The sequence below is a fragment of the Rutidosis leptorrhynchoides genome, chromosome 6 (assembly GCF_046630445.1).
Source record: "Rutidosis leptorrhynchoides isolate AG116_Rl617_1_P2 chromosome 6, CSIRO_AGI_Rlap_v1, whole genome shotgun sequence".
Taxonomy (NCBI): domain Eukaryota; kingdom Viridiplantae; phylum Streptophyta; class Magnoliopsida; order Asterales; family Asteraceae; genus Rutidosis; species Rutidosis leptorrhynchoides.
Genome location: NC_092338.1, coordinates 299,311,263 through 299,383,351, shown reverse-complemented (window position 1 = coordinate 299,383,351; position 72,089 = coordinate 299,311,263). Strand labels below are relative to the sequence as shown.

Sequence of the window (72,089 nt, the reverse complement as noted above, 5' to 3'; positions counted from 1 at the left end):
TCTGCTTCAAGAACTTCGAGCCATCCAAGGATCCATTGAAGCTAGATCCATTTTTCTCTTTTCCAGTAGGTTTATCCAAGGAACTTAAGGTAGTAATGATGTTCATAACATCATTCGATTCATACATATAAAGCTATCTTATTCGAAGGTTTAAACTTGTAATCACTAGAACATAGTTTAGTTAATTCTAAACTTGTTCGCAAACAAAAGTTAATCCTTCTAACTTGACTTTTAAAATCAACTAAACACATGTTCTATATCTATATGATATGCTAACTTAATGATTTAAAACCTGGAAACACGAAAAACACCGTAAAACCGGATTTACGCCGCCGTAGTAACACCGCGGGCTGTTTTGGGTTAGTTAATTAAAAACTATGATAAACTTTGATTTAAAAGTTGTTATTCTGAGAAAATGATTTTTATTATGAACATGAAACTATATCCAAAAATTATGGTTAAACTCAAAGTGGAAGTATGTTTTCTAAAATGGTCATCTAGACGTCGTTCTTTCGACTGAAATGACTACCTTTACAAAAATGACTTGTAACTTATTTTTCCGACTATAAACCTATACTTTTTCTGTTTAGATTCATAAAATAGAGTTAAATATGAAACCATAGCAATTTGATTCACTCAAAACGGATTTAAAATGAAGAAGTTATGGGTAAAACAAGATTGGATAATTTTTCTCATTTTAGCTACGTGAAAATTTGTAACAAATCTATTCCAACCATAACTTAATCAACTTGTTTTGTATATTATGTAATCTTGAGATACCATAGACACGTATACAATGTTTCGACCTATCATGTAGACACATCTATATATATTTCGGAACAACCATAGACACTCTATATGTGAATGTTGGAGTTAGCTATACAGGGTTGAGGTTGATTCCAAAATATATATAGTTTGAGTTGTGATCAATACTGAGATACGTATACACTGGGTCGTGGATTGATTCAAGATAATATTTATCGATTTATTTCTGTACATCTAACTGTGGACAACTAGTTGTAGGTTACTAACGAGGACAGCTGACTTAATAAACTTAAAACATCAAAATATATTAAAAGTGTTGTAAATATATTTTGAACATACTTTGATATATATGTATATATTGTTATAGGTTCGTGAATCAACCAGTGGCCAAGTCTTACTTCCCGACGAAGTAAAAATCTGTGAAAGTGAGTTATAGTCCCACTTTTAAAATCTAATATTTTTGGGATGAGAATACATGCAGGTTTTATAAATGATTTACAAAATAGACACAAGTACGTGAAACTACATTCTATGGTTGAATTATCGAAATCGAATATGCCCCTTTTTATTAAGTCTGGTAATCTAAGAATTAGGGAACAGACACCCTAATTGACGCGAATCCTAAAGATAGATCTATCGGGCCCAACAAGCCCCATCCAAAGTACCGGATGTTTTAGTACTTCGAAATTTATATCATATCCGAAGGGTGTCCCGGAATGATGGGGATATTCTTATATATGCATCTTGTTAATGTCGGTTACCAGGTGTTCACCATATGAATGATTTTTATCTCTATGTATGGGATGTATATTGAAATATGAAATCTTGTGGTCTATTGTTACGATTTGATATATATAGGTTAAACCTATAACTCACCAACATTTTTGTTGACGTTTAAAGCATGTTTATTCTCAGGTGAATATTAAGAGCTTCCGCTGTTGCATATTAAAATAAGGACAAGATTTGGAGTCCATGTTTGTTTGATATTGTGTAAACATTGCATTCAAGAAACTGATTTCGATGTAACATATTTGTATTGTAAACCATTATGTAATGGTCGTGTGTAAACAGGATATTTTAGATTATCATTATTTGATAATCTACGTAAAGCTTTTTAAACCTTTATTGATGAAATAAAGGTTATGGTTTGTTTTAAAATGAATGCAGTCTTTGAAAAACGTCTCATATAGAGGTCAAAACCTCGCAACGAAATCAATTAATATGGAACGTTTTTAATCAATAAGAACGGGACATTTCAGTTGGTATCCGAGCGTTGGTCTTAGAGAACCAGAATTTTGCATTAGTGTATCTTATCGAGTTTGCTAGGATGCATTAGTGAGTCTGGACTTCGACCGTGTTTACTTGAAAAATGATTGCTTAACAAATTTTGTTGGAAACTATATATTTTTAACATGTGAATATTATGTGATATATTAATCTCTTAACGCGTTTGATATTATGTGATAGATGTCTACCTCTAGAACAAGTCCCATTGACTCACCTAATAATAATGAAGAGTCAAATGTAAATTGGAATGATTCGTGGACTGATTCACAAGTTCCCGAAGAGGAACCGGAAGAAGAGTCGGAACCGGAAGAAGAATCGGAACCGAAAGAAGAATCGGAACCGGATGAAGAAATAGAACCGGTGGGGGAAATAATAAAACGGTTAAGTAAAAGAAAATCCTCAACCAACCGACCAAGGTTAATTATGGTCAATGGTGTTTCCGCCAAGGAAGCAAAATATTGGGAGGATTACCAATTCTCCGATGAATCGGATTCCGACGAGAATTCCGATGATGTTATAGAAATTACCCCAACTGAATTTAAAAAGGCAAAAGAAAATAATAAAGGAAAGGGCATAAAAATAGAGAAATCTAATTCCAACCCCGATGAACTTTATATGTATCGTCAACTCCCGAAGTCCTTAAGTTGTAACAATGACCCGGGAACCTCTAAACCACCAGGTTTTTCTAAACCAATGTGGAAAATTACGGCTCGTATTAGGGGAACATCATATATCCCTAGAAACTTGGCAAAACGAACCAAAACCGAAGAAGAAGAAACAAGCGAGTCGGAATAAGATAGTTGTATTCGTGTGGTGTAATATATGTAATATAGTGTGTTTATGCTTTATGATATATGTAAAAATTGCTTGTATTAAATAAGTATTTTTTTTTTTTATGAAGCTAACTCTTGTCTATTTTACAGTATAAAAACACAAAATGGATAGACAACCCAATATTTTAAGAGACCTACCCGGAGACATGATTGATGAAATCTTGTCTAGAGTTGGTCAGAATTCTTCGGCACAACTATTTAAGGCGAGATCAGTTTGTAAGACATTCGAAGAACGTTCCAAGAATGCCTTGGTTTATAAAAGGCTTTCGTTCGAAAGATGGGGGATATCACATTGGGAAATCCATAAGTTACGATGTGTTTACTTTGACGCATATATTGCGGGGAACCCAAATGCTATTTTATGCAATGGGTTAAGAAATTATTTTGACTCAATATATCCGAATATTGGACTTCGTGATTTAGAAAAAGTGGCTAACATGCAACATAAAGAAGCATGTTATGCTTACGGATTAGTAACGTTCGCTTCTCACCAAAGTGAGAACAAGAACATCGGCCTACAACTATTAAACAAAACGTTCCCACAAGTGACGGAGTCGGTAATTGGGGTAAGAAATGAGGTTTTTAGATTGTTACGGGACTGTTGGACATTACGTAACCCTCGTCCCTTTGACAACGTTACAACACGCTGTCTTATCAACGGCCATAATGGTTATGTTCCACAAGACCAAGGATGGGAAGTAGTCCTAGTAAAACCAGAATGCATGACTTGTTTCTGGACGTATGAATTACGTGTCTTTATTGCCTTTGCTGAACGACTTGTGTACTAGCTAGAATTATCTTCACAACTATCTTGTATCAAAGTTATTGTGTGCTATATTTCATGCTTTATGTAAAATAAGCGGTATTGTAAGTTTGTAAAATATTGTATAAAAGTTTGAACGCGAAATATTATTATAATCAGTTTTTCATATAGAATTGTAGTAGTTGAATTGTATATTAGCTACTAAGTATGAACTTAACGGGTACGTACTACCCGAATTTAAACTTATAAAACGCTAATATGAAGAAAAAGCTTTTATAAATAAGTTCATATTATGCTACGAAATACTATTAACTACTCTTAATATTCTGTATGATTAACTTGTTCCATTTGACAATTTTGAAGGAAATGGCACCGACTACTCGACACACCGTGAATATGAATGAAGAGGAATTCCGTACTTTTCTAGCTTCAAACATAGCTGCAATACAGGCTGCGCTACATACCAACAATAACCTTGGATCTAGCAGTACAGGAAATCGTGTAGGATGCGCCTACAAAGAATTCACTGCCTGCAAACCTTTGGAATTTGATGGAACCGAAGGACCGATCGGATTGAAACGGTGGACCGAGAAGGTCGAATCGGTGTTTGCCATAAGTAAGTGTACTGAAGAGGACAAAGTAAAGTACGCTACGCATACCTTCACAGGTTCTGCGTTAACATGGTGGAATACCTATCTAGAGCAAGTGGGACAAGACGATGCGTACGCACTACCGTGGTCAGCATTCAAACACTTGATGAACGAGAAATACCGTCCCAGAACCGAGGTCAATAAGCTCAAGACAGAACTTAGAGGGTTACGAACCCAAGGATTTGATATTACCACGTACGAAAGACGATTCACAGAATTGTGCCTATTGTGTCCTGGAGCATTCGAAGATGAGGAAGAGAAGATCGACGCGTTTGTGAAAGGATTACCGGAAAGAATCCAAGAAGATATAAGTTCACACGAGCCCGCCTCCATACAACAGGCATGTAGAATGGCTCACAAACTAGTGAACCAGATTGAAGAAAGAATTAAAGAACAGACTGCTGAAGAGGCCAATGTGAAGCAAGTCAAAAGAAAGTGGGAGGAAAACGGTGATAAGAATCACCAATACAACAACAACAACAACAATTACAACAATAATCACAACAATTATCCCAACAATCGCAACATCAATCGCAACTACAACAAACGGCCCAACAACAACAACAACAACAACAACAACAGCAACTACAACAATCATCCTAACAACAATAATAACCGCAACAACAACAACAATCAGAAGCAGCTATGCCAAAGGTGTGAAAAGTATCACTCGGGGTTCTGCACCAAATTTTGCAACAAGTGTAAAAGAAATGGTCATAGCGCGGCGAAGTGTGAGGTCTACGGACCAGGGGTTAATAGAACGAAAGGAACAAATGGTGTCGGAACGAGTAATGGCAGAGCAAGTAGTGTCGGAGCAAGTTATGCCAATGTAGTTTGTTATAAATGTGGAAAACCGGGCCACATTATTAGAAATTGCCCGAACCAGGAGAACACGAATGGACAAGGCCGCGGAAGAGTTTTCAATATTAATGCGGCAGAGGCACAGGAAGACCCGGAGCTTGTTACGGGTACGTTTCTTATTGACAATAAATCTGCTTACGTTTTATTTGATTCGGGTGCGGATAGAAGCTATATGAGTAGAGATTTTTGTGCTAAATTAAGTTGTCCATTGACGCCTTTGGATAGTAAATTTTTACTCGAATTAGCAAATGGTAAATTAATTTCAGCAGATAATATATGTCGGAATCGAGAAATTAAACTGGTTAGCGAAACATTTAAGATTGATTTGATACCAGTAGAGTTAGGGAGTTTTGATGTGATAATCGGTATGGACTGGTTGAAAGAAGTGAAAGCAGAGATCGTTTGTTACAAAAATGCAATTCGCATTATACGAGAAAAAGGAAAACCCTTAATGGTGTACTGAGAAAAGGGCAACACGAAGCTACATCTTATTAGTAATTTGAAGGCACAAAAACTAATAAGAAAAGGTTGCTATGCTGTTCTAGCACACGTCGAGAAAGTACAAACTGAAGAAAAGAGCATCAATGATGTTCCCATTGCAAAAGAATTTCCCGATGTATTTCCGAAAGAATTACCGGGATTACCCCCACATCGATCAGTTGAATTTCAAATAGATCTTGTACCAGGAGCTGCACCAATAGCTCGTGCTCCTTACAGACTCGCACCCAGCGAGATGAAAGAACTGCAAAGCCAATTACAAGAACTTTTAGAGCGTGGTTTCATTCGACCAAGCACATCACCGTGGGGAGCTCCTGTTTTGTTTGTCAAGAAGAAAGATGGTACATTCAGGTTGTGTATCGACTACCGAGAGTTGAACAAACTTACCATCAAGAACCGCTACCCACTACCGAGAATCGACGACTTATTTGATCAACTACAAGGCTCATCTGTTTATTCAAAGATTGACTTACGTTCCGGGTATCATCAAATGCGGGTGAAAGAAGATGATATTCCAAAGACTGCTTTCAGAACACGTTACGGTCATTACGAGTTTATGGTCATGCCATTTGGTTTAACTAATGCACCAGCTGTGTTCATGGACCTTATGAACCGAGTGTGTGGACCATACCTTGACAAGTTTGTCATTGTTTTCATTGATGACATACTTATTTACTCAAAGAATGACCAAGAACACGGTGAACATTTGAGAAAGGTGTTAGAAGTATTGAGGAAGGAAGAATTGTACGCTAAGTTTTCAAAGTGTGCATTTTGGTTGGAAGAAGTTCAATTCCTCGGTCACATAGTGAACAAAGAAGGTATTAAGGTGGATCCGGCAAAGATAGAAACTGTTGAAAAGTGGGAAACCCCGAAAACTCCGAAACACATACGCCAGTTTTTAGGACTAGCTGGTTACTACAGAAGGTTCATCCAAGACTTTTCTAGAATAGCAAAACCCTTGACTGCATTAACGCATAAAGGGAAGAAATTTGAATGGAATGATGAACAAGAGAAAGCGTTTCAGTTATTGAAGAAAAAGCTAACTACGGCACCTATATTGTCATTACCTGAAGGGAATGATGATTTTGTGATTTATTGTGATGCATCAAAGCAAGGTCTCGGTTGTGTATTAATGCAACAAACGAAGGTGATTGCTTATGCGTCTAGACAATTGAAGATTCATGAACAAAATTATACGACGCATGATTTGGAATTAGGCGCGGTTGTTTTTGCATTAAAGACTTGGAGGCACTACTTATATGGGGTCAAAAGTATTATATATACCGACCACAAAAGTCTTCAACACATATTTAATCAGAAACAACTGAATATGAGGCAGCGTAGGTGGATTGAATTGTTGAATGATTACGACTTTGAGATTCGTTACCACCCGGGAAAGGCAAATGTGGTAGCCGACGCCTTGAGCAGAAAGGACAAAGAACCCATTCGAGTAAAATCTATGAATATAATGATTCATAATAACCTTACTACTCAAATAAAGGAGGCGCAACAAGGAGTTTTAAAAGAGGAAAATTTAAAGGATGAAATACCCAAGGGATCGGAGAAGCATCTTAATATTCGGGAAGACGGAACCCGGTATAGGGCTGAAAGGATTTGGGTACCAAAATTTGGAGATATGAGAGAAATGGTACTTAGAGAAGCTCATAAAACCAGATACTCAATACATCCTGGAACGGGGAAGATGTACAAGGATCTCAAGAAACATTTTTGGTGGCCGGGTATGAAAGCCGATGTTGCTAAATACGTAGGAGAATGTTTGACGTGTTCTAAGGTCAAAGCTGAGCATCAGAAACCATCAGGTCTACTTCAACAACCCGAAATCCCAGAATGGAAATGGGAAAACATTACCATGGATTTCATCACTAAATTGCCAAGGACTGCAAGTGGTTTTGATACTATTTGGGTAATAGTTGATCGTCTCACCAAATCAGCACACTTCCTGCCAATAAGAGAAGATGACAAGATGGAGAAGTTAGCACGACTGTATTTGAAGGAAGTCGTCTCCAGACATGGAATACCAATCTCTATTATCTCTGATAGGGATGGCAGATTTATTTCAAGATTCTGGCAGACATTACAGCAAGCATTAGGAACTCGTCTAGACATGAGTACTGCCTATCATCCACAAACTGATGGGCAGAGCGAAAGGACGATACAAACGCTTGAAGACATGCTACGAGCATGTGTTATTGATTTCGGAAACAGTTGGGATCGACATCTACCGTTAGCAGAATTTTCCTACAACAACAGCTACCATTCAAGCATTGAGATGGCGCCGATTGAAGCACTTTATGGTAGAAAGTGCAGGTCTCCGATTTGTTGGAGTGAAGTGGGGGATAGACAGATTACGGGTCCGGAGATTATACAAGAAACTACCGAGAAGATCATCCAAATTCAACAACGGTTGAAAACCGCACAAAGTCGACAAAAGAGCTACGCTGACATTAAAAGAAAAGATATAGAATTTGAAATTGGAGAGATGGTCATGCTTAAAGTTGCACCTTGGAAAGGCGTTGTTCGATTTGGTAAACGAGGGAAATTAAATCCAAGGTATATTGGACCATTCAAGATTATTGATCGTGTCGGACCAGTAGCTTACCGACTTGAGTTACCTCAACAACTCGCGGCTGTACATAATACTTTCCACGTCTCGAATTTGAAGAAATGTTTTGCTAAAGAAGATCTCACTATTCCGTTAGATGAAATCCAAATCAACGAAAAACTTCAATTCATCGAAGAACCCGTCGAAATAATGGATCGTGAGGTTAAAAGACTTAAGCAAAACAAGATACCAATTGTTAAGGTTCGATGGAATGCTTGTAGAGGACCCGAGTTCACCTGGGAGCGTGAAGATCAGATGAAGAAGAAATACCCGCATCTATTTCCAGAAGATTCGTCAACACCTTCAACAGCTTAAAATTTCGGGACGAAATTTATTTAACGGGTAGGTACTGTAGTGACCCGAAGTTTTCCATGTTTATATATATTAATTGAGATTTATATTTACATGATTAAATGTTTCCAACATGTTAAGCAATCAAACTTGTTAAGACTTGATTAATTGAAATAGGTTTCATATAGACAATTGACCACCCAAGTTGACCGGTGATTCACGAACGTTAAAACTTGTAAAAACTATATGATGACATATATATGGTTATATATATAGTTAACATGATATTATGATAAGTAAACATATCATTAAGTATATTAACAATGAACTACATATGTAAAAACAAGACTACTAACTTAATGGTTTTGAAACGAGACATATATGTAACGATTATCGTTGTAACGACATTTAATGTATATATATCATATTAAGAGATATTCGTACATCATAATATCATGATAATATAATAATTTAAAATCTCTTTTGATACTATAAACATTGGGTTAACAACATTTAACAAGATCATTAACCTAAAGGTTTCAAAACAACATTTACATGTAACGACTAACGATGACTTAACGACTCAGTTAAAATGTATATACATGTAGTGTTTTAATATGTATTCATACACTTTTGAAAGACTTCAAGACACTTATCAAAATACTTCTACTTAACAAAAATGCTTACAATTACATCCTCGTTCAGTTTCATCAACAATTCTACTCGTATGCACCCGTATTCGTACTCGTACAATACACAGCTTTTAGATGTATGTATTATTGGTATATACACTCCAATGATCAGCTCTTAGCAGCCCATGTGAGTCACCTAACACATGTGGGAACCATCATTTGGCAACTAGCATGAAATATCTCATAAAATTACAAAAATATGAGTAATCATTCATGACTTATTTACATGAAAACAAAATTACATATCCTTTATATCTAATCCATACACCAAAAACCAAAAACACCTAAAAACACTTTCATTCTTCAATTTTCTTCATCTAATTGATCTCTCTCAAGTTCTATCTTCAAGTTCTAAGTGTTCTTCATAAATTCCAAAAGTTCTAGTTTCATAAAATCAAGAATACTTTCAAGTTTGCTAGCTCACTTCCAATCTTGTAAGGTGATCATCCAACCTCAAGAAATCTTTATTTCTTACAGTAGGTTATCATTCTAATACAAGGTAATAATCATATTCAAACTTTGGTTCAAATTCTATAACTATAACAATCTTATTTCAAGTGATGATCTTACTTGAACTTGTTTTCGTGTCATGATTCTGCTTCAAGAACTTCGAGCCATCCAAGGATCCATTGAAGCTAGATCCATTTTTCCCTTTTCCAGTAGGTTTATCCAAGGAACTTAAGGTAGTAATGATGTTCATAACATCATTCGATTCATACATATAAAGCTATCTTATTCGAAGGTTTAAACTTATAATCACTAGAACATAGTTTAGTTAATTCTAAACTTGTTCGCAAACAAAAGTTAATCCTTCTAACTTGACTTTTAAAATCAACTAAACACATGTTCTATATCTATATGATATGCTAACTTAATGATTTAAAACCTGGAAACACGAAAAACACCGTAAAACCGGATTTACGCCGCCGTAGTAACACCGCGGGCTGTTTTGGGTTAGTTAATTAAAAACTATGATAAACTTTGATTTAAAAGTTGTTATTCTGAGAAAATGATTTTTATTATGAACATGAAACTATATCCAAAAATTATGGTTAAACTCAAAGTGGAAGTATGTTTTCTAAAATGGTCATCTAGACGTCGTTCTTTCGACTGAAATGACTACCTTTACAAAAATGACTTGTAACTTATTTTTCCGACTATAAACCTATACTTTTTCTGTTTAGATTCATAAAATAGAGTTAAATATGAAACCATAGCAATTTGATTCACTCAAAACGGATTTAAAATGAAGAAGTTATGGGTAAAACAAGATTGGATAATTTTTCTCATTTTAGCTACGTGAAAATTTGTAACAAATCTATTCCAACCATAACTTAATCAACTTGTATTGTATATTATGTAATCTTGAGATACCATAGACACGTATACAATGTTTCGACCTATCATGTCGACACATCTATATATATTTCGGAACAACCATAGACACTCTATATGTGAATGTTGGAGTTAGCTATACAGGGTTGAGGTTGATTCCAAAATATATATAGTTTGAGTTGTGATCAATACTGAGATACGTATACACTGGGTCGTGGATTGATTCAAGATAATATTTATCGATTTATTTCTGTACATCTAACTGTGGACAACTAGTTGTAGGTTACTAACGAGGACAGCTGACTTAATAAACTTAAAACATCAAAATATATTAAAAGTGTTGTAAATATATTTTGAACATACTTTGATATATATGTATATATTGTTATAGGTTCGTGAATCAACCAGTGGCCAAGTCTTACTTCCCGACGAAGTAAAAATCTGTGAAAGTGAGTTATAGTCCCACTTTTAAAATCTAATATTTTTGGGATGAGAATACATGCAGGTTTTATAAATGATTTACAAAATAGACACAAGTACGTAAAACTACATTCTATGGTTGAATTATCGAAATCGAATATGCCCCTTTTTATTAAGTCTGGTAATCTAAGAATTAGGGAACAGACACCCTAATTGACGCGAATCCTAAAGATAGATCTATCGGGCCCAACAAGCCCCATCCAAAGTACCGGATGTTTTAGTACTTCGAAATTTATATCATATCCGAAGGGTGTCCCGGAATGATGGGGATATTCTTATATATGCATCTTGTTAATGTCGGTTACCAGGTGTTCACCATATGAATGATTTTTATCTCTATGTATGGGATGTATATTGAAATATGAAATCTTGTGGTCTATTGTTACGATTTGATATATATAGGTTAAACCTATAACTCACCAACATTTTTGTTGACGTTTAAAGAATGTTTATTCTCAGGTGAATATTAAGAGCTTCCGCTGTTGCATATTAAAATAAGGACAAGATTTGGAGTCCATGTTTGTATGATATTGTGTAAACATTGCATTCAAGAAACTGATTTCGATGTAACATATTTGTATTGTAAACCATTATGTAATGGTCGTGTGTAAACAGGATATTTTAGATTATCATTATTTGATAATCTACGTAAAGCTTTTTAAACCTTTATTGATGAAATAAAGGTTATGGTTTGTTTTAAAATGAATGCAGTCTTTGAAAAACGTCTCATATAGAGGTCAAAACCTCGCAACGAAATCAATTAATATGGAACGTTTTTAATCAATAAGAACGGGACATTTCACATATCGGCGTAGCTGTCGGAGTCTGAGGAATTCGAACTGGATGCAGAATCCATCTTGTATAGTCGGGGAAATGAATTTTGGGTATAGAATAGATTATAGGAGTTAGATTTGATATTCCTCAATACATAATTTACATATGTATATATAATACCAAAATCCCAGAAAGTACGGAGAATCTTTGAAATGCGTCAGACAATGTCTACAGTAACAGATACGCTAAGATATGAATTTTGTCTATACACTATCGATGCAGTAAGACGTGTCTAGACTTAAGAGTGATAAGCAGGCAATTTCCTAAGGATGATAAGCAGTTGATTTCTGACTAGAAATGATAAGCAAAACTTTTGACATGTAGACACGGTCAAAGTCCAGACTCATTAATGTATCCTAACAACTACTAGTCAGACACACTAATGCAAGACCTGGTTAGACCACCGCTCTGATACCACCTGTGAGGACCCGTCCTAATCCACCTGGACGAGGTCATCAACATTTGGTCCCATTGCGATGATCGGCTCCAAATAATGTCCTTATATTGAGCAAATGCACAGCGGAAGACTTAATTCATACCTGAGAATAAACATGCTTAAAAGTGTCAACCAAAGGGTTGGTGAGTTCATAGGTTTATCATGATAATCATTTCAATATATTAATAGACCACAAGATTTCATAATCATAAACATAATACACTCGCAAGTGTATGTAAAGCATTCTAAGTGGTTGAGCACTTGGTAACCATACTTAACATTTAATCAACGTCGCATATTCCCTTTATTATGAAATCTCACTACACCGTACCAAGTGTAGTCACCAAAACGAAGTACTGTGCAACCGTTGAATACTGGTCGTCCAGTCCGGTTGGGGTTGTCAGGCCCGATAGATCTATCAACAGGATTCGCGTTTACAATACCCATGTAAATAGTAGTTACCAAGCTACAGGGAAATATGCCAGTGGTACAACTCAACGTAGAATATATTTTTAAGTACTTGTGTCTATTTTGTAAACATTTATTAAAACAGCGCATGTATTCTCAGCCCAAAAATATATATTGCAAAAGCAATTAAAAAGGGAGCAAATGAAACTCACCTAATGTATTTTGTAGTAAAAATACATATATTGACATCAAACGATTGTAGGGTTGGCCTTGGATTCACGAAACTCAATGGAGTAATCGAAAAAAAAAATGCCCAAGTCCAGGTTTGAACCCGCGACGTCCCGCTAACCCAATAAATTCCAAGACCACTCCTCCATATCCTTAATTATTGTAACTTAATATTTATTTAACCCGTATCATTTAGTGTGCATCATCTTCTTCTTCACCTTATCATATCAATTCGCCTACATCTGAACTCATTATTGATATCAACTAAACCAAATCATCTATTCATTTTAACTATCAATTTTAGTCATCATTAACTTAAATGATGTGTGTTTTTGTGCCATCGAGTAACAATTAGAGAACAATGATCTAGCGAATTAATGGCCCAATTTCCCTCACCATCTCACGGCCCAACTAATAAACAGCTTTCGGCCCAGCAACACCATTGGTCCATTTATTATTTAAGGAAGCCCAACAAGCGGTCCATTACTTCATCAACTAATTTATACGCATTACCCTTTTTCTTTAATATGTTTTCTAAAAGCTAGCCAATTAGAACAAAAGGTAGAAAACAAGACCCCAACATCTTCTCTGTATTACAGTAACAATCAATATTTTCAATCTCTCTTCCTTTCACCATCATATCGTCATTCATTTCTTTTTTTTTAACGTCATATTCATCATTTATTAATCACGTTAATCATAATCTTTATCAATTTCACAGACCCGTTTAGCAAACCGTCATCACCATATCTTCCTAACCCGGTCATCTTTTTAATATTATACCTGTAATCAAAGTCGTCCAAGAAATCACATCTCATAATATTATTTGAAAAAAAAAAGAATATATAAATAACCCAAATGCATACACTAATTCACGTGAATTACCACCATATAGTTCATGCATGAGATGTATGATCCATTTTCAAGTTGAGCACGTGTATTGACCCATGTACACGTGTATAGACCCATGTACATCCATGTTCATATCAAGACACATACAAGTAGTGATGGTTTGAGTTGAGGTGGTAATTATGATAGAAAATCAGTGGTTTTGATGGTGGTGTTTTGGATGGTCAAACGAAGATAATGATAGATGGTGGTGATAGGTTAATGATTGATGAAGATGGCGATTTATAGTGGCAACGCGATGGTGCTCCGGTTGCCGGTGGTGAAAGTTGTCTTCACGATTGTGATTATTACAGTTGAAGATGATGATAGAGTGTTAGTGTGTTTTATCAATGAAAGAAGCAGAAAATTTGGGTGTTGGAAGGCCGAGGGTGGTGATGTTTGTGGTGGTTGCTGGCTGTGGAAGGTGGCGGAATTAGATGGTGGCGGTTTGGGAGAAGAAGGAGATGAGTGCCTTTTCTCAATCTCTATGTATATATAAATGGGAATATATAATGATTATAATATAATATTAATAATAATTATAATAACAATTAATAAGTAATAAGTGGGTTGAAATGAGTACAGAACGAAGCCAGCTGTAGTTTTTATTTTTGTTTTTGTGATCACATAACATATAGGTGTTATATATATAGGTGTTATATATATAGATATATATGGATACATATACATTAAATATCTTACACTATGAAAAATAGATTTGAGTAATCAAACAATAACAGTATCAATCATGATTCAATCTTGTACAGTGATTAATAGTAAAAAAGTCATTAATTTAGTTGTTTATACCGACAGTTTATCTGGGATTGGTATATCGTGTCCATTGCTAAACAGTTAACGTGTAATTTAATTCAGAAAAATCCCATATTTTTAGATTAAACATGTTTTATTATTTCACTCATTACCTGTTTGAAACCTGATGAAAAAGGTTCGAAAATTATTTATTTTCTGTTCCGATTTATATGTACGGAGTACAAATATTTAATCTTAAAAAGGAAAAAATATTTTTATCAAACCTAAAATCTTCGAAATCAATTTATTGTTCAACTTTTATTTTAAATCTTCATAAACTTGTACTAGATCTATATTAAAACTAACGAAACGTCAACTGAATGTTACTGAAGTTTCCTAATTAGGCTCGAAATCATTCATTTTTCATTTACTCTCTCTCTCTATATATAATCAGTTTTAAATAACAAGTTTTATCACATAAATATATATTATATATTTTAAAACAAATAGATTTAATATTATTTTATATATTTCCAAGTAGTATTTATATACACACACATATATATATGTATCTATTTACAAATAATTGTTCGTGTATCGTTGAGAACAGTCGAAGGTCAATTGAACATATGAAACAGTTCAAAATTTTTGAGACTCAACCTAACAGACTTTGCTTATCGTGTCAAATATAATGAATCGTATCAAGAATTTGGTTTCAAATTAGTCGAAATTTTCCGGGTCGTGACAATATTTATCTTAATACAGTATATAATATAAATAAAATCAGTTGATTAAATGAAATATATGTTAATATATACATAAATGATATGGGTTCGTGAATTCGAGGCCAACCCTGCATTGTTCAAAGTCGTCATATGTATTTTTACTACAAAATACAGTATTGTGAGTTTCATTTGCTCCCCTTTTAAATGCTTTTGCAATATATATTTTTGGGACTGAGAATACATGTGCTACTTTTATAATTGTTTTACGAAATAGACACAAGTAATCGAAACTACATTTTATGGTTGAATTATCGAAATCGAATATGCCTTTTTTTATCATGTCCGAAGTTGTCCCGGAATGATGGCGAATTTATTATGTCCGAAGTTGTCCCGGAATGATGGCGAATTTATCATGTCCGAAGTTGTCCCGGAATGATGGGGATATTCTATATGCAACTTGTTAAGGTCGATTACCAGGTGTTCAATCCATATGAATGAATTTTATGCATGATGTTTTATGGAAAATGGGAATATTAAATCTTGTGGTCTATTAAAATGATGAATTTTATTGTTACGATAAACCTATGAACTCACCAACCTTTTGATTGACACTTGAATGCATGTTTATTCTCAGGTATGAAAAAAATCTTCCGATGTGCATTTGCTCATTTTAGAGATATTACTTGGAGTCATTCATGGCATATTTCAAAAGACATTGCATTCGAGTCGTTGAGTTCATCAAGATTATTATTAAGTCAATTATAGTTGGATATATTATGAAATGGTATGCATGTCGTCAACTTTCGATGTGAAGAAAGTTTGTCTTTTAAAAACGAATGCAATGTTTGTAAAATGTATCATATAGAGGTCAAATACCTCGCGATGTAATCAACTATTGTGAATCGTTTATAATGTATATGAACGGGTCCTTTCATCGTTTTCTTTAAATTTGAATTCGATAAGATGGTTTTTTAAATGTCGATATTTGATTGATGAAGCAGGATGATTTCTTGCCTCGAACCGCAACACCTTGGGAAGACATTTTCAAATCGCTTTTCTGGTAATAGTATAATTTGATGTTTGAAAACCATGATTTTGTATTTAACTATTTATCTTTATGCAGATTATGTACTTGATCATGATACTTGCTTCAATAGTTTACCATGCTTGTTATGTTTAATATGCATAAAAAGACACTTTCGCATCCGAAGAACGAAAGATCAAAGATCCAAGGAGGCTTGACGCCCCTTGTCATCTCTAACATCACATAGTTGAGCGAAAACTGTTCCGGAAAACCTTCACATTCTAAACTATATATGGTGTCGAGCACACCAATTGCTTTAGTATGGATCGAAAGTATCTGATATGGTTGCCTCTTTCCGTCTTTTGTCACTCTTGTTTGATGTACCAATAAATTGTTGCAAGTTTTAGGAAGTATCACAAGTGGTCTTTTTATATCATTGACAATTACAATTATGTATATTTTTTTGTACTTATATTCATATATATTTTTTTATAGAATATATTTGATTTAATATTATCATGTTTAAGTCCCGCGAATTCGCGGGTTATAAACTAGTGTATCAATAAATCATGTTAGTTAACATCACTAAATCAACCTTGTACATGAGTGGAAAACAATCTCTTAGTGACAGATTATCACCACTAAATCTACCATTGATGAATGTAATTCCACCACCCCAAACAACATTAATCATCATTGATGAAATGAAACTACTGTAAAATTATACTAATTATCCAAAAGGTTCTTTAATTAATTGCATCAAACAATAGATGTTGATTATGATTATGATCCTGTAGGAAAATTGGATGACCAAGTATGTAAGCGTATATAAACATAAAAGGAGTAAATTGTAAATGTAATGATTAAATAAAATTCTCCGTATAGACACAAAACACTGATTCATATTTTCCCTGAAATCAGTCACCAAAAAAAAAAAAAAAAAAACCCTAAAATGACACTCGAAGATGAACATCATCAACAACCTCCTAAAATAATCAAAAAACTTCAATCTATTCCTACACTTCTGGAAGAACTCATAGTCGAAATTCTAACAAGACTTCTGGTTGAATCGCTGTTACGATGTAAGTCTGTTTGCAAATTATGGTGTTCTTTGATTTCCGATCCGCATTTCATCAAATCACATCTTAAGTTATCAAGTAACCGCAATAATCACGCTAATTATAGACTAATTGTCAGCACCGCGCCTAAAATAAACTTTAAGACTTGTAACCTTTATAATGTGTTGTATGATAAATCCATCGATGCAATAGAGCTCGTTTATCCATTAAAACACCCTAGTAAATTGGTTTGGATAGTCGGTTCTTGTAACGGATTGTTATGTATACTCGTTGAAAACGATACATTGTTCATTTGGAACGCTAGTACCAGAAGATCGAATAGGTTGCCAAAATGCGGTTCTAAATTGATGCCCCGTTGGTATGGTTTTGGGTATGATACGTTGACTGATGATTATAAAATTGTTGCGATTTCGTGTCTGCTTAAAACAGAACATGATACTGAAGTGAATATATATTCACTGAAAACAGGAAATTGGAAGAAACTTAGTGACCTTCCTCATGGGAATTTATTCTATGATGATGGGAAGTTTTTAGACGGAGCAATTCATTGGGTTACGAGCCTTTCAAAAAAAAAAAAATTGGGTTACGAAGCGAGATTTCAGTTCACTGTATTCATGGACTATAGTTTCAGTTAGTTTAGGGAACGAGTCTTATGGTGAAGTTCAGCAACCTGTGTATGATGAAGGGTATAAGCATTTGACGTTGGGTGTTGTGGGAGAAAAGTTGTGTGTGGTTTGTGATTATCTTAAGAAATGTGCAGATGTATGGGTAATGAAGGTTTATGGTGAGCAAGATTCTTGGACTAAATTGGTTTCTGTTTCGTATTTTTCTGATCCTGCTGGTTATCAGTATTCTGTTCCTTTGTGTGTTTCAAATGATGGAAAAGTTTTGTTACAATTTGGTTTGAAATTGTTAGTGTATGATTCAAAGAATAGTTTGCTCTTGGAGATTCAAAACTTTGATAAATGTATTGAAACATACACTTATGTTGAGAGTTTGGTTTCACCCGATTCATCATCAGGCCTTGTAGATAACTATGTTGATGTAAGTTAAGGTAAGCTTTGTTTCTCATAAATTTTTTTTTTTTTTCGTTTGTTTAAACATATATAACAAAGTTCTTATTGAGAGAAGTCAAATATTGAAGTGTTGAACATCTTTTAATTAATGTTCCTTAACTAGATGCTTGTAACTTTAACTAGGTAAATACCAAATACTAGTCAATAGCTATTTTTGTGTTTATTAGAATCTAAATATATCAAGTATATTTTACAGATACATGAAATCAAAGTAGCTGGAAGACACAAATCGGTTAGTGGCATTTCTTTTGGTAACAACTTGGTGGGGCGTTTTCGGATGCAGGGATCTACATTCTATGGTTGAATTATCGAAATCGAATATGCCTTTTTTTTAATCATGTCCGAAGTTGTCCCGGAATGTCATGTCCGAAGTTGTCCCGGAATGTCATGTCCGAAGTTGTCCCGGAATGATGGCGAATTTATCATGTCCGAAGTTGTCCCAAAATGATGGGGATATTCTATATGCAACTTGTTAAGGTCGATTACCAGGTGTTTAATCCATATGAATGAATTTTATGCATGATGTTTATGGGAAATGGGAATATTAAATCTTGTGGTCTATTAAAATGATGAATTTTATTGTTTACGATAAACCTATGAACTCACCAACCTTTTGGTTGACACTTGAAAGCATGTTTATTCTCAGGTATGAAAGAAATCTTCCGTTGTGCATTTGCTCATTTTAGAGATATTACTTGGAGTCATTCATGGCATATTTCAAAAGACGTTGCATTCGAGTCGTTGAGTTCACCAAGATTATTATTAAGTCAATTATAGTTGGATATATTATGAAATGGTATGCATGTCATCAACTTTTGATGTGAAGAAAGTTTGTCTTTTAAAAACGAATGCAATGTTTGTAAAATGTATCATATAGAGGTCAAATACCTCGCGATGTAATCAAGTATTGTGAATCGTTTATAATGTATATGAACGGGTTCTTTCAGTTGGTATCAGATAGGTGGTCGTAGCCAACCAGGTCTTGCATTAGTGTGTCTAACAGGTAGTGGTTAGGATGCATTAGTGAGTTTGGACTTCGACCTAGTAGTTGTTAGGTTATATTAATGAGTCTAGACTTGAACCTGGTCTGCATGTCAAAATTTTTGCTTACCGTTCTTTATCGAAAAATATCTACCTATTATTTTCAGTCTCGACACGTCTTATTGCAATTATTGCATAGATGGTGTAGAGACAAATTCATATCCCATCACATTAAACCTTGTCTGACACGTTTCCTTAATTCCCTCCGTAATTCACGGGATCTTCGGTACTATATATCTTCGGTACTATATTTAGGTATTCTGTGTAATTAGAATATCATCCGATATCCGAAAATCATTTCATATCGAAAACCTTTTATCTAACCGTACAAGATGGAACTCGTAACCAGTTCAAGCTCCTCGGATTTCGACTGCTATTCTGATATGGATTTCCACTCGAGCTCCGAAAGCAGTGTAACCGGAATGGACCAACCAATTAGTCATCATCTATTCTGGATGAATTGGAGGATATGGTGCAAAGGTTAGAAGCATCAGCAGCACCAGCAGCATAACCAGTACCACCATCCACAACAACTACATCCGCACTGCAAACCTCGACATCACAATCTGTACCTCGAATATCAACGTCATACGCACCATAGATACCAAGGAGTACCAACAACAATGAACGATGAAGTATTGATCCATAACTTCATTGAAGAAATATTATGTGAAGAATATGTGATTCCTAATAGTTAACAATGAAATATTGATCCATAACTTCATTGAAGAAATATTCTGCGAAGAATATATGATTCCTAATAGTTAACGATGAAGTATTGATCCATAACTTCATTGAAGAAATATTCTGCGAAGAATATGTGGTTCCTAATAGTTTTAGAGATTACTTATTGTAGCTCAAACCGAAAATCATATGAGTTTAATATCATATTAACTCATTAAATCCATGATTACATCTGAAGAAAATATATATGTATATATGTTTTCATAAAGATTGTAATTAAAATTTTTTTTGTACAAACTGTTAATGGTGAAAATATTTTAACGGGTAGGTAATACCCGAGGAATATTTAGATTTCACATTAATAAGTTACACTGTACATTCTTCGAATCTGATTCAACAGTCATTTACTATCCTACTTACATCCACAGATATACGAATCCGTTCACCACAGAATAACCATTTTCATTCAATTTCATATTTGGATTTTGACTTATCAGAATCCAACAAGTGGCATAATGAAGAAAACATTGGACAAAATAAAATTTATTAGAAACAAACAAATTAACGATGAGATAAATTTTGTTAAGAATCCACGCTAACTGTTCCTAGCTAACTGATTATATTTATTTATCGCAATTTTAATTCTCGCAATTTTATTTATTGTCATTTAATTTCTGTTATTTATTTTACGCACTTTAAATATCGGGACACGTATATAAGGTTTTGACATATCATATCGACGCATCTATATATATTATTTGGAATAACCATAGACACTCTATATGCAGTAATGCTCGAGTTAGCTATACAGGGTTGAGGTTGATTCTAAAATAATATATATACTTTGAGTTGTGATCGAGTCTGAGACATGTATACAATGGGTCACGATACGTATTAATTAATTTGAATATTATATATTAAACTATATATGAATTATTGAATTACTAATTGTGGACTGCTAACTGTAGGCTACCAACATTGGACAATTAAAATGAATTAAAATATTGATTATAACATATGAAACTAAACATTTCTTCAAGTTTGCCACTTGATTTCATTGTAAACCTCATTTGTATCATAACAATTCCAATTTGCGTTCAAACCTTTCATGATTCTTGAAAACACCTCAATCGAGAGGATGAACCAACCGCACTTCATCGACGGAAGGAAAGATTTATGCATATAGTTATGCACCTGAAACACTAGGAACTTGAGTAAACGTTGGAACCTGAGTAAACGTTTAACACGTAGCTATGCTAAATCCTTTAGCGTTATTATCACCGAAAATAACTTTGCAAACCTTTTTCAAAGTAGCTAATTTTGTCAAAGCTCCAGCAAATCAACTTCGACTTTTCATTCGGATTAGCCTTATTATAACCTTGATATATAAGTTTGCCATTCGTCATCGTTACTGGAGAACCTTTTATATTCCACCACATTAGCAGTAAATTTACTAACAACTTCGTGGATCGTTGACTTTCTGAAAAGTTATTATATTCATTGAAACCCTATCATCTACTCATCCGCATCTTATAACGAGAGTTGTCATATCAATTACCGAGGATTAGCAATCAGTATTTTGAATCTCGCAGCATTTCTACATCAACAACTATAGGTATACATATAACCTTTATCTCTTAGAATTATGATCTTCCATTCTAAAATTCCGAAAAGCACACGGTCTACGAATCAATACTCTGAATTTTGAAAAAGTTGAATGAAGCAACAAAAACTGTAAACAACCTTAACAGTCGAAAGTGATGATAAAAGAATAGTATGTTGGCAAAGCTCAGAAACGTTGGAACTGGAAAACGGATTGAACAAATCATGAAGGAGGCCGTGGACAAATCACAAAGACTAAACCTGCCTTCAAGGAATCCAAATGATTCAGTGTATGCTGAAGTCATTAGCGAATATCTTGCTCCTGACTCTAAATCCTTACGAACAAATCTTCTTTAACCTCCTTCGATATTATAAATTCTAAGATATCATTGTATCTTTCATTATAAATATCCTCCATATTTCTGAAGATATTTTCGTAACTATCCTTATCTAAAATCATTTATCCCCTCGCGATATCTGTATCACATCATAAAGGAAACTCTTTAGTTTCTAAAATCTGAAACCTTTGAGTTTGAATTATGAATGTTTTGGAAGTAGTGTTGGGAGCTGAAGCATGAGTTTGTATAATATAATGACACTTGATCAACGTGATTATATTACATTAAGTCATGTTGAGTTTCTAAATGGAACGTGATGATTCACAGATCATAACGTCATCATGTGCCATGTCACACGACTCTTGTATTCTACTTAACCTCTAAACATATCAAGAAAATATTTTTCTTGATGATTCATCTTTTCCGGGTTATTCTGGTAATTTGACAAATCAAGATCGTGCCATTACGATTTCCTTCTTAGAACATTAACCATGTTCATTCGAAACTCCATACCCACAAATTCTGGACCATTACTTGATGTGCTTAATGGATAGAAGAGAAAACAGAGCATAAAGCTTCGAAGTGTAAATGGGGGTATAAATCGCAGCAAATTGGAGAGAGCATTAACTGTGGATGACAATGATTATAGGAGACAGAATCAGGGACATCAAAATATAAGGGAAGATATAAAACCCAACAACAACGTAGAAATTACAAACCGTATATATCGATGCATATAGCAATATAAAGACACGGGAGAACTAAGAACACTATAAAACCCAGAGTATAGTAGAAGTAAATAGATTCTTCCGGCGGCAGGTGAAAAAGAAGAATGACAGATATGAAAGTTATAAATATATCGAGAACCAGAACTGGACGAAGCATATTGACGAACGATTCAAAGTATGAATTAAAGGAGAAAGAATAGAAGGTGTGAGTTGTAAGGAAATGAAGGGGGTGAATTTATAGTAAGAGATCCGGCAGAGCAATCAAAGCAGATGATCGCATTTAAAGCGGATCCTAATTTCCTTGATTACCGAAGAATCAAATCTTGTTACGAAGATTTTCTCCAAATCCCTTGAACTCTAGAAATCAATCTTATCTACGTCAAATGATTGACGAATCTACACTTACGCATTTCACTCTTTTGAGATAGCTTCGCTCGTACTCTTCACAAAAATCAAATTATTTTGTCTATAGTATTCAATGATGATAAAAACGCTAATTTTCAGCTCGTATGTGTCATGAAAACATTTTTATTGTTAGCCATGACGACCTCGATCAAATTTCGGGACGAAATTTCTTTAACAGGTAGGTACTGTGACGACCCGGGAATTTCCGACTAAATTTAAACTTAATCTTTATGTGATTTCGATACGATAAGCAAAGTATGTAATGTTGAGTCTAGAAAATTTTGGAACGATGTTCACATATTCAATTGACCTTCGACTGATCTCGACGATTCACGAACAATTAATTGTAAATAGATATGTGTGTATGTATATATAAATAATAATTCAAAATATAATTTGAAGTATTATATGTTGTTGTTATTAAAAATTAATAAAATAAAAATAGGATATTATAATAATTATTATTTAAAATATACCTCTATATATAAATAAAGTATATTAAAAATAAATATTAAATGATTGTAATACTCGTTTGATGTTTCGATTAATATTAAGCAAGTTAAATTCAAACTTATGTAATTTTAAAATAAACGGTGATCCGAAAATGAGTTCTATAAATTTTAGAATTAATAAAAATGTATTTAGGATTTAGTTATTAAATTTTAACACTTTTTATATTTTACCCAAAAATGAGAGGGACAGTTGATGTAATTTTTATTTAACAAAATAATGATTGAATTTTATACCATAATGACCAAAATAAATAAATATAGTTAATTTAAAAATATAGAATTTTTCTAAGAACTTTTATTCGCCACTGATTAACAACGGAGTATAATATTATACCCTTTAAGAGTGTCGGTAATATATAGCCAAATGTAGTTACGAGATTATTTAAATTACTGTGTATTCTGTTTCTTGTCAACTCACGTCTCAATTCATGAGATTACTGTTTGACACTGTTTGTTTTGTTTCACCTGCATCATTTATATTTAGTTATATATAGTTGATAGATAGATATAGAAACTTATGCATCGATATATATGCATAGCATATACACATACATAGATACTTAATCATAGGCATTCTATAACCTTGATCACCAACACACTTTCATCATCACAATACCATCAACCATCGGTCATCTTCCATCCTCCATAGCCACCCACTTCACCATGAACACCACCATCTTCCTTTTTCTCATTCTCTTGATCAACCACCACAACCTTCCAACATGTTTCGTTTTGTTTTTTGTCGTGATCAACCATAACAGCCACCATCACCAAGACAAGTCACTACCACACCCACCATCCGTTGACACCCTCAACTCTCCATCACCTCCACCATATTGCAGCCACACCCTGTCAATTACTACAGCAATTTCTGCTGTCTGGGTTCTGTTACATCATGCAAACACCACCAAATAACCACACATCCGCCATGCTGCTGTTATGATTTTGTCTCCCTTCTGTTTTCCTTCGTAAACCCGTCACCCTACAACCACCTCCGGTAACCACTCAACACCATATCAATCCACTTAACCGTCGAACCCATCACCACTAGACCACTGCCACCATCACCTGCAACCGCCTGCCGCACTTCACCTCCCAACACCACCGGCCAACATCACTTCCTCTCTCCTATCTCTCTCTTCGTTGAAATCATAAACCATCGTTGATTACTACCAAAAACCACCATCTACTACCACTGCAGTCACCACCACACCTGCAACAGCCATGAACCACACAAAACCATCGAACCACCTTTTAAATTGCTGCTACTGTACGTTTCTTATTTCTGTCATGATTATAGAAAGTGCTGAAGAACAGTGATGTCCGAAATATGGTTAATTGGGTCACGAGATGATGGAAATTAGCGATGATGAAAGGAAATGATGAAGGTGATGCATGATGAAGTAGAGGATCATGAAAATTTTTAACGATGATGTCTATTATGAAATCAGGATAGTGATTTGATGATGTTAAGGTAAGGATTCACGATGAATATAGTGATTATGATGATTACGATGATGATAATATGATTAGATAATAAATAGATGATGATTAAGATGATAATGAAAAGATAATGATGATATATGATGTATTATGATGATGCTCACATGATAAAGATGATAATAATGGAAGCGTTTATGATCGAACATATTTAAATGATGATGATAAATTGCCAAGGTTAAATGTGTTTGTTTTAAGAAAAAGAAAATAGGCACATTGAGTTAAAAGGATTTAGTAGATGAATTAAAACAGAAAACTGGTAGCAGTGTAGTGGTTAGGAGTGTTTGTGTTTAGCATGAGGTCAAGGGTTCAATCCCTGCTGTGGTATTTTTTTTTTGGAAAAAGAACTAGAAAAAAATGTTGGACCGAATCCCTTCCTTGTGTTGGGCCGTGAAATTGTTTGGATATTGGGCCGTATACTTGATTGATTGTTGGGCCGAAATTTAATTGCTAAATGGGCCGAAATCTAGTTAAAAGAATTAAGGTATCAAACAAATCAGAAAAGAAATAATGGAGCAGTGGTTAAGAATGTGCTTTCTGAGCGAGAGGTCGCGGGTTCGAGCCCTTTCCTGGGGCATTTCTTTTTAGAAAAAGCTTTGAAAGGGTATATACTTTTATTTCATTTCAATTAACATTATAATTATTATTATTATTATTATTATTGTTAGTATAATTATTATTGTTATGGTTGTTATTATTAGTATTATTATTATTATTATTAGTATTATTATTATTATTATTATTATTATTATTATTATTATTATTATTATTATTATTATTATTATTATTATTACTATTATTATTACTATTACTATTACTATTATTGTTATTATTATTATTATTATTATTATTATTATTATTATTATTATTATTATTATTAGGAATATAAGTATTATTATTATCATTATTAATTAAAATTATAATTTTATTTAAAATTAACATTATTAGTAGGATTATCATTTTATCATTATTATTATTATCATCATAATTAGTATTATTAGTAATCATTATTAGTATTAGGTATTACTATCAATATTATTGTTTTTATTATACAAATAAAATAACTTATTATTATTATTCATATTATCCTTATCAAGATTTTTATATATTATTATCATTATTTTTACTATCAATACTATTATTATTATTATTATTATTATTATTATTATTATTATTATTATTATTATTATTATTATTATTATTATTATTATTGTTATTATTATTATTATTATTATTATTATTATTATTATTATAAATATATTACAACTTTCTATTATCAATATTATTTTACCAACTAAAGAATTAGTTATATAAAAACATATTTATCTTAATACAGTATATAATATAAATAAAATCAGTTGATTAAATGAAATATATGTTAATATATACATAAATGATATGGGTTCGTGAATCCGAGGCCAACCCTGCATTGTTCAAAGTCGTCATATATATTTTTACTACAAAATACAATATTGTGAGTTTCATTTGCTCCCCTTTTAAATGCTTTTGCAATATATATTTTTGGGACTGAGAATACATGCGCTACTTGTATAACTGTTTTACGAAATAGACACAAGTAATCGAAACTACATTCTATGGTTGAATTATCGAAATCGAATATGCCTTTTTTTATCATGTCCGAAGTTGTCCCGGAATGATGGCAAATTTATCATGTTCGAAGTTGTCCCGGAATGATGACGAATTTATCATGTCCGAAGTTGTCCCGGAATGATGGCGAATTTATTATGTCCGAATTTGTCCCGGAATGATGGCGAATTTATCATGTCCGAAGTTGTCCTGGAATGATGGCGAATTTATCATGTCCGAAGTTGTCCCGGAATGATGGGGATCTTCTATATGCAACTTGTTAAGGTCGATTACCAGGTGTTCAATCCATATGAATGAATTTTATGCATGATGTTTATGGAAAATGGGAATATTAAATCTTGTGGTCTATTAAAATGATGAATTTTATTGTTACGATAAACCTATGAACTCACCAACCTTTTGATTGACACTTGAATGCATGTTTATTCTCAGGTATGAAAAAAATCTTCCGATATGCATTTGCTCATTTTAGAGATATTACTTGGAGTCATTCATGGCATATTTCAAAAGACATTGCATTCGAGTCGTTGAGTTCATCAAGATTATTATTAAGTCAATTATAGTTGGATATATTATGAAATGGTATGCATGTCGTCAACTTTCGATGTGAAGAAAGTTTGTCTTTTAAAAACGAATGCAATGTTTGTAAAATGTATCATATAGAGGTCAAATACCTCGCGATGTAATCAACTATTGTGAATCGTTTATAATGTATATGAACGGGTCCTTTCATCGTTTTCTTTAAATTTGAATTCGATAAGATGGTTTTTTAAATGTCGATATTTGATTGATGAAGCAGGATGATTTCTTGCCTCGAACCGCAACACCTTGGGAAGACATTTTCAAATCGCTTTTCTGGTAATAGTATAATTTGATGTTTGAAAACCATGATTTTGTATTTAACTATTTATCTTTATGCAGATTATGTACTTGATCATGATACTTGCTTCAATAGTTTACCATGCTTGTTATGTTTAATATGCATAAAAAGACACTTTCGCATCCGAAGAACGAAAGATCAAAGATCCAAGGAGGCTTGACGCCCCTTGTCGTCTCTAACATCACATAGTTGAGCGAAAACCGTTCCGGAAAACCTTCACATTCTAAACTATATATGGTGTCGAGCACACCAATTGCTTTAGTATGGATCGAAAGTATCTGATATGGTTGCCTCTTTCCGTCTTTTGTCACTCTTGTTTGATGTACCAATAAATTGTTGCAAGTTTTAGGAAGTATCACAAGTGGTCTTTTTATATCATTGACAATTACAATTATGTATATTTTTTTGTACTTATATTCATATATATTTTTTTATAGAATACATTTGATTTAATATTATCATGTTTAAGTCCCGCGAATTCGCGGGTTATAAACTAGTGTATCAATAAATCATGTTAGTTAACATCACTAAATCAACCTTGTACATGAGTGGAAAACAATCTCTTAGTGACAGATTATCACCACTAAATCTACCATTGATGAATGTAATTCCACCACCCCAAACAACATTAATCATCATTGATGAAATGAAACTACTGTAAAATTATAGTACTAATTATCCAAAAGGTTCTTTAATTAATTGCATCAAACAATAGATGTTGATTATGATTATGATCCTGTAGGAAAATTGGATGACCAAGTATGTAAGCGTATATAAACATAAAAGGAGTAAATTGTAAATGTAATGATTAAATAAAATTCTCCGTATAGACACAAAACACTGATTCATATTTTCCCTGAAATCAGTCACCAAAAAAAAAAAAAAAAAAACCCTAAAATGACACTCGAAGATGAACATCATCAACAACCTCCTAAAATAATCAAAAAACTTCAATCTATTCCTACACTTCTGGAAGAACTCATAGTCGAAATTCTAACAAGACTTCCGGTTGAATCGCTGTTACGATGTAAGTCTGTTTGCAAATTATGGTGTTCTTTGATTTCCGATCCGCATTTCATCAAATCACATCTTAAGTTATCAAGTAACCGCAATAATCACGCTAATCATAGACTAATTGTCAGCACCGCGCCTAAAATAAACTTTAAGACTTGTAACCTTTATAATGTGTTGTATGATAAATCCATCGATGCAATAGAGCTCGTTTATCCATTAAAACACCCTAGTAAATCGGTTTGGATAGTCGGTTCTTGTAACGGATTGTTATGTATACTCGTTGAAAACGATACATTGTTCATTTGGAACGCTAGTACCAGAAGATCGAATAGGTTGCCAAAATGCGGTTCTAAATTGATGCCCCGTTGGTATGGTTTTGGGTATGATACGTTGACTGATGATTATAAAATTGTTGCGATTTCGTGTCTGCTTAAAACAGAACATGATACTGAAGTGAATATATATTCACTGAAAACAGGAAATTGGAAGAAACTTAGTGACCTTCCTCATGGGATTTTATTCTATGATGATGGGAAGTTTTTAGACGGAGCAATTCATTGGGTTACGAAGCGAGATTTCAGTTCACTGTATTCATGGACTATAGTTTCAGTTAGTTTAGGGAACGAGTCTTATGGTGAAGTTCAGCAACCTGTGTATGATGAAGGGTATAAGCATTTGACGTTGGGTGTTGTGGGAGAAAAGTTGTGTGTGGTTTGTGATTATCTTAAGAAATGTGCAGATGTATGGGTAATGAAGGTTTACGGTGAGCAAGATTCTTGGACTAAATTGGTTTCTGTTCCGTATTTTTCTGATCCTGCTGGTTATCAGTATTCTGTTCCTTTGTGTGTTTCAAATGATGGAAAAGTTTTGTTACAATTTGGTTTGAAATTGTTAGTGTATGATTCAAAGAATAGTTTGCTCTTGGAGATTCAAAACTTTGATAAATGTATTGAAACATACACTTATGTTGAGAGTTTGGTTTCACCCGATTCATCATCAGGCCTTGTAGATAACTATGTTGATGTAAGTTAAGGTAAGCTTTGTTTCTCATAAATTTTTTTTTTTTTTTTTCGTTTGTTTAAACATATATAACAAAGTTCTTATTGAGAGAAGTCAAATATTGAAGTGTTGAACATCTTTTAATTAATGTTCCTTAACTAGATGCTTGTAACTTTAACTAGGTAAATACCAAATACTAGTCAATAGCTATTTTTGTGTTTATTAGAATCTAAATATATCAAGTATATTTTACAGATACATGAAATCAAAGTAGCTGGAAGACACAAATCGGTTAGTGGCATTTCTTTTGGTAACAACTTGGTGGGGCGTTTCCGGATGCAGGGATCTACAAGAGCTGCATTTTCTTGACCTTTATGTTTTTCGCTAGATGTTTTTTTCTTTCAGTAACAAGCTCGACTTATATGTTTGTGCATTTCTGGATGGTGTTTTTAGCTTTGTTTTAAGAAATATTGTATGCAAATTATGTTAGTGTGTATATATATATATATATATATATATATATATATATATATATATATATATATTGGTTACTTCGTATATATTAATTTATAAGGCACTCCACACCACGGCTACAATCATTTTCAACTTTTTACTAAAATGGATATTCCTAACGATAGTGGTTATCTATGGTCTGTTATGCGTTCTTGCTATGGACTGCTACAATATTGCTTAACCTTTCTTGGAATAACGTATATATTCGGTTCTGTTTCGATGATGAACTTGGGATGTTGATTTTGTTAGTTTATGACTAATTCGCTGGTTATCATGTATGATGATTCTTAAAAGGTGCTTAACATCTATATTAAGGTGAACGATCCGAAACATTGTGATCATTTGTTTTAAACAAGATGGTTAGAAACAGTTGAAGGGGTATAGACGTATAGTAATTAACATTTATCAGTGTATAAAAACATAGAATTAAGAAAACTGTAACATTTATCAAATTTTTAGCACATAAAAAATTTGACATCCTATATTTGCTCAAACTAAAAAAATTTGACATCCTATCATGAGTTTTCAAAGTTTCCAATTATAGTGCAAAGCTAGAGGCGAGGCTGATAATAAGGATTCAGTAAGGCTGTTTGTAACGGGTGTCAAGACACCCCGTTTATAAGAGACGCCACATTTAGTTGTATTGGGCCGTTACTTTAAGGCGTGTCTTTGGCGTCGGGACAAAAGTAACACAGCAAGCAACGGCTGTTTCTTCTTCTTTTTTTTTTTCTTTTTTTTTTATTAATTTAAAAAATAATATTTTTATCCCTTTTAATACTTAACCCAATTATATTTTAACACATCATCACAATATTCAAAAGTAACACCACCACTACTCCACCCAAACAAGTAACACGTCCTAGTCATCCAAAAAGTGCAAAAAGACAAGTGACACCAAAAGAAACGCCCACTCACCGTTACGAATGGTCTAATGGCTGTAAATATTGGACTTGTTGACCCAATAATATCTTTTTTTTTTTTTTTTTCTTTTTTCTTCTCAACATTTTTTTTTCTGATATTGTCAAATTATATTCATCATCCTTACTCCTTTCATAGGATTTTCAGATTATTAGTCTTACTAATAGATGTTTGTTAATAGATAAGATGAACAGATTTAGTAAACATTATATGCATATCGATACACATTTTCATATATAAATGAATGGCTGCGACTCCGTCAGGATCTAATGATCTTTCGCCTAAAGGGACAAAAAAGATCACCGCCCGTCGGACCACTAACGACCATGATGATGAATTGGATCGCCAGATGTCATTAATGTCAACAAACAGTAACTCAATGTTATTAAAAAGCCAGCCTTCAGACTTCGATCACCAACGTTGGTTGTTTGAAAGCAAAAGCAGGTATGGTATTGGAAACGCCTGTTGGCAGGATGACGATAAACTCAAGACAAAATCTGGAAGAACATTTGGCTGATTTTATGGACAAACCTTGGAAACCTCTGACCCGAAAGACTTCTGTTCCGGCTGGTGTTCTTAGCCCTTACAGGTGCTTAAATGCTTATTACAACATTTGGGTAACAAATAAAACCTTATGAATTATAATATGGGTCAAAACGGCCCGTCAGATTTATGATCCAGTATTTGTACACTGAACTTGGTTTTCAAGATTTTTCTTGTAAATTTTTGGGTTGAGTGTCTAAAAGTTTATAAATTTGACCCATATTACGTGTATCAAACTTTCAATTGTTACTGTGTTACGTGTAAAACCGTTGTATGAAAAACAAACATTTACCTCGTGAAGAAGTCATAGAGCATACAATACCAGTAACGAAAATATTGATACATAAAACAGAAATTTTTCAAGTTGGCAAACATAATTTAGAACTCTTGCAATGTTTAAAATTTTTTCAGATACTGAACCCAGTATTTTTGTTTTAGTCGAAAGGGGTCAATTTTGACCCATTTCATATGAAGCTAAGAAATTTCAAGTTACCAAACGATCCAAATTGACGACTTGGGCTCTAATGCATTCCATATGCAACTCGATTTAAAAAGGCTGTTAACATTTGTTCATCAACAGGGTACTAGTGCGCAGTTCTTCTTTCTATCATGGAGATTACAAAACCCGAATTTTGATGCAATGTGGTTATGGACTATATCTGTCGCATGTGAAATGTGGTTTGCTTTCTCGTGGTTGTTAGATCAGTTACCGAAGTTAAACCCTATAAACCGAGCAACCGATTTGGTAGCTCTCAAAGATAAGTTCGAGGGCAAGTCTAAAATGAATCCAACGGGCCGATCTGATCTCCTTGGAGTAGATATATTCATCTCGACCGCTGACCCTGATAAAGAACCGCCTCTAGTTATAGCTAACACCATTTTTGTCCCGGTGTATAATATTGGTCACAATGGAGGCACAAGTTTTTTCATATGTCTGTCATCTAACTCATCTTGTGTAATATAATTTTTATTCAGACACTTTGCACTATTCATTGGAGGGCTAAGTAGGGATGCACTCACTGAAGCCACTGTAGTAGGCAACTGAGATATATCCTTTGCGTTATGAAGACTTGCACATTGTGTTGATATTGGACGCGTTGTTGTATCTTTTTGGGCAACCGATGAACTCCCCCTTTGACATGCCACGTTCATATCTTCTTACAATTTAGCTAAACAATACGCATCACTAAGGGTTTGAGGTTGGAAAATTTTAACTTTATCCTTAATGTCTTCTTGCAACCCTTAAATGAAATTAAAAATGATAATTGATTCTATACAATCCTTCTTTTTGGCCCATAAATCAAATTTGTCACAATACTCCTTAATCGTTCCCTCTTGTGTGGGAGGACCAATATTTATGGTCAACAAACATTAAGTTCGTCTATGGATCATTTTAAAGCATTCATTGTTACTTTTTCGTTATTGAAAGTCGTATCAATATTTGTATAATAACCCTCGTGCTCGTTGTCAACAACTTCCACGCGGTTCTAATCTTTGAAAATGCTTGGGCACACGCCAAAAATTCTCGAACAAAATGTGTAAATCTTATAAGCTAAGCAATTCGATCCACAAAAGTTGTATTGGGCCCACACAAATGTGCCAACCTACTTAACTCCAATCAGTTGCCCAAAGTGATTACTCAAGCCACCAGCCAACTTAAGTATTGAATGGCCCAATTAAGCAAATTATTTCTTTTGTGCACACCTCCTTTCAAGTCCAGGAAGGAAAAACCAAAAAATGAGTCACGAACTAATTCATTCGCTATCATCTTCGCAGTATCATCAACACCAACATTCTACAATTTAGGGTATTAACAGGAAACAAGGGTTCGCAAGTCTATGATCGCACCCCAATTGAGTAATTATTCAATTGATCTTCGACAACAACCAGTAATAATTATTTAATTTCTTGTTCTTCTTCTTCTTCTCAAAATAATATGAACCCTATACTTCTGAAACGCGTGTGTAGCAACGGTGGATAGAATCGCGTGTAGGACAACATGTATAGCCGCACGTGTAGAACAACAGGTATAGCCGCGAGTGTGGAACAAGCTAAACCATTAACACCCGTGTTTGAATGGTGCGTGTGTTTTCACAACCTTAACGCGCGTGAGTAAACTAATCAAAACAGCGCAATCATCAGAAGCATCCGAAGAAATTTTAACGAGACTTCCAGTTGAATCGCTGTTACGATGTAAGTCCGTTTGCAAATTATGGTGTTCTTTAATTTCCGATCCTTATTTCATCAAATTACATCTTAAATTTTGGAACCCTAGTACAAGAAGATTGAATCGCTGTTACGATGTAAGTCCGTTTGCAAATTATGGAACCCTAGCTCGGACTAAATTGGTTTCTGTTCCGTATATGACTGACCCTGGTTTGTATCAGTATTCGGTGCCTTTGTGTGTTTCAAATGATGGAAAAATTTTGTTGAAATTTGGAAAGAAATTGGTTGTGTATGATTCAGAGAATACTTTGCTCTTTGAGATTCAGAACTTTAATAAATGTTTTGATACATACACTTCTGTTGAGAGTTTGGTTTCACCCGATTCATCCATCAGGCCTTGGAGATAAGGTAAGCTTTGTTTCTCTTCTAAACTTGTTTTTTTTTTTTTTTTTTTTTTTTTTTTTTTTTTCTAATGTATTAACGTACATAAAATAGTTGATCTCGTTGACAGGTTTAATTGCAAGAAACTAATCGAGAAAACAACAGCCAATTTTGGTGAATCCTTAACGCTGATTTCCATCCATCATCGTTTTCTTCCGTTTCCGTGTTATCTTCCGTTTCGGTGTTTTCTGGTTGTTGTGCTTGAAATCTTTGGTACTTTATTATGAGGCATACTGATGCGGTGATTGCCAACACGATCCATAAGAAACATAAACCCACCCTCCATTTTAGCCAATACCTTAAGGTCGTTGGATCTAGCTCTTCGAATGCCATAATTTTGTTGATTGTTGTGTAACGCCCTGATAATAAAAGGTATTGATTAATTAAAGTAAGGTATTACTCTTTGTACCAAATTAAGATCCTCACGTTTCCTTTCAAGTATTTTAAGCTATAAGCGAGAAGGTGGAGTTTTCAAGAAAATTAATAGTGTATCATACTCGTTAAATATTTCTAGTCATTTTGTTGTTAATGGCCACTTTATCTGATTAGCATTTCAATACACGTCATAATTTGGAAACTTGTTCAAATAATAAATTTGTTAAATTAATTTTGTAGGGAACAACTTTTCTTCTTTTCTTTTTTTTTTTTTTTTTTTTTTTTTTTATGCGTGTTTTGTTTTATCCAATAGGTGAAATGTGCCCAAGTTCTTCTTGAGACAGGATCTAAGGTTGATGCTTTAGATAATACTAGCAGGTAAACAGCCCTGCGTTATGCTGCTGGCTATGGTAAAAATGAATGTGTTCCGCTTTTGCTCGATAACGGTGCTGCAGTGTAAGCTTTTTAACCATATTCTCATTCATTCTCACTACGTTTCTCGATTCTACAAAAGTTCAAACTAAAGCATTCAACTAGTGGTGACATTATAGGTGGGTATAAAATGTATAACTACTCGTTACAGGTTGGAATGCATATGGTTGGGTTGGTCCAAACCACTTATATCCGAAAATACGAATTTTGTTAAATAGTTGGTTCAGTTCTGATTACTAAACGAAAAAGGACTTATGGCGACTTTTGACATTTTGAACTGCAAGACTCATTTGAAGTGTTTTTTTCTTCAGATAATTTTCTTATTTTTTTGGTTTGAACTGTACCTTACTAGATTTGACTCATTTCCAAGTAGTTGGGTCAAAATTGCCACCTAGGTAAATATTTTCATGTCTGGTCTTGATTATTTTTTCTACAGAACATTACAAAACATAGTCGGGAACACACCTATCGATGTTGCAAAACTTAATAACAAGAGTGATGTATCTTCCAGTATGTTATCTGAAACACATACTATTTTCTTACAGAAACACATAATATCCGGGTTTTACACAATAATCAACGAAATTATGGCATTTAAAGAGCTAGATCCGACGACGTTAAGGTATTGGATAATATGGAGGGAGGGTTTATGTTTCTTATGGATCGTGTTGGCAATCGTTACATTAGTATACCTCATAATAAAGTACCGAAGATTTCAGAGACAACAACCAGAAAACACCGAAACGGAGGATAACACCGAATCGGAAGATAATGATGATGGATGGAAATCAGCTTGGCTATTGTTTTCTCGAGTAGTTTTTCTTGCATTGCGCTGTTAATTTTAGTTTTAATTTTTATTACTTTCCGTTCTAAAATAATTGCAATGTTGCATACTTGGATTTTAGAAGATTCAATTATTGAAGTGTTGAACATATTTTAATGTGTGTTGACTGAATGCTTGTAACTTGAACTGGGTAAATAATAGTCAATAGCTCTGTGTTTGATATGAATCTCAGTATCAAATAACCAAAATCAGTTTGGTTTATTTTTTCAAGGATGTGTTGGTAGCGGCATGTCTTTTGGTAACAAACTTGGTCGGGCGTGGATACAGGGGTTGCTTCTGCGTTTCTGGATGATGTTTTTAGCTTTGTTTTATTTTGAGAAATTTACTTTTACTCTATATATTAAAGCAAAGTAATATAATATATAGGTCAGATTTAAATAGAACACATTAAAAGAAAAAATCCCCACCCTTAATATAGTTTATTTTGGGTTGATCCAAGGGCTAGCATTCATCTTAGGTCAGAATAATCTATCTGATGTCAAAATTAAGTGTGTTTTCAATTATACCCATGTGACACAAGCGCGTACTAACGTCCTATCGGTTTTTAATCTTAATGGACCGAGCTTTTAGCAGAGTAAATTAAATACTAAACCATTCATAACCTCCCATCAGTTTTTACACAATAAAAAAAACCCTAATGTAATGCAATTTCACAACAGTGTGTGCTCTATCCATGAAATCATTCAAAGAGTAAAATCGATGCAGACTTCATACAAATTGAAAATTGAAGTTGATGTAGATAACTGTGATGGTGTTTGCTCTATCCATGAAATCATCCGATTATTGTGATTTCCAAAATTTTATAATAGTGATGGTGGTATGTGATTTTCTGATTTTTTAGAGATTCTTTGAATAAAAATACGTTATCAATTAACCCTATTTCAGTTAGGGATTAAAATTTCAGTTATAATAGGTGTTAATTTAGTTAAGGATACTAAATTTTGTTTCAACTACTTAATAAAGATGGTTACTATGCGTTGAATAATTTGCTATTATTCTTTTTCATCTTATTCGTTGAATGCTTCTATGCTATTTTTGTTGAATTAGTTTCTACCTAATTTGCTTCGATGTATCCTCGATCGGTAAATGTCGTTGACTTATAAGATAAGTTGTATATCATTTTTGGTCTACTAATTATTATTCTTATTAATTATTAATTTATTGTGTAACCAATTTTGTTTGAACATTTGGTGGATTGAAGTGAACACATGAGCATTTTCTAGTTGATGTTCTTCTTCTCGCGTCGCAAAAAATATATAAAAACACTAATTTAGAAATTTTGATAACACTTTTATTTGTTTGATAATATTGTCATCTATATTCAGGTTGCATCTCTTCTTCGAGATGACCGAGACCTGCTCCAGGAGTTTTTATAGTTAAGGTGTATTTTCTATAATTCATTTCAGTGAGGCAATGGTGTATTACATTCATATTATTATTTTTTTATTGTTGTGTTGTTTTGTTTTTATATTTGCAATTGTTTGAAAGCTAATATGCAGATTTTGGTTGCGGTTAATAAAATTGGCTCACTGTCTTAGGAAGTCTGATCATGGTTAGATGCTTCTCATCTTTGAGGTAGTACTCTTCTTTTTATTTGATGTTATTGCCTCTTTGTTTATCTAATTAATTAGGTTTGTTGTTGGAATTTGTCATAAAATTAGTATTCTTTCATTCACATTTGTGATTAGTAGCTAATTTGTAAATTTCATCGTAGTTACCTAATTAGTTTAATTATCTTATATTCCGTTGGGTTTTGTTAAAAGATTATACGAGGTGGTGATTGACATGCTATTTAATTAGTATACTCATTTGGTGTTTATTTTTTTTAATTTTTAATATTGAGGTATGGTACGTTACGTTGTTGTTTCCCCATAATTCATGTTTCATGTTGCTAACTATCTTATTACAAAATATGGAATAAAAAGTGATGAGTTTGGGTCGAAAAAAACATTTTTAGCTCGGTCAAATGGGTCAAGAGTTCGAAATGGCGAAAACTGCTATTTTGTTTTTTGGGAAATGTTGCACATCCCAATACTTGTGAATTACTTAGTTTGTTAAAAAAATTTAATCTTTTGTTCACACATCAGAGTCTAAGGTGTTTGGCTTGTTGGAACACAGGCCATAAACAAATCGAAATTAAAGTACTACCAGAAAGCAAATTCTAATCATTTTAGTATGTAAGGAAGAAAGAAGGGAAGCACAATAAATACAGGAGACTACATCGTTTCTTTACTAAATGGTCGGGAAGGAGTAGAAGATTTGGTTTTTTCACATGAAGACCGTTGGTGATGCAAATGCTTCTTTGGAAAAGCTAAATGCAAGGTGAGGCTATCTTGCTATAGCTAGCCTAATTCACCGTAACAATTGGTTAGTTCAGAACAATACTTGTTCAAAAGTTTCCATAAACAAAACTTACAAAGTTACATATGTTCCAATCGTTCTAACCGTTGGTAATAGCATAAATTTTAATTATTTATTCGTGTCTAATTTATTTTGTTGGACAGGAAATTTGAGGACGTAAAATTAATGTAAATGTCACCGAGAAGCCTTTGGATGGTGCCACCTCTACACTTATCCAATTATAAGAAACCCCATTCCTTGACATCCCTTACAAAGTTTATGTGGGAAATCTTGCAAAAACGGACGCTCAAAATTTGTTTTGCATATAAGGGTAACGTTCTTGGTTCTAAAGTGTCACAATTTCCTGGCAACCCAAAGTCAATCATATTTGGGTTAGTTTCATTCTCTTCAAAATAAGAGTTAGAAGCTGCCATTTCATCTTTTAGTGACAGTAAGTTTGTACATCCTGCACATTTGATTGTACTCTCATAGCCTCATAGTTTCAGTTCGAGGGCTTGAATTTTAAGATGTCATGTTTATTCTTGTAGGTACTTGTTGGTACGATTTTTTGTATAGCGGCTGTAAGGTACCAGTACAACACACTATCCGCCTAGCGTAGAGCGATTATATGTTGATTGTTGTTTGCCCTTGGGAAATAATCCTTGCAGACCCGGAACACAGATAGAAGATCCGTGGGGTGGCCTCAATCAATCCGAGGATCAATCTGAAATGTCCCGTTCATATCGATTATAAACGTTTCATATTAATTGGTTTCTTTGCGAGGTTTTGACCTCTATATGAGACGTTTTTCAAAGACTGCATTCGATTTTAAAACAAACCATAACTTTTATTTTATCGATAAAGGTTTAAAAATCATCACGAAGATTATCGAATAATGATAATCTAAAATATAGTGTTTACACACGATCATCTCATAATGGTTTACAATAATATTACACAACAACTTAAGTCTTCGAATGCAGTTTTTAAAGCAATATTATACAAGCATGCAGACTCCAATTTCCTGTCTTTATTTAGCATGCAACAGCGGAAGCTTTTAATAATCACCTGAGAATAAACATGCTTTAAACGTCAACAAAAATGTTGGTGAGTTATAGGTTTAATCTTTATCATAAATCATAATAATAATAATAGGCCACAAGATTTCAATTATTTAACCGCACACATAACCCGTGTACAAAACATGAAACACATAACCTGTGTATAAAAATCATTCATATGGTGAACACCTGGTAACCGACATTAACAAAAATGCATCTAGAATATTCTCATCATTCCGGGACTCATCGGATATGATAAATCGAAGTACTAAAGCATTCGTAACCCGGATGGGGTTTGTTAGGCCCAATAGATATATCTTTAGGATTTGCGTCAATTAGGGTTTCTGTTCCCTAATTCTTAGATTACCAGACTAAAAAGGGTGATATTCGGTTTAATAATCCAACCATAGAATGTAGTTTTAAGTACTTGTGCCTATTTTGTAAAACATTTATAAAGCTGCATGTATTCTCATCTCGAAAATATTCGATAGTAAAAATGGGACTATAACTCACTTTCACGTATTTTCACTTCGTCGGAAAATAAGACTTGGCCACTGGTCGATTCACGAACATATAACAAATATATACATACATATCAAAGTATGATCGACATATGTTCACAATATTTTTTATTACGTTTTGATGATTTAAATTGTTAAGTTAGCAGTCCAACGTTAGTATTCCACAATTAATTGTCCACAGTTAGTAGTACAGAAATAAATCAATATAATTTCACGAATCAATCCACGACCCAGTGTATACAAGTCTCAGACTCGATCACAACTCAAAGTATATATATTATTTTGAAATCAACCTCAACCCTGTATAGCTAACTCGATCATTGCCGCATATGGAGTGTCTATGGTTGTTCCAAATAATATGTATAGATGACGTCGATATGATATGTCAAAACATTGTATACGTGTCTATGGTCTTTCAAGACATGTATAATACAATATAAGTTAGTTAAGTTATGGTTAGTATGGATTTGTTATAAAATTTACGTAGCTACAACAAGTAAAATTTTCCAATCTTGTTTTACCCATAACTTCTTCGTTTTAAATTCGTTTTTAGTGAATCAAATTGCCGTGGTTTCATATTGAACTGTACTTTATGAAACTAAACAGAAAAAGTATAGGTTTATATTCGGAAATATAAGTTACAAGTCGTTTTTGAAAGAGGTAGTCATTTCAGTCGAAAGAACGATGTCTTGATGACCATTTTGAAAAACATATTTCCACTTTGAGTTTAACCATGATTTTTGGATATAGTTTCATGTTCATAAGAAAAATCATTTTCCCAGAAGAACAACTTCTAAATCAAAGTTTATCATAGTTTTAATTATCTAACCCAAAACAGCCCCCGGTTTCACTACAACGGCGTATGTCCGATTTTACGGTGTTCTTCGTGTTTCCAGGTTTTAAATCATTAAGTTAGCATATCATATAGATATAAAACATGTGTTCAGTTGATTTTAAAAGTTAAGTTAGAAGGATTTACTTTGTTTGCGAACAAGTTTAGAATTAACTAAACTATGTTCTAGTGATTACAAGTTTAAATCTTCGAATAATTTAGTTATATATATATATATATATATATATATATATATATATATATATATATATATATATATATATATATATATATATATATGAATCGAATGATGTTATGAACATCATTAATACCTCAAGTTTAGTAGGTAAACCTACTTGAAGTGAAAAGAAATGATCTAGCTTCAAAGGATCTTGGATGGCTTGAAAGTTCTTGAAGTAGGATCATGATACGAAAACAAGTTCAAGTAAGATTTTCTACTCGAATTAAGATTGTTATTGTTATAGAAATTGAATCAAAGTTTGAATATGAGTATTACCTTGATTTAGAAAGATAACATATTGTAAATAACAAGAATATCTTGAGGTTGGATGAACACTTGAAATGGATTTGCAAGATTGAAAGTAAACTAGCAAACTTGAAAGGATTTTCGAAGTGCTCTTGAAGTGTTCTTCCTATGATGATTATAGCTTGATTCTTGAAGTAATTTTTGATGAAGATGATGATTAGTTTACTGGAAATTTCGTTCTTGAGAGAGTGTGTGTGTGTGTGTGTTTAGAGAGAATTAGAAAGAGAATTGAAAGTGAAATGGAGTGGGTGGTGAGTGGTGAAGGGTGAGTGGGGTTAAAAGGAGTTCTTGTTTTGTTTCCTTGCTCATAAGTCATGCTAGTTGTCTAATTATTGGTTCCACATGTTTGTTGACTCATCAAGGGCTGCTAAGAGCTGAATTATTATGTGTATATACCAATAGTATATACATCTAGAAGCTGTGTATTGTACGAGTACGAATACGGTTGCATACGAGTAGAATTGTTGATGAAAATGAATGGAAATGTATTTGTAACCATTTTTGTTAAGTAGAAGTATTTTGATATGTGTCTTGAAGTCTTTCTGTAACGACCCTGGAATTTCCAACATTTATTTATTAATAATTATTATTATTAATACGTGTGATTAAACGAATGTACGTTATTACATTTACATGTTGCCATGATTGCCCGAACTTGACTTTAATGGCCCGAAACGTCTTTGTGACACCCGGAACTTTCACGAATAATATTTTTAGATATTATTTACATTCATGATTAAATTTATTAATCATTTTAATTAACTAAGGCTATTAGTTAGTTACATGGGCTTTAATTGGTTTAACTTGTGATTTATTTGAACTTGGGCTTTGTTAGTGTAATGGACTCATGTTATTGGACTTCCAAGCCCACCCTACATTATTAATGGACCCTTTAGCCCACTCTTTCAAAGTGTAAGTATTACTTGAACCTTAACTAGTTAGTTTGGAAGACATGAAGAATCTAGTTACCATAATCCCTATGCATAACCATTCTTTATCCAACTTTTGAAGCTTTACTTGCAAGTGACCACAAAACTAATCCCTCCCCCCCATTTTTCTGCTGTAAAACCGTGGGCCTTATGGCCTTGGAGGGAGTTCTTTTGGTTCATTTTTGTATTACTTCATCACTTGTATTTTCTCTCATTCAAACACACATTCATTTGCTTTCATCTTTTCACTTTTTCTCTCTCACTTTTCTCTCTAAACCTTGTAAGTAACAAACTTTTTTTCTCTCTTCTTTCTTGGCCAAAACCGATTTCTAGCACCCTTAAATCATCATCATTCTTTGATTGTTATAATCTTTTGTTACTTGTGTTGATTACTAGTTGTTATTATCTTTATTTACTTGCATGTTTTCAAGAATCAAACTTCTTAGTTTAATTCTTCTTTTATCTTGAATCTTCAAGAACATACAAGACATAAACTCTCTAGTTTATGATCTCCACTAAATATTTGTTCAAAGTTTATAAAGTTCATGGTTGAAAGACATACTTGAAGTTCATGAAGTAAACTTTAAAGTTTACTTTCTAAAGATCAAACCTTGGTTTGAATCTTTAAAGTATGAACAACCATGAACCTTTTCTTGTTTATTTAAGTTTACTTCTTCAATTTATGCACTTTAATTTCATGTAGTTAGTTTATATGGTCAAGTACTACAAGTTAGTCTTGATCTCATATCTCTTGAACAAATTAAGTTAACCTTGGAAGTTCAAGAACACACAAATAAGTTTTCTTTAAATATAACTTTGGATCTAGACTTTTGAGTCTTGGATCTTCAAGATCAAACTAAGAACTATGTTCTACTACTTATGATCTTGATTAGTTAGTTAACTTTCAAGTTGTTAGTTCAATATTTCTTTCAAAGTTCATGTATGTGTTAGATCTAAGACTTTGATGTAACTTTGGTTCATCAAACTTCATACAACTCTTAAGTGAGTTGTGCTTCATGTCTTAGACTTTCACTAGGGTTATGATGGTCAAGACTTGGTTAAGATGATGTAGATACATCAATGAGTTGTACACTTGAGGCTATATGCATCAAGGATGAGAACCATGATGAACATCAAGCACCAAGACCACCGGAACCCTTTTAAACTCACTGCTTCTGTCCAAAACCTACTGACCTGATGCTTCTGGAACAGACCAGTAGACCTGGGCTATTCTAACCTTTATTTTTAGATAGAACTTTTCGAGTAGATAACTTTTCATATAGTACTCGTCTTAATCCGAGTTACGGTTTAGGATTTATGGCCCTCCGATCGTTACTATGTCCTTTAACGTTGTGCAGAAATTTCTGACCTACTCGCACTTAGACCGTCGCCATGGTCAAACCAAGACGAGTTTGCTTCTGTAAATTTTACCACACTTAAGGGACTCATAGACGGAGTCATGGCCACTGGTCTCACCTTAATTCAGTAAGGGTAGAGGCCGTGGTGACTGACTGAAGTCAGACTTTGTTTTAAACTACTTTCATAAACGAAACCTACCTTACGCCTTTTGTTTAATGATGAATGATGATGACCCTTAAGACCTTAATTACATACTTTTAAACCTATTAAGACGATTTACTGACTTAGTACTATTTGACTTAGGTTGAGGACTTCGGACCATTTACTTGCACACCTTTCCCGACTACTACTTTACCGCTACATTATCATTGTGAGTTATAGCATTCCGTTTTTACTTTAACTTATTTTGGGAACTGAGAATACATGCGGATTTTATGTTTTACATACTACGCACGAGTACTTAAACTTATATATGTGTGGGTTATACAACGGCAGAAACATTCCCTTTAGCTCGGTAACGTTTAATCATTGGTTTTTGAACCGTGAACGCGAATCTTAGATATGGATCCATAGGGTTTGACATCCCCACTCGGGCTAGTCGCGCTAGCATTTAACGAGTGTTTAATACTTCGTAGACATACGCACTTGCCAAGTGTACTTTCAGGGGGTATAAACGTTAAGTTAGTTACCAAGTGCCCACGGTTAACATATAGTTTATCATACTGTTTTGAAACGCTCTTTGTAGCACTGAAATCTCGTGGCCTACCTTAATTACTGTTATACTTAAACTATAGCTCACCAACCTTTGTGTTGACGTTTTTAAGCATGTATTTCTCAGGTGCTTGAGGTTGCTTCCGCTGTCTTACTTGTTGTGCTGTAGACACCCGCTGCTTAGAGTTGTCCACGCATGAACTACTTTACTTTGCATTCAAACATTAGTACTTTTGAATTATGACTTGTAACGACCATTTGGGGTCACGTACACTTATTATTTGCTTCTACTTAGTGAAGCATGCTTTTGAAATGTAAAACATTTGATGTCGGTTATGACATCACCTTTTTATCGTGAATGCAACTTCTTTAATTACAGCATATAGTACTTAACCTTGTAATGATCCTGTTGTTGATGATTCGTACACGATGGTTTTGTACGGGGCATCACATTTGGTATCAGAGCATTGGTTGTAGGGAATTAGGTTGCATTAGTGAGTCTAAGACCGAGCCGAGTAGGATTCACTAATAGGACTAATCTACAACTTGCTAGTTTACTTGTTTCCGCTGAGCTTACTACATGCTAATGCTTACTTTTTCTGCTATATGCCGTATGCTATTACATGATTTCACTACTGCATGATGCTACTTGCTTTCGATTGCATGCTACTTTCATACGAATTACTGTTATTGCCATGCTAGTTACCGTTATACATGATTTAAACTGTTGGCCTATTATTTGCTTGCTTTATGACATACTGACATGAAAAATTTATTTTTCCTTGTTCAGATGTCGGATGTTTCACCTGCTGGCATTTCGGGCAGTATAGACTCAGACCCCGTCGCCCTACCTACTGCTACACCTGCTGCTGCTACAGCCGATACACCGGCCCCGACACCCACTAGTGATCCCGGCGCTTCTACTTCCGGAGCTGGTACTAGTGCACCTGCCCCAGTGTCTGCTCCCGGACCCTCGAGGTCACAGCCCCGCATTGGTGGTATTGAGATCCCCGCGGAGTTCGGGGAAGGGCCGTTTCGTAACCACATGCGCACGCCTTGCCGACGCACTCCCGACGGACGTTTAGTCGTGATTCCGCCAGGCAGACACAGACAGATGTTGGCCGCCTTCGGACGCTTCGGATTACCAGCTCAGCCACCAGTGTCACCACCACACGATTCGGATGACTCATCATCCGCCGATTCTTCATCATCAGATGACTCCAGCGATGATGAGGATCCTGCTGATAGACCTATTCAGGCACCCTCCACCCCGCCGAGGAAGCGGTACCGTTTCGACGGCACCGTCATTCCAGGGGTGAATGGAGGTCGTGCTTTTACTGACGCTTTTGGCCATCGTCGTAGGGTTACTGCTCGTAAACGAGTTGTGCCATACCCTGCCGACCCACAGATACATAAGGTTCCCCATTACGTATTGACTATTCCTGGAACCGTACCACCTAGATTTAGATACGGACCACTTACATCTAGGGACGTACCGTCTACATCCGGAGCCGGACCATATACATCAGCACCACCGGCACCACCCGCCCCACCTGCACCGCCTGCCCCACCAGCTCCCTCTAACGAGGAACTGATGAGGGAGATTGAGACTCTCCGAGCTCGAGTCACTGAGCTCGAGGAGCAGTTGGCTCGAGAAGCAGTTCACCCGCCTTCACCGTAGGACTTTGTATTTAGATTTCATGATGTAATCTAGATATAGTTTCATGTATTTCATATGTATTGTACGAACTTATTCAGATGTATGAAACTTATTATTATTAATGAATGGAACTTTGCGTTATTTAATTCTTGCACGATGTTCTATTTACATTGTTGTACGATGATTCTGTGGTATTTGTACCTAGATGCATTATTTAATAACATGTGATGTTTCGATTCCATGTTGGTCACTATATATTGTATTATTACTACTTGCATGCTGGATTTTGACTTGGGTCAAAATTTTTGTTTAGAATACCATGGCTAACGGAAGATCCACACCTACCGCCGCCCAGATTGAGGACATGATCAACGAACGGGTCGCTGCAGCCCTAGCAGAAAGAAATCTCGAAGCTCCACTGCCACCACCACCGGTTATTCCACCCGTTCGAAATGGGTGTACATACAAGGAATTCCAGAGCTGCAAACCGCATAACTTCAGCGGCACCGAGGGACCAGTTGGTCTCACCAGATGGTTCGAGAAACTTGAATCAGTATTCCGAGTTAGCAACTGTTCGGAGGATAATAAGACCAAGTTTGCATCTTGCACGCTATCTGACGGCGCGCTAACGTGGTGGAACACGTTAGCTCAAGCGAAAGGTATCGATAAGGCGTATGCTACGCCATGGGAGGAATTCAAGGCGGCTATGATTGATGAGTATTGTCCGAGAACCGAAATTCAGAAGATGGAAATTGAATTCATGCAGTTGAAGGCCGTAGGGAACGACCTTAACAGTTACAATCGTAGGTTTTTGGAGTTGGCTCTTATGTGTCCGACCATGGTCACCCCCGAATTCAAGCGCATGGAGAAATACTTCTCGGGACTTCCTAAGTCCATCAAGGGTAATGTCACCTCATCCAAGCCACCGAATGTCCCCGAAGCAATGCGCATGGCGCATACTCTCCTGAATCAAATCATCCTTGACGAGCCGGAGAAGGCTAAGTTTGAAGCCGGTAGTAGTGAAAAGAGGAAATGGGACAACAACCATAACAACCACAACAACTACAACAACCACAACAACAACAACAACAACAACAACAACAACAACAACAGGGGGAGAAACTACGAGCAAACCCCCGCCAAGAGGCACAACAACGGTGGAAACCCTAATCCCAACAACAACACCAACACCAACACCAACCCGAACTACAAAGGAACCTTACCTCAATGCAAGCGATGTTACAAACACCACACTGGGTATTGCAATGTTGTCTGTGAGAAGTGCCAACGGGCTGGGCACATCGGGAAGGACTGCAAGGTCACTACTTTGAATGGGAAGCCAAACACCAATGGACCGAAGAAGTGCTACGAATGCGGACAGACGGGCCATTTCAGAAATGCGTGCCCAAACAAGCGAAAAGACGGAGGACCACCCCGTGGTAGAGCTTTTAATGTTAATGCAAGGGATGCACGCGATAACCCCGACTTGGTGACTGGTATATTCACAATCAACAATCTTTTAGCTTCTGTCTTGTTTGATACTGGTGAGGATAGAAGTTATGTATGTAGACATTTTTGCGATAAGATTAATTGGTCATTAGTCCCGTTAAAAGAGAGTATGCTTGTCGAGGTCGCCAATGGAAAACTTGAAAAGGTTGACCATATTAGTCGTGGAGCTATTATCAACATAGCTGGTGCAGATTTCGAAATTGATTTGATACCTATCAAACTGGGAAGTTTTGACATGATCGTTAGTATGGATTGGTTGAGCAAGATAAAGGCCGATATTATCTGTGGAGATAAAGCACTTCGCATACCACAAGGAGATGGCGAACCACTGGTTATCTATGGAGAGAGATGTACCTCGAAGTTGAACCTCATTAGTTGCGTGAAAGCGCAAAAGATTATGAAGAAGGGACGTTTTGCTGTCCTAGCACATGTGAAAGCGGTAGAAACTGAGGAGAAGAGCGTGAACGACGTTCGAATTGTGAACAAATTCTCCGATGTCTTCCCAGAAGAATTTCCTGGATTGCCGCCGCAGAGAGCCGTAGAGTTTCAGATTGATTTAGTGCCAGGAGCAGCACCTGTAGCTCGCGCACCTTATAGACTCTCACCTTCCGAGATGCAAGAATTACAGAGTCAACTACAAGAGCTGTTAGACCGAGGATTTATTCAACCAAACTTCTCGCCTTGGGGCGCACCTGTGTTGTTTGTGAAGAAGAAGGATGGATCCTTCCGTATGTGTATCGACTACCGTGAACTCAACAAATTGACTATCAAGAATCGGTATCCTCTTCTACGAATTGATGATCTTTTTGACCAACTACAAGGATCGAGTGTCTACTCAAAGATCGATTTGCGATCCGGTTATCACCAGTTGAGGGTGAAGGAAAGTGACGTGATGAAAACTGCATTCAGAACCCGCTATGGTCATTATGAGTTTCTTGTGATGCCATTCGGTTTGACAAATGCACCTGCCGTGTTCATGGACCTCATGAATCGTGTCTGCAAGCCTTACTTGGACAAGTTTGTTATCGTCTTCATAGATGATATCCTCATCTACTCTAAGAGCGAAGAAGAACATGAGCAACACCTCCGATTAGTGCTTGAACTCTTAAGACAAGAGCAACTTTACGCCAAATTCTCCAAGTGTGAATTTTGGTTGAAGGAAGTACAATTTTTGGGTCATGTTGTAAGCGACCAGGGTATCAAAGTTGATCCCGCCAAGATTGAAGCTTTCAGCAAGTGGGAGACCCCCACTACTCCAACGCATATTTGCCAATTCCTAGGTCTCGCCGGTTACTACCGAAGGTTCATTGAAGGATTTTCTCTGATTGCGCGTCCTTTGACCGCGCTGACTCACAAGGGCAAGAAGTTCATTTGGGAACCCGCACACGAATCAGCATTCCAAACTTTGAAGAAGAAGTTAACCTCCGCACCTATCCTATCACTTCCTGAAGGCAGTGACGACTTTGTTGTTTATTGTGATGCATCGAAGAGTGGTTTTGGTTGTGTACTGATGCAACGATCAAAGGTTATTGCCTATGCCTCCCGCCAATTGAAGATTCACGAGCGGAACTATACTACACATGATCTTGAACTTGGAGCCGTTGTCTTTGCGCTTAAATTATGGAGACATTATCTGTATGGAACTAAGAGCACTATCTTCACCGACCACAAGAGTCTCCAGCACATCTTTGATCAGAAGCAACTAAATATGAGACAGTGTCGATGGATCGAGACGCTCAACGACTACGATTGTGAACTCCATTATCACCCTGGCAAGGCCAATGTTGTAGCTGACGCTTTAAGCCGAAAGGAGAGGACGGCACCTCTTCGTGTTAGGGCTCTGAACATCACCATTCATTCGAACCTCAACAACCAGATCAGAGTAGCCCAGGTTGAGGCTCTCAAGGAGGAGAACATATCTCACGAACATTTGAACATACTTGTCTCTCGATTCGAGGTTAGGGAGTCTGGACTCCGATGTTATGCCGGAAGAATTTGGGTACCTCTTTATGGAGATCTACGGAACCTGATACTTGATGAAGCACACAAGTCAAGATATTCGATTCATCCTGGAGCGGGAAAAATGTACCACGACCTTAAAGAACAGTATTGGTGGCCGAATCTTAAGAAGGACGTTGCGACTTATGTTGGTAAGTGTTTGACTTGCTCGAAGGTTAAAGCCGAGCATCAGAGACCTTCTGGATTACTTCAGCAACCGGAGATCCCACAATGGAAGTGGGAAAGGATCACAATAGATTTCATCACCAAGCTACCAAAGACGGTGGGCGGATACGATACCATTTGGGTTATTGTTGACCGCCTTACCAAATCTGCACACTTTCTAGCGATGAAGGAAACGGATACAATGGAGAGACTTGCTCAATTATACATTAAGGAGGTTGTATCACGACACGGTGTACCTTTATCGATCATCTCCGATCGCGATCCCCGTTTTGCCTCTAGATTTTGGCGTTCTTTGCAAGAAGCCATGGGAACTCGTCTCGACATGAGTACTGCTTATCATCCTCAGACTGATGGGCAAAGTGAGCGAACGATTCAGACCTTGGAAGACATGCTGCGTGCATGTGTCATTGATTTCGGAAAGGCCTGGGAAAGGCATTTGCCACTCGCCGAATTCTCGTACAACAACAGTTATCACTCTAGCATTAATGCTGCACCTTTTGAAGCATTGTATGGCCGTAAGTGCCGATCTCCTATTTGTTGGGCCGAAGTAGGCGAAAAGCAAATCACCGGACCCGAGGTAGTCCACGAAACCACGGAGACGATTGCTCAGATTCAAGCTAGACTTAAGACTGCCCGTGACCGCCAAAAGAGTTATGCCGATCTTAAACGTAAGGACTTTGAATTTAATGTTGGTGATCGTGTAATGTTGAAGGTTGCACCTTGGAAAGGTGTGATCCGTTTTGGAAAACGTGGAAAGTTAAACCCACGATACATTGGTCCTTTCGAGATCTTGGAACGTGTTGGACCAGTTGCATACCGTTTGGATCTACCAGCACAATTGAGCTCAGTTCATCCTACCTTCCATGTATCGAACATGAAGAAGTGTCTTGCTGCACCCGAACTTATCATACCATTGGAAGAACTTACTATTGACGACAAACTCCACTTTGTGGAGGAACCTGTTGAAATTATGGATCGTGAGATCAAAACTTTGAAACACAACAAGATTCCGATTGTACGGGTACGATGGAATGCCAAACGAGGACATGAGTTTACTTGGGAACGAGAGGATCAAATGATGCGAAAGTATCCTCACCTTTTCCCGACTCCTCCATCTACCTCAGCTTAAATTTCGGGACGAAATTTTCTTTAACAGGTGGGTAATGTAACGACCCTGGAATTTCCAACATTTATTTATTAATAATAATTATTATTAATACGTGTGATTAAACGAATGTACGTTATTACATTTAGATGTTGCCATGATTGCCCGAACTTGACTTTAATGGCCCAAAACGTCTTTGTGACAACCGGAACTTTCACGAATAATATTTTTAGATATTATTTACATTCATGATTAAATTTATTAATCATTTTAATTAACTAAGGCTATTAGTTAGTTACATGGGCTTTAATTGGTTTAACTTGTGATTTATTTGAACTTGGGCTTTGTTAGTGTAATGGACTCATGTTATTGGACTTCCAAGCCCACCCTACATTATTAATGGACCCTTTAGCCCACTCTTTCAAAGTGTAAGTATTACTTGAACCTTAACTAGTTAGTTTGGAAGACATGAAGAATCTAGTTACCATAATCCCCATGCATAACCATTCTTTATCCAACTTTTGAAGCTTTACTTGCAAGTGACCACAAAACTAATCCCTCCCCCCCATTTTTTTGCTGTAAAACCGTGGGCCTTATGGCCTTGGAGGGAGTTCTTTTGGTTCATTTTTGTATTACTTCATCACTTGTATTTTCTCTCATTCAAACACACATTCATTTGCTTTCATCTTTTCACTCTTTCTCTCTTACTTTTCTCTCTAAACCTTGTAAGTAACAAACTTTTTTTCTCTCTTCTTTCTTGGCCAAAACCGATTTCTAGCACCCTTAAATCATCATCATTCTTTGATTGTTATAATCTTTTGTTACTTGTGTTGATTACTAGTTGTTATTATCTTTATTTACTTGCATGTTTTCAAGAATCAAACTTCTTAGTTTAATTCTTCTTTTATCTTGAATCTTCAAGAACATACAAGACATAAACTCTCTAGTTTATGATCTCCACTAAATACTTGTTCAAAGTTTATAAAGTTCATGGTTGAAAGACATACTTGAAGTTCATGAAGTAAACTTTAAAGTTTACTTTCTAAAGATCAAACCTTGGTTTGAATCTTTAAAGTATGAACAACCATGAACCTTTTCTTGTTTATTTAAGTTTACTTCTTCAATTTATGCACTTTAATTTCATGTAGTTAGTTTATATGGTCAAGTACTACAAGTTAGTCTTGATCTCATATCTCTTGAACAAATTAAGTTAACCTTGGAAGTTCAAGAACACACAAATAAGTTTTCTTTAAATATAACTTTGGATCTAGACTTTTGAGTCTTGGATCTTCAAGATCAAACTAAGAACTATGTTCTACTACTTATGATCTTGATTAGTTAGTTAACTTTCAAGTTTATAGTTCAATATTTCTTTTAAAGTTCATGTATGTGTTAGATCTAAGACTTTGATGTAACTTTGGTTCATCAAACTTCATACAACTCTTAAGTGAGTTGTGCTTCATGTCTTAGACTTGCACTAGGGTTATGATGGTCAAGACTTGGTTAAGATGATGTAGATACATCAATGAGTTGTACACTTGAGGCTATATGCATCAAGGATGAGAACCATGATGAACATCAAGCACCAAGACCACCGGAACCCTTTTAAACTCACTGCTTCTGTCCAAAACCTACTGACCTGATGCTTCTGGAACAGACCAGTAGACCTGGGCTGTTCTAACCTTGATTTTTAGATAGAACTTTTCGAGTAGATAACTTTTCATATAGGACTCGTCTTAATCCGAGTTACGATTTAGGATTTATGGCCCTCCGATCGTTACTATGTCATTTAACGTTGTGCAGAAATTTCTGACCTACTCGCACTTAGACCGTCGCCATGGTCAAACCAAGACGAGTTTGCTTCTGTAAATTTTACCACACTTAAGGGACTCATAGACGGAGCCATGGCCACTGGTCTCACCTTAATTCAGTAAGGGTAGAGGCCGTGGTGACTGACTGAAGTCAGACTTTGTTTTAAACTACTTTCATAAACGAAACCTACCTTACGCCTTTTGTTTAATGATGAATGATGATGACCCTTAAGACCTTAATTACATACTTTTAAACCTATTAAGACGATTTACTGACTTAGTACTATTTGACTTAGGTTGAGGACTTCGGACCATTTACTTGCACACCTTTCCCGACTACTACTTTACCGCTACATTATCATTGTGAGTTATAGCATTCCCTTTTTACTTTAACTTATTTTGGGAACTGAGAATACATGCGGATTTTATGTTTTACATACTAGGCACGAGTACTTAAACTTATATATGTGTGGGTTATACAACGGCAGAAACATTCCCTTTAGCTCGGTAACGTTTAATCATTGGTTTTTGAACCGTGAACGCGAATCTTAGATATGGATCCATAGGGTTTGACATCCCCACTCGGGCTAGTCGCGCTAGCATTTAACGAGTGTTTAATACTTCGTAGACATACGCACTTGCCAAGTGTACTTTCAGGGGGTATAAACGTTAAGTTAGTTACCAAGTGCCCACGGTTAACATATACTTTATCATACTGTTTTGAAACGCTCTTTGTAGCACTGAAATCTCGTGGCCTACCTTACTTACTGTTATACTTAAACTATAGCTCACCAACCTTTGTGTTGATGTTTTTAAGCATGTATTTCTCAGGTGCTTGAGGTTGCTTCCGCTGTCTTACTTGTTGTGCTGTAGACACCCGCTGCTTAGAGTTGTCCACGCATGAACTACTTTACTTTGCATTCAAACATTAGTACTTTTGAATTATGACTTGTAACGACCATTTGGGGTCACGTACACTTATTATTTGCTTCTACTTAGTGAAGCATGCTTTTGAAATGTAAAACATTTGATGTCGGTTATGACATCACCTTTTTATCGTGAATGCAACTTCTTTAATTACAGCATATAGTACTTAACCTTGTAATGATCCTGTTGTTGATGATTCGTACACGATGGTTTTGTACGGGGCATCACACTTTCAAAAGTGTACTAATATATCTTAATACATTACATGTATATACATTTTAACTGAGTCGTTAAGTCATCGTTAGTCGTTACATGTAAGTGTTGTTTTGAAACCTTTAACGATCTCATTTCATGTAGTTAACCCATTGTTTATTATATCTAATGAGGTGTTAAATTATCATATTATCATGATAACATGGTTTATGAATATATCTTAATATGATATATATATATATATATATATATATATATATATATATATATATATATATATATATATATATATTAAAATGTCGTTACAACGATAATCGTTACATATATAACTCGTTTCGAAATTCTTAAGTTAGTAGTCTTGTTTTACATATGTAGTTCATTGTTAATACTCTTAATGATATATTTAATTATCGTTTTATCATGTTAAACATAGTGTATCAATATCTTAAGATGATTCATATGTATTTAGTAAGACTTTGTTATAACGATAATCGTTATATATATCTTTTCGAGTTTCTTAATTCAATAGTCTCATTTTTATGTATATAACTCATTGTTAATATACTTAGTGAGATACTTACTTATCATAATCTCATGTTATATATATATATATATATATATATATATATATATATATATATATATATATATATATATATATATATATCCATATATATATTATCATGTAGTTTTTATAAGTTTTTAACGTTCGTGAATCGCCGGTCAACTTGGGTGGTCAATTGTCTTCATAAACTCATTTCAATTAATCAAGTCTTAACAAGTTTGATTGCTTAACATGTTGGAAACATTTAATCATGTAAATATCAATTTCAATTAATATATATAAACATGGAAAAGTTCGGGTCACTACAGTACCTACCCGTTAAATAAATTTCGTCCCGAAATTTTAAGCAGTTGGAGGTGTTGACGCATCTTCTGGAAATAGGTGCGGGTATTTCTTCTTCATCTGATCTTCACGCTTCCAGGTGAACTCAGGTCCTCTTCGAGCATTCCATCAAACTTTAACAATCGGTATCTTGTTTTGCTTGAGTCTTTTAACCTCACGATCCATTATCTCGACGGGTTCTTCAACGAATTGTAGTTTTTCGTTGATTTTGATTAAGTCTAAAGGAATAGTGAGATCTTCTTTGGCTAAGAATTTCTTCAAATTTGAGACGTGGAAGGTATTACGTACATTGGCGAGTTGTTGAGGTAATTCAAGTCGGTAGGCTACTGGTCCGACACGATCTATAATCTTGAATGGTCCAATGTACCTTGGATTTAGTTTCCCCCATTTACTAAATTGAACAACGCCTTTTCAAGGCGAAATCTTAAGCATGACCATCTCTCCAATTTCAAATTCTATATCTTTTCTTTTAAGGTCCGCGTAGCTCTTTTGTCGACTCTTGGCGGTTTTCAACCGTTGTTGAATTTGGATGATTTTCTCGGTAGTTTCTTAGATTATCTCTGGACTCGTGATTTGTCTATCTTCCACTTCACTCCAACAAATTGGGGACCTGCACTTTCTACCATAAAGTGCCTCGAACAGTGCCATTTCAATACTTGAGTGGTAACTGTTGTTGTAGGAAAATTCTGCTAACGGTAGATGTCGATCCCAACTGCTTCCAAAATCAATAACACATGCTCGTAACATGTCTTCAAGTGTCTGTATCGTCCTTTCACTCTGCTAATCAGTTTGTGAATGATAGGCAGTACTCATGTCTAGACGAGTCCCCAATGCTTGTTGCAACGTCTGCCAGAATCTTGAAACAAATCTGCCATCCTATCAGAGATAATAGAGACTGGTATTCCGTATCTGGAGATGACTTCTTTCAAGTATAGTCGTGCTAACTTCTCCATTTTTTTATCTTCTCTCATTGGCAGAAAGTGTGCTGATTTGGTGAGACGATCGACTATTACCCAAATAGTATCATAACCACTTGCAGTCCTTGGCAATTTAGTAATGAAATCCATGGTAATGTATTCCCATTTCCATTCCGGGATTTCGGGTTGTTGAAGTAGACCTGATGGTTTCTGGTATTCAGCTTTAACCTTAGAACATGTCAAACATTCTCCTACATATCTAGCAATATCGGCTTTCATACCCAGCCACCAAAAGTGTTTCTTGAGATCTTTCTACATTTTTCCCCATCCGGGATGTATTGAGTATCTGGTTTTATGTGCTTCCCCAAGTACCATTTCTCTCACATCTCCAAACTTTGGTACCCAAATTCTTTCAGCCCTATACCGGGTTCCATCTTTCCGAATATTAAGATGTTTCTCCGTTCCTTTGGGTATTTCATTCTTCAAATTTCCCTCTTTTAAAACTCCCTGTTGCACCTCTTTTATTTAAGTAGTAAGGTTAGTACGAATAATTATATTCATAGCTTTTACTCTAATAGGTTCCCTGTCCTTTCGGCTCAAGGCGTCGGCTACCACATCCGCCTTTCCCGGGTGGTAATGAATCTCATAGTCGTAATCATTCAACAACTCAATCCACCTTCGCTGCCTCATGTTCAATTGTTTCTGATCATTCATATGATACTTTTTACCCCATATAAGTAGTGCCTCTAAGTCTTTAATGCAAAAACAACAGCAACCAATTCCAAATTGTGAGTCGTATAATTTTACTCGTGAATCTTCAATTGTCTGGACGCATAAGCAATTACCTTCGTTCGTTGCATTAATACACAACCGAGACCTTGCTTTGATGCGTCACAATAAATCACAAAGTCATCATTCCCTTCAGGCAATGACAACATAGGTGCTGTAGTTAACTTTTTCTTCAATAACCAAAACGCTTTCTCTTGTTCATCCTTCCATTCAAATTTCTTCCCTTTATGCGTTAATGCAGTCAAGGGTTTTACTATTTTGGAAAAATCTTGGATGAATCTTCTGTAATAACCAGCCAATTCTAAAAATTGGCGTATATGCTTTGGAGTTTTCGGGGTTTCCCAGTTTTCAACGGTTACAATCTTTGCTGGATCAACCTGAATTCCTTCTTTGTTCACTACATGACCGAGGAATTGAACTTCTTTTAACCAAAATGCACACTTTGAAAACTTAGCTTACAATTTTTCTTTCCTCAACAATTCTAGCACTTTTCTCAAATGTTCTCTGTGCTCTTGATCATTCTTTGAGTAAATAAGGATGTCATCGATGAAAACAATGACAAACTTGTCAAGATATGGTCCACACACTCGGTTCATGAGGTCCATGAACACAGCTGGTGCGTTAGTCAATTCAAACGGCATAACCATAAACTCATAATGACCGTAACGTGTCCTAAAAGCATTCTTCAGAATATCATCCTCCTTCACCCTCATTTGATGATATCCAGAACGTAAATCAATCTTCGAGTAAACTGACGAACCTTGCAGCTGATCAAATAAATCATCGATTCTCGGTAGTGGATAACGGTTCTTGATGGTAAGTTTGTTCAACTCTCGATTTTCGATACACAACCTGAATGTACCGTCCTTCTTTTTGACAAACAAAATAGGAGCTCCTCACGGTGATGTGCTTGGTCGAATGAAACCACGCTCTAAAAGTTCCTACAATTGGCTCTGGAGTTCCTTCATTTCGCTGGGTGCGAGTCAGTATGGAGCACGAGCTATCGCTGCAGCTTCTGGTACAAGATCTATTTGAAATTCAACTGATCGGTGTGGAGGTAGTCCAGGTAATTCTTTCGAAAATACTATGACGACCCGAAAATTTTTGACCAAATTTAAACTTAATCTTTATATGATCTCGACACGATAAGCAAAGTCTGTAATATTGAGTCTCAAAATTTTTGAATTATTTTTATGAATCCGTTTAACCTTCGACTATCACCGACGATTCACGAACAATTAATTGTAAATAGATATGTATATATATAAATAATTATATATAAATACTTATATATAATAATTTTAAATATATTAATAAACTATTATGTGATTTTGTAGTTATGTAAAATAAATTATGATATAATAAAACATATTACTAAAATGTATTATATATACAGTATCTTGAATATAAATATATATATTTAACAAGCTTTGAATATGTTTATTGTAACATGCGTTTGACATATCAATTATTCTTAAGCAAATTTAAAAATATACCTGTGAGAAGTTAAAAATGAACGTTGGTCTATAAATAGACTTCAATCATAAATTTGTTATTTTCTTGTATTAATACATCGTATATCTTAATTGAGACTGAAAACAAGTGTCAGACTATATTTTATGACCAGGTTTACAAGGGTTAAGACCAAATTGAATATACAAAATTAATATTTAAAATATAGGATTTTTACCAATACTTTTTACCAGTCCCATTTAACAAAAGAGCGCAAGATCCAGTCCGTGAACACATGAAGTCTAATTAAATAAATAAAAATTATGTCAACATATAAGATTACAAAACGTCTTCTGTATACATTGCAAATAACACGTGGTCAATATTAATTTATTATTTAATATTACTTTACAAGGCAAGTTGTATGTTTATATATATATGGTTGTATGGTTTCTGCAAAACACCACAGACACATCAAACAACCACTTCACCAAAAACACCAATAATTAATCACTGCTACTGCTCGATATTATGTTCCTGTTCAAACTTCCTGCTGTTCATGTTTAACGTTTCACAACCGGTTAACACCTCAAAACCACCACCCTCGGCTCACAACCACCATAATCGAAACCCAAACAACCTAGCTCTCACCATCATTTCCACCATAGCCACGATCATCACCACCTTTTCTTCTTCGGCCTTTATCACTACCACAACCATCATTGATCCACCACCACTGAAACACATTTAAACCGCCACCTAGCTGCTGTTGTTACAGCCTGTAACCGCCACCTAACCACCACAAGAAACCACCTTCACCAACCGAAGCCCACACCACCTAATTTCAATCTCTTTCTTTGTTCTTTATTTCGAATGGTAATGATGTTATAAAAAGATAATGATGATGACGGTGATGCTTTAAAATGATGAAGATTTTTCTTTTCTATCCCACTTGCAAATAAACCAAATTTTATAATTGCAGACGTCTAAAAAGTTTAAGTTACTAGACTTTTATTTATTGGGCCATGGACTTCCTATTATGGCAACTAGGATTCGGTTTTCTTTTCTTTTGAACCGAGATAACCCATTTTTCCTGTTTGGGCCGAAGGTGGTCTTCATGGACTAGGAAAATTTGGGCCGTAAAAACCTGTGCGATGTTGGGCCAAGACCCGTTCATGTTTCTGTTAAAACATTCAAGATGTTTACGATGATATAAATAAAGATATAAATATAGATGATGAGGTTAGATGATGAAACGGGTCCTTTACATGTTAAATAAATAATCGAGCAAATTATAACAAGAAAGTTATAAGTGGTTTAGTGGTTTGGGAGAAAGATGGTTAAAAGAGAGGTCGTGGGTTCTAGCCCGGTCCGTGTCAATTCCTTTTAGGAAGCTTATCTTTTAAGGTAGTCTTATTTTTATAATAATTATTATTATTAATATTATTATTATTATTACTTAAAACATGGTGAATATAAATATGAATACAATTATAACTATAATGATATGAAAATTTTTATTCAAGTAATTAATATGATTAGGAGATGATTATGATAATATAAAAATATGGTTATGTCATGATTAAATGAATTATCATTATTATTAAAAGTATTATTTTTTTTATTAAAACTACTTTTTTTATTAAAAATTATCATTTATATTTAAAGTTAGTATTGTTACTAAACTTATCATTTATTATTAAAGTTGGTATTACTATTAAAATATATATAATATAAATATAGTTAATTTACTATTTTAATATAACATAAATATAAATATATAACAATTGAAATAACAAATATATCACTATTTTAAATAAGTAAAATATTATATAAATGATATATATAAACTGGTTTGATTTCCATTATATGTTCATTATATGTTTTAATATATATAAATGATATAGGTTCATGAATCCAAGGCCAACCCTACTTTTGTTCAATGCCTCATTTGTATTTTTACTAGAAAATACAGTATCGTGAGTTCATTTGCTCCCTTTTTAATTGCTTTTGCAATATATATTTTTTGTGTTGAGAATACATTCGCTGCTTTTATGTTTGACGAAATAGATATAAGTACTTAAAATATATTCTACGTTGAGTTGCACCACCTTGCATATCTTCCCTAATAGCTTGGTAACTAATATTTACATGTTGGAAGAACATGTAAGCGCGAATCCCATTGATAGATCTATCGGGTTTGACCATCCCAACCGGGCTAGTCACTCTAGTATCGTAAACGGTTGCATAGTACTTCATTTTTACTACACTTGGTATAGTGTAGGGAGATTTCATAATAAAGGGAATATGCCACATTAATTGTTAAGTTTGGTTACCGAAGCGCTCAACAAATTATAGAATACTTTTATACACTTGCGAGTGTACATATATTTATAAACGGAAATCTTGTGGTCTATTAATATATTGAAATGATTGTTATGATAAACCTATGAACTCACCAACCTTTTGGTTGACACTTTTAAGCATGTTTATTCTCAGGTATGAAAGAAATCTTCCGCTGTGCATTTGCTCATTTTAAAGATATTACTTGGAGTCATTCATGGCATATTTAGGTCAGTACCTCGCAATGGGACCAGATGTTGATGACTTCGTCCAGGTGGATTAGGAGGGGTTGTTAAAGTTGGTATCAGAGCGTTGGTCCTAGCGAACCAGGTCTTGCATTAGTGTGTCTAACCAGATACTGTTAGGATGCATTAGTGAGTCTGGACTTCGACCTTTGCTGCATATTATAAGTATAGTTTATCATTCCTAGTGGAAAATTACCTGCTTGTCATTCCTAAGTCTAGACATAACTTCCTGCACTTATTTGATAGATAGTGTATAGATAAATTCATATCCTAGCGTATCAGTTACTGTAAACTTTACCTGACAGCTTCTGAAAGTTCCTCCGTAATATACGGGATCTTCTATACTATATATAGGTATTCTATGTAATTAGAATATTATCCGATATCTGAAAATCATTTCATATAAAAATTACTTTATCTGACCGTACAAGATGGAACTCGCAACTAGTTCAAATTCCTCGGATTCCGATAGCTATTCCGATATGGATATCTACTTGAGCTCTGAAAGCAGTGTAACCGGAATGAATCAACCACTTAGCCATTATCTATCTTGGATGAAATGGGGATGGGTTCGTAGTCGACTTAATTAATGGAGACACGAAGAAAGTGATCCTTTTCATCAACTGAATTCACCTCTCGGCGAAGAACCTGAAGCACTTACCGGCGAATCGATCTGAAACACCATTTTTAGTCTCATTTCCAGAGTAGCTCGTCACAATTACATTCTATCTAAAATTCTAAACCTTATTCATCCGCTCGTTCCGACCAACAATCATCCCGGAATAATAGAAGAAGTTAACGAACTTCGCGCTCGAGTAATCTATTTGGAGAATATGGTACAAAACTTAACAGCTTCTGCAACATCAACAGTACCAACAGTACCACCCACATCAACACCAGTACCACCAACCACCCAAGTTTTAACATCACATGCCTCAACATCTCATTCTATACCTCTAGCATAATCTTCGTTCTACATATCGTTCTATATCATTTATCTTCATTCGTCATGGCGATTATGTAATCTCTAATGTTTTAGAGATTATGTAATCTAGTTCTAACGATAAATCAAATGAGTTTAATATCTTATTGACTCATTAAATCCATGAATACATCTGAAGAAAATATATATGTTTGTATATTTTCATAAAGATTGTAATTAAAAATTCATTTGTACAAACTGTTAATGATGAGAATATTTTAACGGGTAGGTAATACCCGAGGAATATTTGGGTTTCACATTAATAAGTTACACTGTACGTTCTTCAAATCTGATTCAACAGTCATTTACTATCCTACTTACATCCACAGATATACGAATCTGTTCACCACAGAATAACCATTTTCATTCAATTTCATATTTGGATTTTGACTTATCAGAATCCAACAAGTGACATAATGAAGAAAACATTGGACAAAAATAAAATTTGTTAAAAACAAACAAATTAACTATGAGAAATTTTGTTAAGAATCCACGCTAACTATTCCTAGCTAACTGTTCCTAGCTAACTGATTACATTTTATTTATCGCAATTTAATTATCGCAATTTATATTCTCGCAATTTTATTTATCGTCATTTAAATTCTGTTATTTATTTTACGCACTTTAAATATCGGGACAAGTATACAAAGTTTTGACATATCATATCGACGCATCTATATATATTATTTGGAATAACCATAGACACTCTATATGCAGTAATGCTTGAGTTAGCTATACAGGGTTGAGGTTGATTCTACAATAATATATATACTTTGAGTTGTGATCGTGTCTGAGACATGTACACGGGTCACGATACATATTAATTAATTCGAATATTATATATTAAACTATATATGAATTATTGAATTGCTAACTGTGGACTATTAACTGTGGACTACCAACATTGGACAATTAAAGTGAATTAAAATATTGATTATAACATATGAAACTAAACATTTCTTCAAGTTTGCCACTTGATTTCATCTTAAACAATCTTTTGTATCTTGACGATTACAATCTGCATTCAAACCTTTCATGATTCTTGAAACACCTCGAATTGATAACCGATGATTCAGATATCGTAGCATTAAATGCAGAGGAAACGGGAAAAAAAAATTGTAGATGGTCTAAACGGTCAAAAGTTTGATGATAAAGAATGGAATGTTGGGAACGCTCGATAGAAAATTTGATACTGAAAAACGGTTTGAGCTAACCATGAAGGAGATCAAGGACAAATACAAGGACCAAATCCTATATTCAAAGAATCCAGGTAATTCTGGATCCGGTGAAACCTTCAATGAATATCTTGCTCCTTACTCATGTTAAAATCTTGCGGAAAATCTTTCTTCATCAACCTTCGAAATTTCCGAGGATATTTTCATAGATATTCTTGTCCGAAATTATATATCTCTTTGTGCTTTCTGTATTTCATTATATTGGAAACTTCTGTAAAACTTAAATATAATTACGAATGAATTCTGGAAAAGTGTTAAGAATTTGAGCATGAGTTAGTATAATATAATGACACTTGGCCAACGTGATTATATTACAGTAAGTCATGCTGAAAGTTCTAATGAAGCATGTCACAGATCATAACGTCATCATGTGCCATGTTACACGACTCGAACATTCTATTTCACCTTCGAACATATCAATAAAATGTATTATTGATAGTTCTATCCTCAGTGAATCTGGTAATTTGACAAGTCAAATCGTGAGAATACGTTCCTTTGTGCTTAGAATGTTATAATCATTCGAAACTCCATACTTACGAATTCTGGACCATTACTCGCTTTACTAGAGGTCGAGAAGAAAATAAAAAGGCAAAGAGCTCCAAAATATAAGAGAAAATATAAAGCCCAATAACAACACGGAGGTTATAAACCGTGGATATTAATACGAATAACAATATAAAGACACAGTAGAATTAAAAATAGTATCACCCCAAGGTAATAGTAGAAGTAAACAGACTCTTCTGGTGGAAGATTAAAAAGAAGGATGACAGAAATGATAATTAGAAAAATATCAAGGATTAGAACTGGATGAAGCATTTTCACAATTTTTTAGAAGTAAGAATTAAGAAAGAAAGTATAGGAGTGATGAACATAATGGAACGGAAGGGTTTAATTTATAATGAAAATATCAGACGTAGCAATCAAGACAGATGACCACATTTAATTAAAAAGATCCTAATTTCCTTAAATTTTGAAGACTCAGATCTTATTTAGATTGCGAAGATTATCTCTAAATCCCTTAAATTCCAGAAATCCACCGTGACTACGTCAAAAGTTAAAACTCTATCTCAATCTTTTGTGACAGCTTCACTCTTACGCTTCACATAATCGAATTGTTTTATCTATATTAATCGATAATGATGAAACTCTACTTATCAACTCATATTCGTCATAAAAACATTTTATTGTTAGCCATGACGACCTCGATCAAATTTCGGGACGAAATTTCTTTAACGGGTAGGTACTGTGACGACCCAGAAATTTTCGACCAAATTTAAACTTAATCTTTATATGATCTCGACACGATAAGCAAAGTCTGTAATATTGAGTCTCAAAATTTTTGAATTATTTTTATGAATCCGTTTAACCTTCGACTATCACCGACGATTCACGAACAATTAATTGTAAATAGATATGTATATATATAAATAATTATATATAAATACTTATATATAATAATTTTAAATATATTAATAAACAATTATGTGATTTTGTAGTTATGTAAAATAAATTATGATATAATAAAACATATTACTAAAATGTATTATATATACAGTATCTAGAATATAAATATATATATATTTAACAAGCTTTGAATATGTTTATTGTAACACGCGTTTGACATATCAATTATTCTTAAGCAAATTTAAAAATATACTTGTGAGAAGTTAAAAATGAACGTTGGTCTTTAAATAGACTTCAATCATAAATTCATTATTTTCTTGTATTAATACACCGTATATCTTAATTGAGACTAAAAACAAGTGTCAGACTTTATTTTATGACCAGGTTTGCAAGGGTTAAGACCAAATTGAATATACAAAATTAATATTTAAAATATAGGATTTTTACCAATACTTTTACCTGTCCCATTTAACAACAGAGCGCGAGATCCAGTCCGTGAACACATGAAGTCTAATTAAATAAATAAAAATTATGTCGACATATAAGATTACAAAACATCTTCTGTATACATTGCAAATAACATGTGGTTAATATTAATTTATTATTTAATATTACTTTACAAAGTAAGTTGTATGTTTATATATATATGGTTGTATGGTTTCTGCAAAACACTACAAACACATCAAACAACCACTTCACCAAAAACACCAATTATTAATCACTGCTACTGATAGGTCAGATCATGTTGAGATTGAGAGAAAAGATAAGATAGAGTGAGATTCGGTATATTGGAAGAAGACTCGGTATGAGAGAGAATCGGTAAAATTACATTCCACAGCTTCTAGAACTCGGTTACAATGCAATGGCTATCTAATTAGGACTACTTAGGTTCCTTATATTGCCCTCTTCTAAGGAACCTTCATTTAAAGCTTAATTCACATTAACACTATACAACTTCGGGGTCCTAACAATCTCCCCCTTAGTGTTAAATGTGAACTTTACAATATAATCATATTGAAAACATCTAAAGGAACTTTGTTCCTCTGAAGTGAACTTTAGATTTGAATCCCTTGAGATTCTCATATCTTTGTATATTCACTCTTGTTTTGAGACGACTTTTCAATCTAGTGAGAATGTACTTGACAATCTCATTATCTTCAGTTGAATAACATTTATTGATCAGTCTCCATCTCATGTATTTGAAAGCATACATCAACGTTCCGTCTGAGTATCTTCTGAAATCTGAGACTCTAATAAAGATCTTTGTATAGTGAAAATTGACAAATGCAAACCCATATGGACAGTCGCTCACTTCAAGTAAGGACATGTATCTTAGCTCTTCAATCACTTAATTTGGCGGTTTGATTCTGAGCTTTTTGTGTCCAGATTCCAATCCCATTTGAAAATCATGAACAGACATCCATCTCATTGAATCAAGAATAAACCTGTAGACTGCCTTCATTGTAGTAGCATGATAAGTTGTTGCAGATTCATTCAAGTTAATCAGATAATTGTAAATGAAAATAATGTCGTCCATCTTTAGTTTATCAAAATCCGCTTCTGAAAACTGATAATCCTCATCATCCATTCTTGTAACTTGAAACAATGGCATCTTCACTTCATCCTTATTAATCATCAAAATCTTATTTATGCTTTTGATCTCTGAATTCCGCTGAATTTAAAGTTTCTATTCATTCTTCAATTTGAATTTATTGCGAACACTCAGATAAGCTTTGAGATATTCTGGCTTCTTATGATATTTCCATGCACCCAGAACACTCATTGATGCAGAAAGGACAAGATCAGAATCACCATAGATTCTATATGCTCGTTGTTCAATGAATGGTGAACGAAGAATTGTTTTCTCTTCATCCTCACTAAGTTGGTAATCAGCATCACGCTCAAGAACAATCTCTGCAGTTTGAAATGGAACATTCAAATCAGGAGGAGTTGTAGTATCTTCTTTGCCATTAGAGAAAATCTCTTTTTCGAAGTGTATTCCAAATTCATCAGTTGGAGATGTCAAGTTAACAAATTGATGATTATTGAATTCATTGGCGATACTCGATGACCCCTTCAAAATATCTTCAATGTTGTCAAAATTTTGATTGTTCTCTTGAGATGACTTATTCTATGATTGATCAGTTGTATCCATAATCATTAACATCCCTGAGTCACCCTCTCTCTGACTTTCTGATTCATCTAAAAAACTTTCACACTACTGGATTTCGTCAATTTCATCACTACCGGAATCTGATATATCAACAACATCTTTATCCTTCTGTTGACTAGATGTACCAGTTTCATAACCACTGGACCGATGACCACTTTGTCTATTCTCCCCCTCATGAAGATTATCGGGATCGAAATCATTATGATCAGGCATGTGAATTGGTCCAGGTGACTTGCATGGAGAGAAAGGATACACTATCCTTGCTTGCTCAAGATAAATCATCATAGTCTCGCGAACTTCATCAAGATCAGTCCGTTTAGCAAACTCAGCAAGATAGAGCTCCTCCACCTCATTGTCAGAGAGATACTGTAATCCATATCTATTTGAAATCCGAGAAGGTGACCCAGTTGGTGAAATAACGGTGTAACCATGAACAAAAGCAGCATTAGCATCATCTGTTGAAGGCGATGTCGATGGAAGTATTTGAGTTGCCGTGAGGGCAGGTAAGGATGATTGTGCGGTATTATTCTTATATGTAGGGCTGTACATACTACTAGTCAGATTCGTGATATCCCCTTCTGATGGAGGTTGGGTAACAACCGGAGTTGTCACCGGCGAAGTTTCTTTCGAAGCATCCGCCTCCATGACTTTAGTCTCATGGGACTCTGACAGAGTAGTAGAACTACCCGTCGATTTAGCTCTCGCAGAGATATTACTATCTCCGACTCCTGAAATCATTGATATACCATGAGGTGGCACATCTCTTTCAGTTAAAGACTCTTCCTCCAAACCCTGAGATTCAGAATCCAAAAGAGAAGTGATTTGATCCAATGGATCACTTTCATGAACCAAGGGATCAGTCTGCTGGAAGTCTGATAAATATCCCGAAGGATTGTCATGTTGACTCGTTTCCATGGGGCGCGGCAGATCTCTCTTATCAAGATAAGCCGGACCTCGAGACCCTGTTGTACGTTGAGGCACAGGAGGATTTCCAGCCGATACGCAGGGTGCCTTTTCAAGACTTTTCGGCTCCCCTTCGGCCGTTCTGGACTTCAATGATTGAGTTTCCTCAATCGATTGAGTCAACGTAGACTTTACTGCAGAGGAAGACTTTACTTCCTTAGATGCCAAAGCACCGTGCTTTGTAGGATTTATTATTAAGTCCTGTTTAGATTGGATGGGCTTAGTGGTCTTTGTACCATCCGTGCATTTAAATCTCTTGCCTACCGAAACTTGTGCTTCATTTAGCGTAGGGCTTACTGTTATTATTGGATGTGATACAGAGATGGGTGAGGGTGACCTAATTAGTTCTAGGTCTTGGTCTGTATCACCAACGGTTGTAGTAACTGTTTGGTGGACGATAGGTGTCGAAGTCCTAGATCTAGTTACTCGTTGGGTTGGCGGAGTCTGAATCATCTCATCAGGTATATATCGAGTTCTCTTAGGAGAATGTTCGGGAGACGATTCAGATGCTGTTGCTGAAGTGTCGGTGTCACTGCTCACTTCGGGTGTTGTGGAAAGGGTTGGTTCAATCCTAGTTGGACTAAGTTCCCTGATCCTCATGGGTTGAGCTTGGTGTGCTGCCCTAGATCGTTTAAGGTTCACCCTAAGTGGAGGATTAACTGGCCCGGGTGGTTGAACTACAGGTTCCTCTACAACTTCTGGGGCTGGAACCGCGGTGGGTTCAACTTGTTCTTGTTGTACCGGGTTCGGAAGAGGTATTCCTACAGCCTCAAAATAAGAACGCATGCGCGTGTCTTGGGGTTCAGCTAGCCTCACTAGCCAATTTAGAATCGGTGCAGTGAATTGATTATCAGATACCATCAGGGTATTCATCTTCAGCTCCCCAAATCGTTTCATCTGTAATCCATGTGTACCTGGTACGAATATATTTGCATTTCTGCAAGCATTTATAGCATCATGGATAAAGATACAGAAAAAGCTTTCGCAAGGGATGTATGAACCCCTTGGTTTATCAACTTGAGCTTGAACCAAGTCCCATATTAGTTCTGCATAGTCAGGAGCTTCTACTCTTATGAAAGAATAGAACAACTTCAGCATAGGCACAGTCAGGCTGTCGGATCCACTCCTTATCATCAGTAAGCATCCGTTGATGATTGAGAAGATCACGTACCACCTTGAATGCAGATATTTCTTCTGAAACTTAGCTGGAGGAACATTGCGGGCTCCAACATAACCAAGATCAAAGACAGATGACATCATCTGTTGAGTAGCAGGAAAAGCAGGAGCATTCTGCACAACAGGAAGTCTGAATATCCTCCTGAAATCAGCCTTAGTGATACTCCTCCTCCCTTGAACTCCTCTCAGTTGAAATTCAAAACGAGCTTGTGTTCCCTCTGGATTTTCAGCAGTAGGTTATGTAGCTTCCACAAACCTAATTGTTCTGTTAAGTAGCTCCAGATCTGTTACAGGTACACTGACTGTAGAGTTTAGAGCAGGCCACGTAGTGTGCCTCTCTAGAATTGCAGTCCAGTAGTTGTAGGGAATGTTGGTTTCAGAGTTGATGAAGTGATTGTTCGTCATCTAGCTGTATAAATAAGAAATAGAAGACCACAAGATATTTAACATCAAGCATATATCTCTATTCTTATTTGCCTTTGAAATCCTTTGTATATGTTTTATCTTTTATATTTTATGATTTTTATGGTTTTTCTAAGATATAAAAATCCTTTATTCTCAAATATGAACAAGTAATTGACAATCATGACATTCATATGATATTCATCACAATACAAATTCATCATGCAAAATCAATTATATAACACAAAAAAATCAGAACAACACTTAGTCAATTTTTAAACACAATATCAAGCAGATTCGGTAGTCATGAAAACTTGAGATTCTGTAACCAAATAAGCTTGAGTTTTCATATCAGAAAGATATAGAATAAACATGTTAAGTGTTTGAAGATAAAAATTAGAAAGTTTCAAGGTACCAAAAGTCAGATTTGGTATCAAGAGAAGAACAGATTCGGTATCTCCAAAATTAACATAAAGTCACTCAAACATGCATATTCTATCATGTAAAATCACAACCATAATCAATTAACCACTCAATTAGAAGCAGATGAACATGTTAATCGTATGAACAGACTCAGTACAGAAGACAGAACATATTCGGTAGATACAGAATCCATCAAACAATTAATTAAACATGTAATCAAGCTTGGTCAAATGATAGATCAATTAATATAACTTAGACTAGACAAGAATTCATGTTAATTAACCAAATCAATTGAGTTTAATCAAAGTTTAAAAGAATACGACTCAGACTCAGTATAATCAACAGAATTTCAAAATGGAGAGTCACAATCTAGTTATTTTGATCTTTTCTGGTTGTAAAACATTTAATTATCTCAGATCTACACGAATGTAACTAAAGCAATGATTAAAATGAAATTATACCAAAGATTTGAAGAAATAGAAGAACGGATTCGGTAGATTAGGCAGATTCGGTATGATCAGTAAGACTCGGTAGGTAATTAAGCATAGTAAGAGAGTTAGTTTGACTTTGACCCTCCTTTTATAGATACCGAAGATAAAATACCGATTGGGCTTTACCGAATGGGCCTATTTTACCGAATACAGTCAACTTTTCAAAAGTTTATCAATTTTAATTTCAAAATCTTGACAAATTGATTTTTCCTCTTAACATTCATTTCAATCTATTCATGAAAAAAAAAACAATTCTGAGACAATTTTTGAAAACTTTGAACTTACCGAATCTGTACTGTTGGATGTCAGATTCGGTATAATGCTAAAAATAGCATTTATTCAGTAAAAATCAAATATTTTTGGATTTTATCTTTTCCAATTTTTATGAATTTTTCAAAATAAGATTTGCACTTAAAAGAACTTTAAATTTGTGAACAAAGTACAAATCTTCAGTGATACCAATTGTTAAAATGGGTTGCATACTGAGATGTATACAAGCCTTAGTGAATTATTTCAGATATAAAACAAAGAATTTATGAATTCACTTTTGAAAAACAACATTTTTTAGTAATTTTCTCATTTTCTCCCTGTTTCTGCCCCTCAAAATGTGATATACAAGAATGTAAATCAGCATTTTGATAAAATTCCCAAGAAAATGAATTAACTCCCCCTTGAAATATGGTATCAATGAGTTACCTCCCCCTTTCGTAACCATTGAACAATTATATCCAGGAAGTTATCATAAATCTAAAGGCTCCCCCTTAAAAGATGATATCTAAAGCATATGAAAGTAGTTGCGCCCCCTAGAAAGTATCTACTCCCCCTAAACACAAGATCCCAAGAATAAGTCCCAACAGATCTAAGGAATATCAAGCACTATACTCTATCATGCCTATCTCTTTGATCAAGAACTTTAGCCTAAGTTCATCTAAAGGCTTAGTGAACATGTCAGCTAATTGCACTTTGGTAGGCACAAAGTATAACTCTACATCCCCTTTCTCTACATGGTCCTTAATGAAATGATAGAGAATTTCTATGTGTTTAGTCTTAGAATGCTGGACCGGGTTGCTTGTTATTGCAATAGCACTTTGTGAATCACAGTAAATCGGGGTCTTAGAAAACTTAAAGCCATAGTCTGAAAGTTGAATTTGCATCCACAAAACTTGTGAACAATAATGAGCTGCAGCAATGTACTCAGACTCAGCTGTTGATAAAGACACACAGTTTTGCTTTTTGGATGACCAACCAACTAGTCTATTCCCCAACATCTGAATTGATCCAGATGTGCTTTTTCTATCAACATGGCAACCGCCATGATCCGCATCAGTGTAAACAGTGAGATTTAAATCGGATCCATGAGGATACCAGATCCCAAGGTTAGGTGTACCTTTAAGGTACTGAAAAATCCTAACAACCGCTTTGGAATGAGATTTCTTAGGGTTTGACTGAAAGTGGGCACAGACAGTTACATCAAGTGTAATGTCAGGTCGACTTGCAGTCAGATACATTAAAGAACCAACCATGCTTCAATAAAGTTTAACATCAAAGGGTTCCCCATTAGTATCAGCATCCAGTAAAGTCCTCATTGGGGTTGTCATTGGTTTTAAAGCAGTCATTTTAAAACGCTTTAGCATATCATTAATATACTTTGTTTGACTGAGAAAAATCCCGTTTGGTAATTGTTTTACTTGTAACCCCAAAAAGAAATTTAACTGGTCAAGCATGCTCATTTCGAATTTGTTGGCCATAAGGTCACCAAATTCTTTTCATAAGGCCGGGGACGTGGAACCAAAAATAATGTCATCAACGTAAATTTGAACCAAGAGAATGTGACTGTGGTTTTTACGGATGAATAGCGTTATATCAATCGTTCCACGAGAGAAGCCATTGTCCAGCAAATACTTTGTTAAGGTCTCGTACCATGCACGCGGTGCTTGCTTCAGACCATACAAAGCTTTTTCCAAGTGGTATACGTGATTTGGATGAATGGGATCGATAAAGCCTCCTGGTTGATCGACATAGACTTCCTCTTGAAGATGACCGTTCAGAAAAGCAGTTTTGACGTCCATTTGAAATACCGTGAACTTCATATGAGAAGCAAATGCAAGGAAAAGACGAATAGCCTCAATCCTAGCAACCGGAGCAAACGTTTCGTCATAATCAATACCCTCTTATTGTCGATATCCCTTGGCCACAAGACGTGCCTTATTCTGAACCACAATTCCATCAGAATCCTTCTTGTTCTTAAAAATCCACTTAACCCCTATTGGTCGTTGACCAGTTGGTCTTGGAACTAATCGCCATACTTTCAACCGTTCAAATTGATTGATCTCTTCTTGCATTGCAACCACCCAGTTCGGATCTAGTAAAGCTTGAGCAACCATTGTTGGTTCAATCTTACTAAGAAAG

General features: G+C 34.9%; 2 protein-coding genes and 2 long non-coding RNA genes across 5 annotated transcripts; all 4 read left to right on the top strand.

Annotated features, from left to right (window-relative positions):
• Positions 1–17,323: 17,323 nt before the first annotated feature.
• LOC139854585 (F-box/kelch-repeat protein At3g23880-like) lies at positions 17,324–18,796 on the top strand. The gene is made up of 3 exons (XM_071843883.1): positions 17,324–18,001; positions 18,042–18,504; positions 18,723–18,796. Exons 1-2 carry the CDS (start codon positions 17,324–17,326, stop codon positions 18,501–18,503), a joined length of 1,140 nt encoding a protein of 379 aa, XP_071699984.1. The 3' UTR covers position 18,504; positions 18,723–18,796.
• A 9,925-nt stretch (positions 18,797–28,721) lies between these two features.
• LOC139854584 (F-box/kelch-repeat protein At3g23880-like) lies at positions 28,722–30,166 on the top strand. Its single transcript, XM_071843882.1, has 2 exons — positions 28,722–29,871; positions 30,093–30,166. Exon 1 carries the CDS (start codon positions 28,722–28,724, stop codon positions 29,868–29,870), a length of 1,149 nt encoding a protein of 382 aa, XP_071699983.1. The 3' UTR covers position 29,871; positions 30,093–30,166.
• Positions 30,167–34,492: 4,326 nt separating this feature from the next.
• LOC139852754 (uncharacterized) lies at positions 34,493–36,157 on the top strand. The gene is made up of 3 exons (XR_011761169.1): positions 34,493–34,790; positions 35,107–35,249; positions 35,771–36,157. It is a non-coding gene; the product is annotated as an uncharacterized lncRNA (long non-coding RNA).
• A 335-nt stretch (positions 36,158–36,492) lies between these two features.
• Positions 36,493–38,854, top strand: LOC139855594 (uncharacterized). Of its 2 annotated transcripts, none has more exons than XR_011761492.1 (3): positions 36,493–37,621; positions 38,188–38,436; positions 38,574–38,854. It is a non-coding gene; the product is annotated as an uncharacterized lncRNA (long non-coding RNA). The 2 variants fall into 2 exon arrangements; XR_011761493.1 differs by having other exon boundaries at positions 38,157–38,436.
• The last annotated feature ends 33,235 nt before the right edge of the window (positions 38,855–72,089 follow it).

Coding starts and splice junctions, on each gene's coding strand:
- LOC139854585 (XM_071843883.1), top strand. CDS start 17,324: ATGACACTCGAAGATGAACATCATCAACAACCTCCTAAAATAATCAAA. Junction 18,002..18,041: donor TAGACGGAGCAATTCATTGG/GTTACGAGCCTT, acceptor TGGGTTACGAAG/CGAGATTTCAGTTCACTGTA.
- LOC139854584 (XM_071843882.1), top strand. CDS start 28,722: ATGACACTCGAAGATGAACATCATCAACAACCTCCTAAAATAATCAAA.